The 72,089-nt window shown below is 37.4% G+C and overlaps 1 protein-coding gene across 1 annotated transcript; it reads left to right on the top strand.

Annotated features, from left to right (window-relative positions):
* The first annotated feature begins 12,864 nt into the window (after positions 1 to 12,864).
* LOC132116211 (heparan-sulfate 6-O-sulfotransferase 1-B) lies at positions 12,865 to 69,236 on the top strand. The gene is made up of 2 exons (XM_059524911.1): positions 12,865 to 13,653; positions 68,293 to 69,236. Exons 1-2 carry the CDS (start codon positions 13,133 to 13,135, stop codon positions 68,993 to 68,995), a joined length of 1,224 nt encoding a protein of 407 aa, XP_059380894.1. The 5' UTR covers positions 12,865 to 13,132; the 3' UTR covers positions 68,996 to 69,236.
* Positions 69,237 to 72,089: the final 2,853 nt, after the last annotated feature.

Genomic DNA, 72,089 nt, shown 5'->3' with positions numbered 1-72,089 from the left:
ACAGGCGGAGAGGAAAGAGGGTCATAGAGCCAATAAAGTGGTAGGGGATTATTAGGAGGCCATGACTGACAAGGCCAGGGGGGCAATTTGGTCAGGACAACGGGGTTATACCCCTACTCTTTTCAAGAAGTGCCAAGGGATTTTTATTGACCACAGAGAGTCAGGACCTCAGTTTAACATCTCATCCGAAAGACTGTGCTTTTTGACAGTATAGTGTCCCCGCCACTACACTGGAGCATTAGGACCCACACAGACCACAGGAAGACACTCCCTGCTGGCCTCACTAACACCACTTCCAGCAGAAACCTAGTTTTCCCAGGAAGTCTCCCATCCAGGTACTGATGACCAGGTACAGTCTTGGGCTGCAGGGTGATATGTGGTTATGCAAAAATACCACAAAAAGTTTAATATGAACTTCTATTAATTCCTATTGAAACGAAGCTTAGAAACTTTAGAATTGTTTATATTATTATTTTTAATAAATATTTATGGCAATGAGAATATCAGTGCCATCAGCATAACAAATCTTATTGTAACTGTACACAAACTAGACAGTGTTTTGTTGTCAATGTGTACTGTGTAAGCTATGGCTACATTTTAATGTCAGTGATTGGATACAATACTGTATGTGGGCTACGCATTACTGTATGTGGGATACTGAATGCAAGACATTGGACAGGATTTACATTTATGCATTTTACTTTTGGTCGTTGCGAAACAGAAACGTGTATACAAAATGGATCATAAAATCAACCACTTTTACCTTTATTAGTCCAGATTCATCTGAGAGCAATGTCAAGTCAGGACACATTTATAAAAATGTGAACCATTTTGCATTTTGCATTTAATGACTTATTATGCAATAAACTAATACTTAGATTTTTGGGGGAGTAAAGGTACATGCATGCGCAATACGCAATTTTCGTATACACTTTTTTTGTTGTTGTTGTTGCAAAAAAGTTCAGGAAATTGAACCTGATCTGAATTTTTCTGTGACGGACGAAAGTTTCGGAGGCAATGTGTAAACATGATTGACACAATGTGAGGTCATTTTTATTTTTTAACGTGTGAAAATTTCGGACGAGAAATTCAGACTACGTGTGCAAGGACCTTAAAGAGTTAGTTCACACGTAAATAAAAATTATCCTGTGTTTCACTCACCCTCGAGGCATCCTAGGTGTATATGGCTTTCAGACTGATCTAGTCTGAGTAATATTAAAAATTGTCCTGGCTATTCCAAGCGTTATCATTGCAGTGGATAGGAGTTTCTGTTTAACAGTCCAAAAGATGCAAAAAAGTTTTGTTTTGTTTTCTCTCTGTGTTTGTCACTAATCACACTATGCTAATGTCCTACGTCATCTGCCAGAATGGCTTTCGCTTATGACAGTTAGATGAAGTGAGAGAGAAGTGTAATACATTTGAAATATGGATATTTTTCTTACAAAAACGCATGGATACGCTGCAGGAGGCCTTTATTTACCCCTCTGAGCCATGTGAGGCATGCACATTTTTTAATGGATGCATGCTTTATTTGAAGTTTTTTGGACTGCTCAGCAGAAACACCCACCCACTACAATGATAACGCTTAGAATACCCTGGACAATTTTTAACATAACTCTGATTGTATTTATCTGAAAGAAGAAAGTCATATACACTTTGGAGGCCTCAAGGGTGAGTAAGGCTAATTTCCACTTTGGGGTGAACAAACCCTTTAAGACTTTTCAATTGAAAACCAGTATAATATGTTTTGATGAACATCACAAGCAACTGATAATACAGAACTTGTGCATAATTGGTTGCATTAATATACTAAGCACTGAACATTTGTTCAAAAGAATGAGAAATTGCTTTTATGCTGCATACAAGTGACTAGATAGTGTGTAGATTGAACAAATAAGTTCTTCAGATGTGATCTGGAAGATACCAAAACACTTGATAAAACTAAACTGGAATAAGAGAAAAATATTTTAACATCGAAATTAAACATTAAATTAAAAGAAAACATATATAGAGAGAGAGTAAAGAGATTTTGTAAGAGCAAAATTAAAATTAAAGCACTTAAGTGTTCTGGCATTCAACAAGGTGTCACACTACGCTAGTAAGGAGCACGAGGGAAACATTTGCAGTCTTTAATCCAGGAACCACAGGAGAGTAATCCACACAAGGAGCTTGGAAGACACATGTAGACAATGAGTCTACAAACATGAACTTTAGAATTGTTTATTATTATTAAATATAATCCCGAAATCCCTCCTGATAGGTGTGTCCTCGCACCATAGTAACAACCAGGGCTTGAGATTAACTTTTTTGCTCACTAGCCAATGTGGCTAGTGATTTTCCAAAGTTACTAGCCACACAGCATTTTTACTAGCCACATTTTTGTTGTTGTGAAATTACCTGATAAAAGTTGACTATGGCGTGCTAATATTTACTTGAACTAGATTTACAACCCTTTTAAATGTAAAACCGCTGTACACACCCAAATCAAGACTACATAAATGTATAACATTACAGGTCATTATCATTAGCTCTGATAAGTTTGTGTGTAAAGCTCCTTTTTTTAAATAAAACCATGTATTAAGATAAAGACTTAAAAAGTAGCTTCTTATTGCATAATAAAAGTGGTGCATGATTGTAAATGATAAAAAAACCTTTAGCATTAGAAACACTGTCTATTTAAATATCAGAATCAGACTCAGAATTACTTCATTGAACCACACTGGGAAATTCTGTGTTACAAGTTGCAATGGAAAGTAGGTCAGTCTCGGAACCTCACGAAAAATGCATGCCATGGTTCGGACAAAGTTGCTTTAATCTTCATTAAAGTCTGAGGGGAACGTTCCTCTCATCATAAAGAACACATTTCAGTTTGTGTCATTTTTTTTGCTCAGGCCCTAATAATGACTACTTGTTAGGTTGCAACCCTCTACAGACACTTTGGCAATTGAATTGCCATTGGCTACTAAATATTTTAGTTTACTCGCCAGACAGAATGATTACTAAAGGTTAATGAGCTGCTGGATTCATGAATATTAATCGGCTTTTGTGCGTTCGCCTGCACTGATTTGCTGAAATCAAAACAGGGGCGATAATAGGTGAGCGCCACCCAATGGGATTGCCCTTTGCGCATTAACTCCACCCACTACCGGAAACCCAGCTGTTCTTAAAAACTGAAGACTTCCATAGGAACGCCGTTATTTTGACAGGAAAATACAACAAAGAATATTTGTTTACATGTAGCGAGTCAATTTACCCACTCACTCTCTCGGTCTCTGCGTGTGTGAGAGAGAAAGCGACGGCGATTTGTGCGCCTTCACACTAGGGTTTACAGTACGCTGCGTATCCACTGAGATGAACTGAGAAATATCACAGATCGCTTGATGGAGAGTGAAACTCTGAAGAGCTCAGTCAGAGTCAGAGTGTTTGCGAGTGAAAATATATTTGTGCTAAACTTATATTTAGCCTCCAACTCACACAGTGGCGAGTAAAATCTGAGAATTTATTAGCCATTGGCTAATATTAGACATCATTTAGTCACCAGAATGAAGATTTAGTCGCATATGCGAGTGATTTACTCGCAATGTAGAGGGTTGGGTTGACAAGAAATGGATAGCTGTCTCTTTGTTTCTGTCACTAGCGTGCAAGCACAAGGCAACACTGTGTGCATGTAATACTCATGGGAGTTTTAAAAACAGTACAATTATTCAACCCGCCAAAGTGGCTAGTTGGAGTCACTGTTTTACCCGCCACATGAAAAATCTACCCGCATTTGGCGGGTTGGCGGGTGTTAATGTCAAGCCCTGGTAACAACAGAGGGAGGCGTGGGTGGGAACTTGGGAGGAGGTTCTGGAGGAGGACGGATATCCATGAGGCAGACAGAGACCAGGAGGGTGATGAAGGAGGGAGGAGCCAGGGAGGAGAGGATGGAGGGGCTTGGAGCAGGAGGAGTCCAGCTGGACCCAGGCCACAGCCATGATGTTGACCCACGCTGAAGCCGACGGAGGGAGGAGCCATGGAGGAGGGGGCCGACCAACGGTGGCGGAGCAAGTGCTGGAGGAGCCCGAGTCGGATATGGATAGCTAAAGAGCCAGGGCAATGGGGAGGATCTGGAGGTCCTAGGTGGAGCAGATGGTGCTGTCAACTGACGTGGAGATGTGGATCTGGGAGGCCGCAGTGGAGCCGGAGGGACAGAGGGGAGAGGTGAAGCCAGAGGAGTGGAGTCCTGAGGAACAGGACGGTCAACACTAGACCAATGGGGACTAGTGGACTGCGTGATTTCACATAGAGCAGCTGTTACTTCACGGAGCCATTGTTAACTGACTAGCTGCGCAAATCCACGTTCATTATCAGCGTTTATTTGCGCAGCCTTTCAGTTAACAACGACTCTGTGTAATAACAGCTGCTCTATGTGAAATCACGCACCTGATGGAATTTACCGCTGATTAGAGAACCGGCTTTACTGACGAGATGCGAATTAATTATCGCACGATATTTATCGCGCACCCCTAGTTGGAGCTGACAGGTCAACGGGCTGAGGTGGAGCCCAGGCCTCGGAGACTGGAGGCGGAGTGGAGACTCAAGCGGAGTGGAGACTCCAGCCTCAGCAATGCTGGAGGTGGGCAGTCCCAGGGGGCTCGCACCGCATAGATGGTGGGCTGAGGGCAAGCAGAGGGGCTGCAATACAAAAGTGGTGGAGGGCGGATTATTTTCGAGGAACAGGCACTGGAAGGCAAATTCTAGGAGCAAGCACTGGAGGTTCTCTCTGCACTCACACCGTCGGTGGCTTTCTCCCATGTGGCAAGTGGTGTTGCCGGCTCACACAACTAGACTGACGTCACGGCCTCTGGCTCTCTCTAGTAATGGCTCGCCGATGGCTGTGGGCACTGGCTCTCCATAAGCAGCGGGCTCGGGCATGCACTCTGTGCATCAGGGAGATGGTGGGCTGGGCTCTGGGTCAGGAGTGGCACTGGCGATTAGCTCTGGGAACCGACAGGGGGACAGAGATCCATTTCTCGTCAGTGTCCAATCCACAAAGACAGTGAAATTTGATCAGGGACCGTCCTCGGACGACGACACTCTGTACGCACTGTTCAAACTGGCCTCATAGAATGTCATCCGGGTAGCTGGTGAGGCTTGCCAGAACCATGAACAGTCTAGTGTGGGCCCCGAGCGATTTCTCCCCCTGCTCCAGCAGGAGGAGGAGGTATTCCGGGCGAAGGAGGGGATCCATGGGATACACTACGGAAACAAAAAACTGAGGAAAACGAGAAACAAAACAGAGGGTACACACACGGAGGTTACTGTTTCTGGTTGGGTCTTCTGTCACGCTACACTGTAGTAAGGAGCACAAAGGAAACATTTACAGTCTTTAATCAAGGAATCACAGGAGAATAATCCACACGAGGAGCTTGGAAGACACATGTAGACAATGAGTAGACCTGACAAACATAAACTCAATAGACTGGGGCTTTTAAAGTCAGGATAAGGAGGGAATTAAGGAAACACACCTGGGATCAAATCAGCAATCAATGGGAGACAGACACTGGGTCACAGGGGAAGAAACACACACAGACAAGTCTGTAGTCCTGACACAAGGTTACTAGAATTTTTCAGTCTCTTTTTGTGTCAGTTTTTGTAGGTGCATGTAATTTCATTATATCTGAATGTGTGTGCTGGTCGAGGTCATGATGGAAAGTATGAATTTAACAACACTTCGCTTTCACGGTGGCTCGACAAGCCACCTTGTCTCTGCGAGGCATGGGGCTTTGTCTAATCTAATTTTGCTTTGCAGCTGCCTCGCTTTCTGACGTCAGCCCTTTGTACTTCAAAGGCAAACCCACAGAAACTGTGTGACAGGGAAATATGGAAGGAGTTATTTTTCTACAAAGAATCAAAAAAGCAAATTCATAATTTCACACTGATACGCTGGAGCCATTGTCTTTGCACTTACTGCCTTTTATAGCTTTTTGAAATGTCCCAGCGCTAAGGCACGCTGAGTCAGAGGAGACATTCGTTCTCATTTGTCACATTAAATGACCAAACTAATCATGATGGGAAACATCATGGAACATTTGTAACCCTAAAGTGGCAATAAAAGGCCATTAAACAGAGAGAGTCTCATATTATTAAAGTGCTCTGGCCAGATCTGTTGTTGGATTGGTTACAAACAAGGTGAACTTAATGTCTCAACCTCAAAACATGGTTCAAATTCCACACATGCATTGCATACACATATATGAGTTACACTGAAATGGATCATTTAATGTCTGGTTTATGAGCAAACATGTTTAACCATTGATAAACCATGATGTGAGGTCATTTCTGTCATTCTTTGAAGATAAAAGCCCCTGCATACTCGTGGTGAATATATTTTCATTAGGGATAAAAAGAACTAATGGTAGTTTGAAGGTATTTATAAGCCAGAGTGAACTTTTCTATAAAGGTTTGGTTCTGAACTTATTTTGTTCAAAATGCATGTTTGTTCTATTAATAATGTTATCTGAAGAACATTTGCTCATAACTTTGAGAGAACCTTGCCAAAACATGTCCTGTTATCTTTCACTTTGGTAATAATTTAATCTACGGTATAGCAAAAAAAATAAAATAAAATAAAATAAAATTTTATATATATATATATATATATATATATATATAATAATAATTACATAAAATTGAGAATGAATGAACAAATGCATCATAACCTCTGTTTTAGAACAATGCAAATGGATAAACAGGTTTGAAAAGACCTTCAAAAGCATTTGTTTGTCATAGACAACACTTTCCATGGCTGTTATACATTTCTGAAGACATGCACAGCATCACACAGTCAGTACAAGTGTGCAGAATGCAACAGAACAGGAAGTGCTTCCTGTTCTGTGAATCAGTATATGTTCAGTGATTAACTGCATTCGAGAGATGTGCTTCTGTTTTTGAAAAAAGAGTTGTGTTGAGGAGTCCTGAATGTATTCTTGTACATCAGGAATTCATCTGCATGCCTGCAGACCTTTCACTTGTATGGGTGTCACTTTGTATTAAAAAGCAGAGACACATCATTACTCATTTAATTATATGAACTTCTGCTGTTTTAATAAATAATACTGACTAATGAACTTTAGAATTGGTTATTATTCTTCTGTACTGAATTGAGTTCAGTTTTCTCCCATTAAAAACTGATGGTAGGTATTTATTTGCATCTTGGCATTATTAAATGTAATCAAGAACAACATGGCTTTTATATTTAATTTTTTATGAGTGAAGAAAGGGTTTTATGACCAGAGTTAATAAAAGCAGTGACAAATTCTCATACGAGAAATAATTTTCTAAAAAGTGTCTTCCAAAAATTGTTCAAATGAACATTGAACAATGTAACAGTAATGAGATTAAATATGAATTGAAAGGGGGAGGGGGGGTATGTAAATTAATGACTTTTTTAATTAAATTCCCACACTGAACTTTGGAACCTTGGAAGAACATATTTGTAATCTTTAAGTTTTTAATGTTGATAACAATACTGACAAAATATCAGGGGGCAAGCTTTTCAGTTTTATTAATTACTAATCTGATTAGTAATTTGGACCTTACTTTAACATTAAAACAAAACATAAACAATTAAATAACTAAATGTTATTTAAGATTAAGGGGACAAGGGTTCTTTTAGACAATTGTCTATTAAATAAAAGTTTTTGCAAAACACTATTGTATTGTTTCATATTATTTAATGGACGGGCTTTTTCTAATAAATTTTATTTCTGTATTTTCTCTTTGATTATCAACTACCATTTTGAACTCATTTTAAATTAAATAAGGGGTTTTGGTAGAAAACCATGGCTGAATCTGCAATTTTAACTTCCATCAGGGAAAACGTATGCTAATGTGAACTAAAAACTACAAAATGGCATGCTGTGATAGGCTATGCGGTGGAAAATGTGTTTTTTGATGACAAAACATCTCGAAAACAGCAGTGAAACACGCAAGGCTCACATTACAGCCTTGCATATGCTCTAAAAATTTGAAATATTTCCTCATTTAATCCAATAAATGCAAACCATCTGCATTACAAAGAGGCATATTGATTACAAAACAGAACAGAAGTGACACCAAACATATCATATGGCAATCATTTTCCATTTAATATGCTGTTTGCCTGGATTTTCCATGATGATCATCACTGGTTTGGGTCGGACTCTAAAATCACTGGTCAATAAGGAGAAAAATTCCAATCAGTTTAAACATGAAGTTGGGTTACTGTGTCCTTGCTCATTATAGGAACTTGAACCACTTTCTTGCTTCAATGCTTTCACCCCCTAAAGGCAAATAACTAAGGTTAAAGCCAGGGACACTCAGACAATGTTCTAAGCAAGGCCAAGTCAGACGTGATGAATTACACCAACAACGGCAATTGTCAATCTCAGGTCCTTCTTAAAAACATTTAATTAAACAAGCTCCTAAGCTCTCATGCACAAATGCTCAATGGGTTTTGGTGAATTAAAGAGTTACCTGAAGAATAGACATCCCTGAACTACACCTACAGTAATATCTTTGTTGGGTGGTGTTATGAAAGATCTAAAGGGGAAGAATAGGAATATAATCTTCACTTTACAGCAGTCCAGATGAGCTCAAGTCACTGGACATCAGTCTCTTATAAAGGAAACTCAATTAACCACTATATTCTGTCTGGAGATTAAAGATGAATGTACAGTCATGGCCAAAAGTTTTGAGAATTACATAAATATTGGAAATTGGAAAAGTTGCTGCTTAAGTTTTTATAATAGCAATTTGCATATACTCCAGAATGTTATGAAGAGTGATCAGATGAATTGCATAGTCCTTCTTTCCCATGAAAATTAACTTAATCCCAAAAAAACCTTTCCACTGCATTTCATTGCTGTCATTAAAGGACCTGCTGAGATCATTTCAGTAATCGTCTTGTTAACTCAGGTGAGAATGTTGACGAGCACAAGGCTGGAGATCATTGAGTCAGGCTGATTGGGTTAGAATGGCAGACTTGACGTTAAAAGGAGGGTGATGCTTGAAATCATTGTTCTTCCATTTTTAACCATGGTGACCTGCAAAGAAACGTGTGCAGCCATCATTGCATTGCATAAAAATGGCTTCACAGGCAAGGATATTGTGGCTACTAAGATTGCACCTAAATCAACAATTTAAAGGATCATCAAGACCTTCAAGGAAAGAGGTTCAATTCTTGTAAAGAAGGCTTCAGGGCGTCCAAGAAAGTCCAGCAAGCGCCAGGATCGTCTCCTAAAGAGGATTCAGCTTCGGGATCGGAGTGCTACCAGTGCAGAGCTTGCTCAGGAATAGCAGCAGGCAGGTGTGAGCGCATCTGCACGCACAGTGAGGCCAAGACTTCTGGAAGATGGCCTGGTGTCAAGAAGGGCAGTAAAGAAGCCACTTCTCTCCAGAAAAAAACATCAGGGACAGATTGATCTTCTGCAGAAAGTATAGTGAATGGACTGCTGAGGACTGGGGCAAAGTCATATTCTCCGATGAAGCCCCTTTCCGATTGTTTGGGGCATCTGGAAAAAGGCTTGTCCGGAGAAGAAAAGGTGAGCGCTACTATCAGTCCTGTGTCATGCCAACAGTAAAGCATCCTGACACCATTCATGTGTGGGGTTGCTTCTCATCCAAGGGAGTGGGCTCACTCACAATTCTGCCCAAAAACACAGCCATGAATAAAGAATGGTACCAAAACACCCTCCAACAGCAACTATTTCCAACAATCCAACAACAGTTTGGTGAAGAACAATGCATTTCCCAGCATGATGGAGCACCGTGCCATAAGGCAAAAGTGATAACTAAGTGGCTCGGGGACCAGAATGTTGAAATTTTGGGTCCATGGCCTGGAAACTCCCCAGATCTTAATCCCATTGAGAACTTGTGGTCAATCCTCAAGAGGCTGGTGGACAAACAAAAACCCACTAATTCTGACAAACTCCAAGAAGTGATTATGAAAGAATGGGTTGCTATCAGTCAGGATTTGGCCCAGAAGTTGATTGAGAGCATGCCCAGTCGAACTGCAGAGGTCCTGAAAAAGAAGGGCCAACACTACAAATACTGACTCTTTGCATAAATGTCATGTAATTGTCGATAAAAGCCTTTGAAACGAAGTGCTTGTAATTATATTTCAGTACATCACAGAAACAACTAAAACAAAGATCTAAAAGCAGTTTAGCAGCAAACTCTTTGAAAACTAATATTTATGTAATTCTCAAAACTTTTGGCCACGACTGTAGTTTGCTCAATCAATATTACTCATTATCTTTCAGGATACAGGCCTTATTCACAAATCAGGTTACTGTGGACAATGACTTCCTATACGTCATGTGAATAGAGTAAGTACTTTTCATATGGCCATCTATTCACTCTCCAAACCGCTTTTCCTATGTATGTTGTAGCATTATGTAGTGCTTCATCGCTATCAAAAATGATTCAAGATACTCACACCACTTCATTGTCATGGATAATTTATACACTATGTGTATTATTTAATTTATTATTATTATTTCAGGTTTAAAGCTGAAATATGTCACTTTTTTTGGTTTAAGAAAAACAACAACCTTCTCCTATCCCAACTTAATATGCAGAGTCTGCTATACATAAGGCATTTATTGGTTAATTGTCTTAAAAACTATAAATGTTGCGTCTTTGTGACACTGATTCATGTACTGAGCAACCTGTCAGTTTGCATATAACAAAACCGAATTGACCAATGGTCAAGTCGGGGGCAAGGCTTTTTTTGTTGTTGCTGTTATTTTAGTCAACTAAACCCAAACCTATTAAAAAAAATGTCACTTGAAATAAAATAAACATTAAATGGAATAAGATATTGAAAAATGTAATCTTTTTTTATTTTAGCTAGTTGCCAAAGCGACACCCAAATTATACATAAATAACTAAAACCAGAAAAAAATTTAAATAAAAAAAGGTTTGAAATAAATGTTTGTGCATAAATGAATGATGAATGATGCATTTATATAGTGCTTTATTGTTGTACACACAAAGTATAAAAACATAAAAACGTATGTTTTTTATGGCTAGTTGCCAAAGTTACACACAACATTACAAATTTTCATTTAGATGACTTAATGTACTAAAATAACTTAAATAAAAATTAATAAAGACTATATAGAAATATAAAAAACTACTTAAAATTAGCAAAAAAAATAAATAATTAAAAAATAAAATGGAAAATACTAAAATACAAATAAATTCAAAATTATTATAAAAAAAAAAAATATATATATATATATATATATATATATATATATATATATATATATATATTAAAAATAGTATGATACTAAAATAATGCTTTCAATAAATAGCTGATAATAAATGGTATTTTCTTGTAATTGTTTATTAGATTGCTGTAACATATGTTAATTTTATTAATAATAAGTAGTAGTAGTAGCCTAGTATTTCTGTAGTTTGGTGGTGCTACCGGCGCAGAAATAATACAAACATTAATGCACTTGGAGTGTATGTCTGCGGAAAATTGTTCATTAAAAAAAATATATTCTTTTATACATGATTTAACAATATAAAACGCTTTGATGGTTCCGCTGCATGATATACTTTAATGTATTTGCTAATGGACTCTCTTGCATAGAAAAACATTTCTGATTGCTTCATTGAAGTGATGAGAGAGATAGTGCACCTATGTATTATCAACAAATACGCCCGGGATCAAGCGATCCATTTCAGTCGAGCTGACATAAATGTGGAATTTCCAATTGGTATGTAGTCAGGTGAACTGTACTGTGAGGCTGACACTAAATGTGTGTTTAAAGCTCATATTATCATTAATGTTTAAGCTAAAAGGGGTTGAGTTCAGGCTTCCTACTGAAATTTTAGACTGACAAATGAGGCTGGAACATGAGTAAATGACTAAGGGGAAAATTGAAGGCAGAGCAGATTTAAATGGAACATCACTCTAAAACTGTACTGGGTCTATGCTGGTTCATTCAGTATCGACAGCCACATGTAACATGAAATAAGCTTACATCTAAGCCTTATTGTCTTGATAGCAGGTTGTGAAATGGAACATTTAAGACCTAAATATATTGCTTTACTTGCACTTAGGCTTAAATTTCAAAGCCTCACTGTGTCACTAATCACTCATGTCCATCAATCACTACAGGCTCTTTTAGATGTACTTTGAAAATAAAGCTTAAATGCTGGAACTACAAGATATAAGAACACAAGATGTTAGATCTTTTTTATTGTGTGTGTGTGTGTGTGTGTGTGTTTATATATAGGCTATCTATACCATATACATATCTGTTTGACTGTATTCATATGGAGAAATTTTACAGCATACTATTGGTAGACCTCTTACTCTTGTATCGCCCCCTATCGTCCCTGTGTGCACTCACGGAACTAACTTAAATCTTTCCACTTACTACAGGTTTGATCTTTTGGTTATCGTACAATATTTTGTGTACACTGCACTGGCATGAAGCGAACTTCTTATTTTATTTAAGTTACTTTTGCAATTCCATAAACACACACACACACACACACATATATATATATATACAATTACAGTTAATTCTGTATACGAAGTGGGCTATATTTCTTTAAACTATATAAATAGGTCTTTATATATAAACTTTTTATATTTTTTTATCAATAGGGCACCTGTGTATTTAGGATATTTGTGGATATTCGGCATCAAAAAGCTAACTGAATATGTACTGTCACTATTAGTCTACGGCCAAACGCTTCTCCAAAAAACACGGCAAGCGAGAACTCCAAACAAAGCATTTTCTTCATAGTTACGAGTGTGAGCTTGATTTGTGTGTGGGGGGAAAGTGGGTGTCGCTGTGTAGAATAATTATGCGAGACGAGGGAGGTATTTTCTGACGGGTGGCTTCACTGAAGACTCGACAGCTCGAGGTTTGAGGACTGCTCTGCCTTCATCTCCTGTAAGGGTCCCGCGAACGGATTCGAGCTGGATTTTTGACAGGTAGGACCAACCAAAATGTGGATGTGATGTATTCAAACACACTGAACTCTTAAGTGGACCTATAATGATCTGCCTACGAAGAAACGAGAAGGGTGCAAGCCACCACAGACGCACCGCGGACTCTTGTTGTCTGAGGAATGATAACAAATGAACGACACGGAAAGGAACATGGTTGAAAGGACCAGTAAATTTATGTTGATCGTCGTCGGATCGGTCTTCTTCATGTTGATTTTGTACCAGTACGTTGCGCCAGGGGTGATAAACTTCGGATCCCCGCAGGGGTACCTTCTCGGCGAAGAGGACATGACCATTTTCCCCACTCCGGATCCGCACTATGTGAAAAAGTACTACTTCCCTATTAAAGAGCTCGAGCGCAACATAGATTTCGAAATCAAGGGGGAAGACGTGATTGTGTTTCTCCACATCCAAAAGACCGGCGGGACTACCTTCGGAAGGCATCTAGTCCAAAACGTTCGACTGGAGCTTCCGTGTGATTGTAGACCGGGCCAGAAGAAGTGTACTTGCTACCGTCCGAACCGAAAGGAGACCTGGCTGTTCTCTCGGTTCTCCACCGGCTGGAGTTGCGGCTTGCACGCGGACTGGACCGAGCTCACCAACTGCGTCCCGGGAGTTCTCAACAAGAAAGAAAGCAAGTCGAAAAAAACGAGGTGAGTTTGTGTGTTTGACCTTGCAAGTGCTGGAAGAAGCAAGGTTTTCAAAAAGGTCAGTGTCGCGAGGAGTTTAAATGTCCCTGAGAGGCTTCGGCGTAAGTTAGTGAAGGAAATTTATAACAGGCTCAGATATTGGGATTGGCGTTGCTTGTATTGATAATATTACGGTTTTAAACTATTTTTCTGTGTACAGTCGCCTCAGCGAATTTTAGTTGTGCGTAAACAACATTCTTCCTACATTAGTTCTCGTTTAAAAACCGTTTAAGTGTTTGCTTACTCAGTAAAGATTACATACAGTGTCAGTTTCACAAAATAACTGAATCCGTTACTGTTACTTTTTTTTTTATTTTTTATTTAACGTTACTTCTTCAGGGCGGGATAGGGTTTCCCTTAAGTAGAACTGAAGTTAGGCTGGAAAAGTCCAATTCCACGAATTTCCTGTATCGAAGAGCTTGATAGTTGACTGATTTATAACTAATTTTGCCAGTTTTTTAAAGACATTTCCATCGTTCAATAATCTGTTGTTTATTGCAAGAAATCATGGTAATAGGACTGACTTTATAATACTGTGTTACTCATCTGACATTTTCACTTCCTGGAGAGCGGATGATGTTATGACAGATTTGTTTTAAATTGTTATTTATGGAATAGTATCATTGTATGGATGCTTTTACTTTAATCCCTTGAATTTCACCTGACATAAATTGTCTTACTGAATGGCACAGTGGTAATAGTTCATCACTCCATCGCTTCAGGTTTGAATCCATCCTTAAAATATGACATGACACATGGGAACCATAATTTCTATGATGTCATAGTTGCTGCTGCAATTTAATATTTGGAACTTTCAGTCTTACTCTCATTTATTTATTTTTTATGACTGTGATACCACATTTGAGTGTAGTAACTTTCTGATGGACATTTTGATAGCACTTTATTTTACAGTCCTGTTCCTTATGTACATACTATTATAGTAATTACAATAACTATGTAATAATACTAGGTACTAGGTACTAACCCTGAACCTACCCTTAAACCTAACCCTACCCCATGTAGTTACCTTGTATTACCAGAAATTTCTTATAGTGTACTTACAGAGTATTAATCTAAGTACATGTAAGTACACGTACTGTAAAATAAAGTGCAACCGACCTTTTTTTTTATGCGAAGGATGAGTCACCCTGTGTGTGACTTGAACCTACAACCTTTCAGTTTATAGCTTGGAGCTTTAACCACCATGTTATCACCCCTATTTCTACCCTGCATGCCATTTTCTCAGAGTTGACCACAAATTAAGTTGCTCGTTCATGTTTATTGTCACAGTGACTAGAAAACCAAAGCAGTTTCAGTGTATACACAAGGAAGCTCTCCAGCTGTGTGACCAGATAACTAGTCAGACGCTCAACGGGGTGTGTTTTAGCAGGCCCGCAGGGAGAGCTGAAATAACATGCTGATATCTTGCTGTTCTGGACAACTTAAAAGACTTCTTTCAAGACTTCTCTGTGCGTTTGAAAACCACTGGTCCTAAATATGATAATGGACATAGTGACTCATGTCTCAGAGTTACTAAGTGCATGGAAAAGACATCCTAGAACTTGCCTTACCTTTCACTTTCCCAGGTGGTTTTCTAGGGATTTTTTTTTTTTTTGACTCTGCCGGGGAACTTTGTGAAATGCCTGCACATTCCATTGTACTTTTAGCAAATGGCCATTTAACCTCATAACTGAAAACCTGCTAATTCATGATGATGATGAAGTTCTCAGTAAAAACCTTCTAGATCCATACACAATGCAACTGTTACATGGCCACGTTTTGTCAGCTGTAGGCTTGGTTGATGATAATTGGGAATATCATGGATGGTTATGTCCAATCACTGAAAAAGAGAGTTTAAAAGCGCATCCAACTAGCCTAATAGGTACCCCGCTGGCTGAGTGCATCACACATGCCTTGACGCACAGGCCTAAGTGACTCGCGCTACCAGGAGAGCCATCAGTTGTCACTGGCTGATCTCAGCAGCCCTACACCATCAGCCACATTCACGCTTAAACAAGCAGAGCGCCGTTCACACTCCCCTGCTGTTGACGTGTTTACAAGATGCAGTCGCCATGTGTTTAGTCGTGTTTTACACTATACAATTCACTGAGATTTAATATGTAAATATAGTGGCCATTATGGCATTTACAATATATAAGTACCACATTGGGCCATATTTGTTGTTATTATTATTATTATTATTATTATTATCATTAATGGTTTAAATATATTGAATATTTAATTGTGCATGAATATTTCAGTTTTTTTTTGACTACCTTAGCCATCATCTGCTGATTTAAAGTTAATCTTAACATCATTTTTATGAAAAGATTGTCTAAAAAAAAGTACAAATTTTTCATACTGTACAATAATGTTACTATGCCTAGATTCACTTCAGTATTTAAAGAAAAATTAATTAGTTTTAACTTTTAAATGTTATTTTTGTTACTTATTTACATAAAATAGTGTAGAATTTGAATATGACTTAAATTAGTTGTTTCTCAGCCATAACATTAAATTAATTATCAGCTTATTGGTATCAGTCAGAAATGCAAAATCAGTTTAAAAGTATAAATACTGAATTATTTTTCTTGTTACCAAGGATTTAAATATATATATATATATATATATATATATATATATATATATATATATATATATATATATATATATATATATATATATATATATATTAGTAAATCTTAACAATTTAATTTGTTTTCATTGCCTGTACTTGAGTTCACTGAAATCATATTTTGATATTTTCAGTCTAGGGATGGGACGATAACCGGTTTTATTGATAACCGTGATAAAATGTGCTGAAGGTTAGTAATATCGTTTAAAAATGAATTATCATTAAAACCGTGTTTGATTATCGCGGTTTTAATAACTCACTATTAAATCATGTCCAGCCAGCAACAGTCTGACGCAAGTGCAGCGCACAATGTTTTTTTTGTTTTTTTTCGAGAAGGAATGGCGAAAGTCAGTGACTTTTCTATGCTTTTCTATGCTTCTACACTTTTCATTGTAAGGAAGGAAATGCCACAGAATTTAATCTTTCTTTAAATTAAGTGCATAGAGTTGCTTGTTTTATTAGTTGTTTGTTGATTATTAAATATAAAACTTGCTGAAATGTTTTCAGTGTGAGCATCAACTATTTTTGAACACTTTCATCTCGTTTCAACAAAACCGTGATAATATTGATAATCGTGATAATTTTAGTCACTATAATCGTGATATTAAATTTTCATACCGTCCCATCCCTATTTCAGTCTATATATTTGTTTGAGATCTATTTCCAGTCTAGTCGAATGACTATTGATTCTGCCAGAAGTAGTTGAACCTCGTGCTCTAATGGGTTTTATGTTGTGGGCAGTAGCTTGTTAAGATTATTATAAACTCCACAGTAAGGGCTCATTATCTGCTCTTCCCCTGGGTAACGTCTCAATGACACACATTGGTGTATGTGTGTATATATGCCGTCGAGAGAAGGAGAGCAATTTGACTCTCAACTAGAAATAGAATAAGGTTAGTTCCACTTGAGGAAAATTTTGTAACTAATAGTTAGGATGGGGTCTGTGCACTGATAAATTAATGTTGCAGCATGCAGTTGCATGGAGAGGAGTCATCTAAATGACAGGCCAAAGGGTTTAGCTTCACGGTGACTCATTTGAATTGCATTCGTGACTATTTCTTTGTGTATACAAGTTAGTAAGCAAAACAGATCCATACAGCCTTGAAAACATTTACGCAAACTCAGCAGATTTCCCAGCGTGTTTGTAAAGAAATCTGAAGTAGGGCTGCACGATATTGGGAAAAAATGACATTGCGATATTTAATTTTTCTGCGATATATATTGCGATATGGAATCTAATAAATTTTTTTTCTTACAAACCAAAATGGGGTTAGCACACTTACATTCTCATTTTAAATTATTTAAACATAGACACCATCGTGTCAATTGATTAATATGCGCGAGCGAGAGAGAGCAAGACAGCGCTCGTGTTGTTTGAAGATGGTGAGTGTGCGGCCGGGGCTCTCTCTATCTCTCTCCCTCCCTCTCCCTCCCTCTCCCTCCCTCTGTCTCTCTCTCTCTCTCTCTCTCTCTCTTTTTCTCTCTCGCGCTCTCTCTCTCTCTCGCTCGCACACTCTCTCTCTCTGCCCTGTTAAACTGACAGGACTTAAAATTTTTAAATTGCTCTGCAATTAATCCGCGAATCACATTCGTCAAGGGCCGGGGAGCAGCTGGCCCGTACAGTTAATGAATAACGGATCAACTACGACAGCCTACATCGCACATCCTGCGATGTGACTATCATGTATTCGTACATCGCGATATCGATGCTTAAACGACACATCATGCAGCCCTAATCTGAAGTAAATGTACAGTAACCGGGGTGGCTTGAGAAAACCTTCCACCACAATGCAAAGTTGTTTTGGATGGTTGTCCAAGTCAAGAGAACCCATCTGTCAGCCTCTATGACATTCTGTTCGTGCTTCGATTCATTTCATTTACATTCTTCACTCATTTTATTGTAGTTCCAAGGATGAATAATGATCAACAAGTCAAACTTAGTTGGGTAGCAATCATGTTAACAGCACAATCTGTGAACATTGCCATTTTAATATTGAGCGTTTTGAAGAAGACTCTTCTGCATAACCCATCACCCACACCGTGTAGTTTTCACCTGAGCAAATAACTATTGACAGCTTTAAGTCCAATCTGTCTGTAGCTCCTGGCGCCAGACTGTTTACTTCATCTGCATGTCATGAGAGTTGCTTATCTTAACGATTATGCAGGAAACTGCAGTTAAAATCTGCGATGGCAACCATAAACCTTACCGTTATCAGATAATTAGATTGTTGTGGTAATGTTATTTATTAGCCTGTGTGTTAGTTAAGTAGCACCACACCTCGTCTGATGTGCTGTTCAAAGTGGAGATGTGATGAAATGCTGAGTGTCATAGATCTGGATCAGGCGGGATAGTGACATAGATTTAGACAGAGCTGCTTTTGTGCTAAATTTGGGTCTCGGGATCCACTGGGAACAGTTCAGGGATATTATGTCTAGGTAAGTTCTCTTTGTAGCTCGAATGTTTATAAGAGGATTTGTTCTGGACATAAATGCTGATAATCAGTACAGCAGATCTACAGCATGATTTTCTACCACCGCTATAATGAAATAAATTCAGACGAATGGCTGTTTCTGGAAGACTTTCACTGACAAATTGCCATCAAAATTGCTTCAGTCAAGAAAGTATTGTATAAATAAAATCCTTTGTGTATTAAACTGTGATACGTGGAGAAAGCTGTATGTCTATTTGCATTCCCAGTTCTTAATGGCCAATGTAGGTATTATATGTAGGATGTAGGCCTAGTTCAGTGTGTTTTTAATAATGACAAGTGCATTATCAACAACATAACCACATCTAAAATGTAAGCATTTTACATAGGAACAACTGTAGGGGTGTAAAATGTTGGTTAATTTATGTTAATAGGATATTGAATTTGTTAGATTGATTTTACTGTATTTAAACAACAAGAATAAATCAATCTGTTCAATACAATCACATTTTATGTATTTTCCCATTATTGATGGTTTTATTCTGTTCTTTGTGGTTTCTGATGCCATAATTTTGAAGTAATCATTAAATCTAATATATAAAGATTTTTATTGTCTTTAAAGGCTGCATTTATTTGATCAAAAATGCAGTAAAAGTAGTGATATTGTGAAATATTATTACAATTTAACTGTATTCTGTGTTAATATATATTATAATCTAATTTGTTGTTGTGATGACAGTTTAATTTTCAACTACCAGTAGGTGCTAACTGCTAATCACAACCAGCCAACAATTAAAACAATGAGCAATTGCAACAAGGAGCCAGGAAACCATGGGATTAGAAGTTATAAGTAGACTCTCAATGGACAAATCCTCTTTGCCGCACTGGTGTAATCTTGAAGAAGGTGCACAGACCGGTAATAATACTGGTTCTGGCTGCAGGACGTGATTTACTGTGAGACAGGACAGCAGCCTGTGAGGGAACAGGCCAGCGGTAAGCCACTAACTACCTGTCCGGAGAGACAAATGAGGGCCAAATTCTCTCAGACTTTCCCCCGTTCTTATTTTCTTGTTGTGCTCTTTGCCTCCCTCATTGTATCTACTCCTTTTTCTTTCTGTAGCACTCAGTTTATAGCTTCTCTCTCACTGTCCTTCTTTGCGAGCGTGACTGAAGTGTCTCTTTTAATGTAAAACTGCTCAGTTCTAACATTCTTCTTTTGTATTGCTTGTTAAGTAAATGATGCCGGCACACTAGGGGAAACTATATAAATGGTGGCTCCCTGGCATGTGGGTTTAATGCAGAAGTCTGGACCTCTTGAAGGCATGTATTTCCCGTAGCAGGCATGAAACTGGATGAGCAGTGGTCTGCAGCAGTGGTGAGAAGCAGGAGGTTCGTCGCTAAATTGAATCAGATGTTGTCAGGCTGTGATGGGTCACGGTTCAGTGAGAGCCACTCAGACACACTTTAGAGGTAATTGGAGGACTTTTCTCTTCAACCTCACTCGTCCTTTTGGTGATTTATCTTAAGAAATTACCTTAGTGCTGATATTATTCACATTTTACACGGATATCACCCATTCAACTCACTTCTGGGAGTCCTGTTTTTGAGGTCTCATGTAGCCTTTTGAAGTCCACATTGAGGCTTATTCTTTTTAAGAACCAAATGTTGATTTATGTGATGTTCGAGGTAAATTGGATGTAATTTTATAGTTAACTAAGAGTAATAAATAAATAAATAACTTGAAATAAATATAATGATTAAAACGTATAAAATAACCAGAGCGTGTAAAAAAAACATTTTCCAAATTAAAGTAGTACTAAAATAACTAAAACTATTAAATAAGCATTACTAAAAAAACAATAAGAGACAAAAACACGTGAAGTTAAAAACACAAAATATATATTAAATATATTAAAAATATATTTTAAATGTCTATAATAATAAATAATAATAATAATAATAATATAATACTAAAATAACACTGGCTCATTTTTGGATCTGAACAGATTTAAAATAGGATTGAAATCTGATTTTGTTAATGGATCTCAGTCTGAACACTAATAAAAAAAAAGTTCATCATAAGCTTTAAAACAATTCAAATGCCTCTTTCTTATGATCTTGTCACATTTGGATTTGTTTACTGCCCTCATGAAAAACATAATAAAAGGCAGGCTTGCACATGTGTATGCTTGTGTGTTTCTTGGTTATTACACATTGATTTGGCTGTGGTGCTTGCAGAGTTCAAAGCCTTAGGTGTTTGTTGGTCTCTCGTATAAAGCTCAGTGGGTCAGGGGATGCACCTGAAACTCGGGACGTTAGCTGTGTCAGTGGCCGCACATGGCATGATAGCATAGCACACAGCCATGTCCCTATGAGCCGGGACAGCCTTAGTGTGTTAATCCAATCAGATCAGCGGGGGATTAGAGACCGTTGTCTCCAAAGAAGACCATGGAGTTATGCTAATCTCTTTAGCGATGAGTGCTTGGGCCAGAGCGCTTCTCTCTCATGAGATGCAGACAGACAGTTGCTTCCTATGTTGAGAGGGTTATTCCATACAGAAAAAAACATCCATTATGATGTATTGTGTTTAATCAAAGTTGACTAGTCACTGATGACGTCATTATGAACAAATAAGTCTGGAGCTGTGACAAACACCTTGTGTTTCAATAAATGAAATGTCAAAAGACCATGCAATAATAAACCTTAGTTTTTATCAAAAAGTAAATCATGACTCCACATAAAATATAAAAAGGTGTAACAATTTATCCAGTTTAATCAAATAAATGAACACTGATAAAATAAAACAAACTGACACCAATATTTTTTTTCCACATCTTGCTAAAGTTTTCAGACTATGAGACATTCACACTTCCCATAAAGGACTAATTATGGAAATTATATGGTTATTTTGTATTGCAAACATGATACATGACTCTGGACTGCTGCTAATCATTGATCTTTTGTCTGTAATATTCTGACCATTGGTGCTCGTCTCACACCTAAATTGCCTACACTTCATCATTTCATCGTTGTTGGTTTTAGGGCATGTTTACAATAATCTACACCCCGCCTCCAGCAGCGCGGGGGTTTATCCGGGCCTTTATTTGAGCCTATTAGAAGCATACATAGCAATCAGTGTATTCTGATTCTAGAATGAATAAATATTATGAGCTGGTTCATTAAAGTCAATCAAAAATATACAGCACAACCTGTACAGTCTGATTCCCAAACAACTGAGTCGGGTCTTCATACACGTACAGTATACAACCATGAGTCTTACATCAATGTAATAACTGACTGATGAAGTAAAGATGCATATAATGAGCACATTATGTTTATTTCTTACGCACCCTGAAAGATTTGTTAATGAAACCATTAAAGAACATAATTCAAATTGGAACCATTGGGTCAATTTCCTAAGGACCACAGTGTCACGAAAAGGGCAAACCTGAAAGTCATTTCTTAAATTTGAAACTCCTTGTCCATACCAAACCGTGCAACACTTTTATTTCTTGTTCAGCACGAAAGTTGAAATTGTTGCTTACAAATGCGTCATACTTTTAATGGCCGCCTCAGTGACTATATGACTGATCTTCACATCATTTGCCAGAACTCAGTGCTGTATGAAATTGAATTCAGGGAAAGCGAAGACTGCAAGATGGGGATTTAGAAGCTGATCATTGTATTCTACAAGGGAGAAAAATGTAATCAGTTACTCCCTTTGGGAAAAGCAGGCTTAAACCGAAGCAAACGCACACTGACTTCGCCACACAGGAAGTACACAAAAGCTTGACGGTCGCTCTGTCAAATAAAAGTGATTAGAAGAGTCTCTCACGATCGTTGTTCCTGTCGTCCTCATCTAGCATCAAGGACGTGAGGGGGATGAGGAATTCTTGTTTAGGCAGTCATTACAGTCGTGCTTTTTTGGTTTTAATTCAATCGTTTTGCCATGAACTTTGATTATTCCGAGGCCTCGTTTGTCTTAGTGTGTGAGATGTCTGCTGTGAATGACATCTCACTTAGCACGTCTTCTGATCTATACCGATGCGCACAGGAAATGGGCCGTCCTGCTGTCCTGCACTAAATTGATGCTCTACAAGGGCAAATTACAAGGTAATGAGTGGTTAGCAGGAGACACTCTTTAATTACGACTTGATGGTCTCGAGTGAGTCTGAAGGACAGCTATGGATTATTGTGTGCCTGTTTGTGCGTGTTTGGATGTTTCAAGTAGTGGCTGGTCGCAGTCTCGCAATTTCTCTTGTATTTTTATTCAATTCCAAATCTGGAGGCCCATCTCAAGGCGTACTAATAATAGCCCAGGGGCCTATTATGACAATGACGTGCAATCTGTCTCTTTCTACTGAACGGCCGGCAGGGCACAAGCAGACTGTGGAGATTCGGCTTATGCTATACCCTCATTAAAGCGTGGTCTTATTAAAACATTTGAAAAGGGGCAATGAAGGAGAGCAGTTTGTGCGGGAACGATGACAGAATCAAAGCTGTGACCAAATTGTGGTTCCCAGTGGGATTACATTATCGAATTGTCGAGCATGTCAACATATTTGCACATGCATACTTGTGGTGTGTGTAGGATTTTTTTGCTTGGCTTCTTTTTGGCTATATTTGGATGTCATTGGTGACTTTGGGCAGCACAGGCTGTGTTACACACAACTGTGCCCACACAGAATCTGTACTTCTTTTTTTTCCAGACTGGTTGTGGAGGAAATCTTCAGAATTTATTTAGTTTTGATCATTTTAAACTTATTTTTTTCTTCATTGTGAAGAACTGGATTGTGGAAAGGATGTCTACCACAATCTAACATGCATCGCTTATATGAGCACCATGATTCCGTTTCACATTGTATTCCTATATGATTCTGATTATTTTGGTAATATATGAGTTATAATGATCGTTTTGTTTACAGATGATAGAAATACTCTTATACCTATAGCTGTAATTTATTCGGAAAAAAAACAACGCAGCCGAAACTGTGCAATTAAACTGTTTATTTAACAGATAAAAAAATGTCAGGCTGATTAAATGACAGCATTATCTTGACTAAAATAAAAAATTAAAACTAAAAACATTTGCTAATTTTTAAGTTTAATTATTATTATTTTTTTATTATTATTATGCTGAAATGAAATATGTTACAGGGAAAAGTCTAAATGTAAAAAAAAAGCTATATAAGCATTAATTTGAAATTACTGAAAGAACAAAAATTATTAAAAAAATACATTTATTTTAAATATTAGGGGTGTAACCATTCACAAAATTCACGGTTTCATTCATGTAGTGTAGTGCTGCAATGCTTCACACTGTTTACATCTCGCGTAATGGCGACTTCTGCTCCTGGGAATGGAGAAAGTTGCATTCTATCAAAAAAACAATAGGAAAACATACTGGCGCTCTCCGGTGTTACGGTTTAACTGGTTACCGTGTTATCTGGTGACCAACTTTCTGGTTCAGGTCTCCGCTGCAGATGTGATGGAACGACCGCAGCAGATTCGGCGATTCTAAAAGCACAAACTGATGTGATATTGCTAAGTGTCTAATAAACGCAGACTTGCTCATTGCATGATTCTGATATTCTTGTAAGGATTACAAGTTATTAGTATGATCACCCGTAGTGGCTGAAGTAAGTAAGATAAACAAAAAATAAATAAATAAAGTAAGTCTGTGTTCGCGCGGGTTTCGAACAAGCGTTAAAAGACGGCGCGCCGCGAGACAACAGTCACGAACCACCGAGCTACTGATCTACACCGAATCAGCTCCAGATCTCTTGATTCAAGACAGGACTCTCGGCAGCACATCGTGCAGCTGCTGAATCAAGGAAATGTGATCGTGTTAACTTGTGACCTGTGTTTACCCATTATGAAAATAAACCATAGCAGAACCCTGACTACATTTTATGGTTTGTGATGCTAAAGAACATTTCATGACATCTCAGACAACTGTAAATTTGTGGCTACTGTGGTTTAATTATAAACGCTATCTTTAACTCATATCTATGTATTTATATATATAGTAAAATAATTTTCTTTGCTTCTTTATTTTTGTATACTGTAAAAAATTAATAAAGGTTGAAATATTAGATTAGAAGTTGTGCTTATATTTTTTTGTAAAGTTATCCAAAGGATTCATTAGCTAATCAAAAAAAGAACACTAGATTAATAATTAATTTTAATAAAAATAATTGGTAGAGTAGTCGACTAATCGAAAAAATAATCGTTAGATTAGTCGACAGAAAAAAAAAATAGTTAGTTGCAGCTCTAATGTAGTGGTTTCGTTGTCCATGATAACAAAATCAGCAGGAGAGGTGTTTGTCAGTGATGTCCAATTCCTCCTGGAATAAGCACAGAGGATAGAACTTTAACTTCAGAGACTAAATGGTAAATGCACTGCATTTATATAGCGCTTTCAACAGATCACATGGCCATCCAAAGCGCTTTACAATTTGCCTCACATTCACCCATTCACACACCGACTGCGGTGTCAGCCATTCAAGGCGCCATCCAGCTCGTCGGGAGCAGCGGGGGTTAGGTGTCTTGCTCAAGGACACTCGACACTTGGTCAGGTGGAGCCGGGGATTGAACCACCAACCTTCCGGTTTGTAGACAACCTACATGAACCACTGAGCCACTGCCGCCCTAAAAGTAGATGACTAAATGACTAAATGACTAAAAGTAGACATTTACATGTACTGCCAGTAGAGTGGGGGAACTACAACGTCCGAAGATTTAGATCTTCCTATGGGGTTTTTCAATTAAAATAAAGCCTGTGGTAAACATAACTTGACAATACTTTTATGTTTTGTTGTACAACGTAAATTACACACATCCATACCCAAAATACAAATTTTGAAGCAGTTATGTTTATTTTTGAAAATGTATGTTTTTAATAAGTATAGCTAGATGCGGTTTAGGCTGTGAGTGTGTGCAGTTTGCAATGTAGAGCAAATGTAGTCTCGTCAAGTTATGTTTACCACAGGCTTTATTTCATTCATAAATTGAAAAAGCCACATAAAAACAAAAACAGAAAACCCATAGGAAAATCTCAAAAGAACCCGCAGTGAATTACACTTCCTAGTTCTGACCTTGTAGTTCCCCCACTCTATTTCAGATCTATTAATGGAATTAATACTTACATTTCATGTCCGGAAGAATAGTTCTCCTCATACACTGGGAGAGCAAGAAGGGCTCCTTTTTTATGCTGACATCATGTAAACAAAAAATAAATAAATAAACATGTTAAACAAGCAGGCCAACATTATTTTATATACAATGAAAACAGTGATGGAGGTGGTTTGCACTCACCCGAAGATCTAACATTTAGAAAGTCATGCAACTTCTGTGAAATCTTGCTGGTGTGTGCCACAAACATGCACAAGTATGTGTATAACCAACAATGGATGTAGAAAAGAGAAAGCCATGTCTGTGTCCTGATATGTGAGGACACATCACACAACTTGCTCTTCAACTCAATAGAAGTTACCTTAAGTGTTGAGGCTCACTCTTTTGTATTCAGCATCCAGCTCAGCCTGCAATTAAAGAAAGTTTGTAAGGCAAGGCAAGTTTATTTATATAGCACATATAAATCACATTTAAGCACATTTTACAAGTAAAATAATAATGAAAAAAATAAAATAAAACAAGCAATTTTAAAACTTTTAAAATTATTTAAAAATGTACTTATTTAAAATGAATTTAAAACAGTTAGAAAATGATTTTACATAAAATAAAAAAACAGTGAAAATGTAGTGCAATCAGTTCGGACATTGCACAGTGCTCATTCAATAAATGCACAGCTAAACAGATGGGTTTTGAGTCTAGATTTAAATGTGACTAGTGTTTTAGCACATCTGATCTCTTCTGGAAGCTGATTCCAACTGCGGGCGGCATAGTAACTAAAGGCGGACTCCCCTTGTTTTGTGTGAACCCTTGGTTTTAAGATTTACTACAAGTTTGTAGACCGCTTTTGTAAATGTAATATATTCCAAAATTCATGTGTGTTAGCTTTAACCCAATTTAGGATGAATGCTCTTAGCTGCTAGTTGACCAATTAAAGTTCTAAAATTTCCAGGGCATTTCCCCCCAAAAAAGCATCGTATGGCTAAGATGATCATAGAAACGTTTGCCACCAAATGGTCTCTCCGCCATGTTGAATAGATTCTTTTCTGAACGTTGGTTAGAGCAACGATGTGCCGTCACTATACGTCACTCAAACTTAAAAATAATAATTTAAGTAGGAGAGTTTACTCAAAAATAAAACTAAATTCCTCGTTCATAAAATGTAATTGGTATAAGTTGCATTAATGATTTAACTGACTTTGATTGCAGTGTTCTTATTCTTTATAAGTTAGTAGTACTGTTCAGGTTTACAGTGTTTCTGACTTTACCGCAAGTCCTGGACAAAGATACCACAACACTGCACCGGATTGATTCCTTTTGCATGCCGGAAATCTTCCTGCACTTCTGCTAATGCCCTGGAACAGAGCTGGGATAGACAGCTCTTCATTACCCCAACAGCGGGACATCCAAACCAACCCATGACACAGTCGATTCTCAGCACAAACCGCATCTGTTATTCTAGTGTAAGATGTTAAATAAAGAAAAGGAAAGGCTGAGCATGTGGAAAACCGATCATTTGGCGCGATTCTAAAGGATTTGTTTTTTCCCCCTTGTTGCTGAGCAGATGTCTTCAGCAAGCGAGAATTGGTTTCCGTGAAATTTGGGCTGGCATTGTGTTATTAGACATCTGGATGCTGTTGCCTGATATTTGGCTGTGCAGCAGTTGAGGGATTTAAAACCAGCACATTTTTCGATTTTTGAGCCTCTTGCACCCGCAGTTGAAAGTGCAGAAACAGCTAAACGCTAGAAGGAACATCTGACAAAACGAGGGAGATGGAGCATATGCTGGGAAAACAAAAGCTTAAACTCATATTTTGAAGGTTCCCACCTCCCTGATCTTGAAACATAAACCTGGCGGGGTTGGGAGGGAAGGAAAACTGGCACACACATCACTAGAGATATTATTACCGATTTATGGTATTATTTATATCTCTGCTGGGCCTGCAGAGCACCGAGGGGAAGTGAGGTCATATCTGTTGAGATTGCTGGAGGCTGGTTTACATTCTGCTGAACATGTTTTATTTATTAATACAATGATGGAGGTCAGAAACAGGTGATTTTCTGCACATATCCAGCGTGGTGGATAAGGCGTTTAGAGCACTGGTTTGCCTGCAGCGAGTTAGGGGATGTGGGTGGGTTTCGGTTTATGCGCTTACCTGGACATGGATCAGAAAGGCAGCAGGCCGTAGAGGCTTTCAGTGGTTTGGACCCAGGTTTAGGTTTGAGCTGCGTGAGTGTGCCCAGGGGTTGTTATTGGTGTAGAAATTGCAGAGGAACAGGAGAGGTAGAGGGAAAGAGAGAGGAGTGATAAATAGATAAATCCAGCCACATCGATGAAAAGATTTACATTGACCTCCAAAACTGTCTGTGAAGAGTAATTGTGGGAAAAGATGAATGGTCTGTTGTCTCCTTTTCTGTCTATGGCAGAAACGTCAACGGGAAAATATCATATCTGCTATATGTAGTCATGCTATAGTGATTTTATATAAAATTCAAATATAAATTTTTTAGGGATTTAAAAAAAGGTTTTAGTTATTTATTCTGAGAGTCATTCTGTGGAGTTTTGCCTCCAGTATTGCAAACATAAATGTATTTAAAATAATGTTTTAAAGGCTAGTAAATTACAAACCCATGGACTGTACGTCTTACCCGAGGGATGATGGAATACCGTGTCTACTACTTCATCTTCTCCTCTGTTTTGCATTATTCAGCCATTTTCAATTAGGTAACAAATTCTTTCTTTTTTTATATAGCTAAACATAGCACAGGGCCATTGGTCTCCAAACAGATAAAGGATTCAGTTTTTCTTCATAATATGTTATTTTTTTTGGAATCTGCAACTGACCACTGAGATTATAAGTGAGATTTCCCTTAGAATGCAGTTGTCAAAGGGATGAGGACCAAGAAATAAAAGTATCTGTCATTATTTACTCACCTTCATGTCATCACAAACCCAGAACTGACTTTTCTTTATAATACAAATTTCAGAAAAATATTTTGGACAATATTTACTGTGTTGTGAGTGAATCTGAACTGTCAACAAAAAAGCTGGGCTAAGTAGTTCATATTTCTCATGCACTATATTCCAAAACAGCTTTGAAACAGACTGAAATTTAAATGATTGGTTTATAATCATTCCCTTCAGTAAGCTATTAATCCATGTGACTGGGTCATTGAACTTATAAACCGAATCAGTCCCATTTGGGAACTTGATCAGTCATTTATTGTTAAGAATTTCACAATGTAAAGGTTTTAGTAAATTGTGACTTATGTATCAGTGTTTTTCAAGCTGTATGGCTTCAAAAGACTTGTAGTATATTGCTCAAGTTGTATGGACCATGTTTATAAAACTTTTTATGGTGTGTTTTACTTGTCAGCCCTCTTACCTCTGATACTGAAACATGTGGCCAGTAAAAAGAAGTCATACAGGTTTGCAATGACATGAAGATGATTAAATGATAACATCAGGTTAAGCTTTGAGTGAACTATCCCTTTAAGGAGCTTGAGAGCGAGATGTTTGGTGTGTGTGTGTGTGTGTGTGTGTATGTGTGTGTGTTTGTTTAAACTTCTTGGTGTGGCCCTGACTGTGGGATTCTAATATGTCTGTATTTTTATTGCCATTGGGAAGGGATGGAGCTTTTGTGAACTACAGTCTAAATTGACAAGTAGATTGAATTTGTGGAATGGATGATGAAATGCTATTGAAATATAAATTTTTCCTTTGTGCTGCAGATGAGTAGGGGCGCCCACCCACATGTCCCGGTACTGCTTTATTTGAGGAAGAACTGTCACTGATTCGTCACCTCACAGCTGTTCCGCAGAGGAAGAGAGTTCCCATAAACTGACGCATTTCTCTTGATGATCAAACCGCTATTGAAGTTGTTTCTCGGAATGAAATGAAAAGAAACAGAGAGAACGAACGTTCCCAATACAATAACATCCAGTGGCTTCTGTTATTAAATGTTCTGAGGTGTTGTCCTGAGCTGCTATAATGAGTTTAAAGAGTGAAAGGCATTATGGGAACTTGATAGATGTAGGCAGTGCAGGAATCTTGCAGTCAGGAGGCATGTGCACTAAGCTGGCCTGTTCGACAAGCGTGATAATTGAATTGTTGGAAATGCAAATACATTTCAATGGCATCTGCAGACAATGACCACTGCAAGCAAATGAAGATCCACCTGTGGAAGCTGTGAGCATGCGCAGGGAATTGTGGGTAATCATTGCTTTGCAAGCAGACAAAGACCCTTTGAATCTCTGCAAGCTTTTTGTGTCTTTTCACTATATTCAGTCTTTTCTCTCTGAACTCAAAGAAGTTGAGACTTCTCAAGTCTGTCAGCCTTAGCTCTCGTTTCTTTCGTTCTTTCAACCACTCTTTCGTTTTCAGTAGATTTAGTCAGTGTAGCTGCCTTATTAAAGGTTTTTAGAATTAGTTTTTAGTTGGGATACATTGATATTGTAATTGAAAATTTGATGTAGTATTCTTTCTTATGTTGAGGGAGAGTTAATTATGAAAATGTATGTTTTTGAGTGAACTGTTCCTCTAAATGTCCACAATTAAAATACAATTTTGTCTAAATAAATTAGAAATAAATGGTTGTATGTGGTGCAAGTAAATTTAGCCAGCACAACATTATAATGTAGAGTATTAAACAGAGATATTCGTTTTGACATTTTCTAAAGATTACATTTAAAGGATAGTCCACCCAAAAATTAAAATTCTGTCGTTATTCACTAGCCCTCCACTTTTTCCAAACCTGCAGTTTTTTCTTCTACTGAAAACAAAAAGAAGATATTTTGAAGAATTTTGTTAACCAAACAGTTAATAGTAGCAATTGACTTTCATGGTATTTTTTTTATGGAAATCAATGGCTACCGTCAACTGTCTGATTACCAAAACTTTTACAAATATCTTCTTTTGTGATCAACAGAAGAACATCTTTGCTATAATCTACCTCTGTCCTTTTAGGTAAGTGCTTTAAATGATTCACTTATAAAACTTGTTTGTATTCGTTTGAGCGAGGTTCTAGTTGAACGAACACGAGTAAATCCAACCATCCATCATTTTCATCAGCTGAGCATGTCTCCAAGCCGCCCGTTTTCCCGAAACTCCTGAGTAGGAGCTTTGGAAAGTTTGTTCATTGAAAAAAGTGCTGAAGGTGGTTTTCTTTTTGAAGCGCATCGGCCGTGGCTGTGTACAGGCCTTTGTTGTGTGATGACGTGATTGAAAGCTAAGCATGCAAGCTCTCTACAAGATCAAATGATAGGAGTTCTTCAGCCCCCTAGTGCTCTGTGTTTTCCTTGGCTCAGCGCTGATGTACAGGGGTTTGAATATGCAAGTAGGTGCAGTGCATATTGCAGGCTTCACACTTCAAAGTCATCTGTTTATATCTCACATACTATTTCAGGCTGTTTTAATGACCACGGTTGGAGGAAACTGGATGTGATTTACAGGATGTGAGTGAAACCACTTGATTTACTTTGCTGCTTCTTACGTCATTTCGAAGGAACTCTGCTCCATCTTCTCTTTTGTTCCCCACTGTTGCATGTTTTTTTTTTTTTCTCGAGTTTTTCCAAAGAATTATAATTGATGATGCAGGTCAGCAGAAATAAAAAGTGCTGAGCTCTGCCAGTAAAACAGATTTGTAACAGGGAGAACTAACAGAATCATGTCTTTCTAGCATAGCTGGGTTGACTTCATTTTTTAATGATACTGTGATATGTAAAGCTCGAACCGGTGTTGTTTCTTCTTCAGCTTGACATAGTACTTTGCCTTTTATCTATATGGTTTCCTCAAGAAAAAATAAAATAAAAAATACAAATATATATATATATATATTTATTTGTATTTATTTATATATATATATATATTTATTTGTATTTATTCATATATATATATATACATATACATATATACATATACATATATATATATGTATATATACACATATATATATATATATACACACATATATATATATATTAGGGCTGCACGATATTGGGAAAAAATTACATTGCGATATTTTATTTTTCTGTGATATATATTGCGATATTTTTTCTTACAAACAAAAATGGGGTGAGCACACTTACATTCTCATTTTAAATGATTTAAACATCGACACCATCGCGTCAATTGATTAATATGCGGGAGGGAGAGAGAGCAAGACAGCGTTCGTGTTGTTTGAAGACGGCTCGCTCTCTCTCAGTCTCTCTCGCGCGCGCTCTCTCTCTCTCTCTGTCTCTCTCGCGCGCGCTCTCTCTCTCTCTCTCTGTCTCTCTCGCGCGCGCTCTCTCTCTCTCTCTCGCGCACGCTCTCTCTCTGTCTCTCTCGCGCACGCTCTCTCTCTCTCTGTCTCTCTCGCGCGCGCTCTCTCTCTCTCTGTCTCTTTCGCGCACGCTCTCTCTCTCTCTGTCTCTCTCGCGCGCGCTCTCTCTCTCTCTGTCTCTCTTGCGCATGCTCTCTCTCTGTCTCTCTCGCGCACGCTCTCTCTCTGTCTCTCTCGCGCTCTCTCTGTCTCTCTCTCATGCGCGCTCTCTCTCTCTCTCTCTGTCTCTCTCGCGCGCTCTCTCTCTCTCTGTGTCTCTCTCGCGCTCTCTCTCTCTCTGCCCTGTTAAACTTGCATGTGTTTTTCAGTCCTGTCAATGAAAAAACTTTCACTCTATGATGGTTAAGCTGTGCAATTAATCTGCGAATTACATTCGTCAAGGGCCGGGGAGCAGCTGGCCCGTACAGTTAATGAATAACAGATCAACTACTACAGCCTACATCGCACATCCTGCGATGTGACTATCGTGGATTCGTACATCGCGATATCGATGCTTAAACGATACAGCATAGAGCGCCCTCTTGCGGCTGTAGACGATAATGTTTTCCCTTGGTTAGTTTATCTTAGTTAATTTCTCTTGGTTCATGTCAAATTAATTTTGATAAATAAGTCGCACCTGACTATAAGTTGCAGGACCAGCCAAACTTTGAAAAAAAGTGTGACTTATAGTCCGGAAAATAAGGTGTGTATATATATATATATATATATATATATATATATATATATATATATATATATATATATATATATATATATATATCTATCTTAAGAAAAGGATTCTATACATCCACTAAAAATGATGTGTGTGCGTACTTGTGTCAGTCTGTGTTGCATGTGTGTGGAGTTGAGTACAGGATGAGAGTGGTCTGGGTCCCTCTGTTCTAGTGAAACACGAGGTGATCTGTGATTTATTGTGTCAGTTATCACCTTCTGTGTCTCGAGTAGCTGTTGCCCAGATGGTCTTGTCATTAAGAGTGTAAATTACACATTTAAATGAAGTCATTCCAGAACTCTGTACGCACATACATGCCTTCTTAAATGAGATGTTCATCTTTCTCTTGCACATATTATGAAAGAAATATAAAAAAGATTTACCTTTTGTCAAAGTAAGCCTCCTTGCTAATGTATGAACTGACAAATACTATTTGAAGATGGTTACAAAGCATTTATTTGACATTTTGTGGCATTTATGAGACATTTTTGAGGTATTTTGATAATATTGGTACGTCTACTGATTTTTCTTTTGTACATGTGTGCAAAAGAGTGTGTGTACACACACATATACATGTGTTTGTGCTGATCTGAATGCTGGCAGCTGCATCCTGTCATCATTTACTAGGGTCAGCAAACCTTGTGAGTCTTTGAATGATGGCTTTAGCCTCTTTTAGCAGGTGTTTAAGGGAAGAATGAGCCAAAGCCACCTTCAGTTTTATTAAACCCTCAGAACGGAGCTTTTAACAGCAGCTGAGGGTGGACTGAATAAAGACAGGATAATATTTAAGCATTAAGGTTTTGGGTCAAATAGGATTCACAGAGATTGGATATTTACCCCCTTATCAGGCCTGCTTTGAGCTTCCTTTAAGAACATAACACATTTTTATTTGTCTGTTATATATATATATATATATATATATATATATATATATATATATATATATATATATATATAGAATTAATTTAATGTTAATCCAGTAATGTTGTTGCATGAAAGTTGCTTGTCCTCTGTCCTATATCTGAACTCTGAATAGAGGTCAGGACATACCAATGTCACTATTTGCATGCTAACAATGCCATTCACTTTCACTCAGTATGCCATACTAATGGATAGAGTATCGATTATAGCTGTCATGTTAAGAAACGTTAAGGGACGGGCTTCTTTTTTAAGTGCAATTAAAATTCGGTGGTGGCTGAAGGGTCTTCCACTCGTAGCTGTCAATAATCAAACTCTATTTGGAAATAGGCCTCTGAAAGACAGAAAGTCAATTGAAATCACTTTACCATCATGTGGTCTATTAGTAGACACGCGTTGAGGGATTTTTCCATTGGTCAAGGAACTCTGATAACCTTTAAACCTTTGGTTTACACTTGTCATTGGAGATTTAATGGATTAAAGACCTGATTTAGATTTACCTTGTGCCTTTTCTATTTGAAACATTCACATAACTAATCTTTTCATCCAGAGTAACTTTGTAATGGGTTTTCTATTTTGGAAATCAAACCAAACCAAACTGTGATATTAAGATCCAATTTTTTTTTTGTCTGGAATTAAGTTGAAATCTTTCGATCATCAGGATTTAATTGACTCATTCCTAGGGCTGGGTATTGTTCAAAATCTTTCGATATCTTTTTGATACCTCAGTTTCGATACCGGTTCCTAACGATATTTTTTTCAATACCATATGTTTTAAAATCCATTTCAACATCAACACAAATACGTTAAACACAAAACGTTTATTTTTCACCTTAATTAAAACAAATTCTGGTAACACTTCACACTCAGGATAACATTATTAATACAACTGGTTGTGCTTTTTGGATAGGGGTGCGCCATTCAGGGGCGGACTGGGACCAAAAAGTTGCCCTGGACTTTCTGACCCACAGCAGCCCACCACATCATAATGCAAACGCCCCTGTTTTGATGTCATTTATTAATTTAATATTTAAGTAAACAGTTTGGGGATTTTAACCAATAGGGCAACTGATCCTCCGTTTAAAAAAAAAAAAAAAAAAAAAAAAAAAGAACAGCAGCTGTTCATTTAGCGACTCCTAGTTAGCCCCACATCCCGGGGCTATTGTGTTTTCCAGTCTGATGGGCTTGTTTCTAAATATTGCTGATTCAAGTGTTTTAAACAATTCGTGAGAGAATGAATTCATCTTTCGCTATCGTAACTTCTGAATGAACACATACACACACAATTATATCAAAATAATTGTCTCTGCAAGTATTCTCGTAAACACAGTCGGTTATGTTTTAAGTGAACGTATACAGTGGCCTGCTGCTTAGAGAAATTCGCTGTACCGGATAAATCTGTCTCTCTCTCTCTGTTTTTTACACAACGTGAAAGGGGGCGTTTCAAGATACGCAATGGAGTAGACTAAACTAAACAGGGAAGGAGGGCAAAACACTCATCCAAACAAATGCTTCATTAAATTGGTGGTATTGCCGGCTTTGGTTGCAATACTCTTATCACATATGTTGCACTTTGCTGACTAGGCATCCACTTTTATAAAGTGTAGCCACACTTTAGACCTCTTTGGCATTGTAAAACGGAAACGTTTTGAGAAAAAACAACTACACTTGTGTTGTGTGACTGCGAGTATCTTCAGAAATCCTCCCCGTCACGTCACGTGGTGGTGGACAGCCAATCACGGCGAATTTAGGTCCATACATGCACGTATGCTACAAGCTCACACAGACACAGCCGTTTGGCAAAAAAAAAAAAAAAAACAGCCGCTTGGCTTTTGGAACCAAAATTTGGCACCGAAAGATAAATAATTTTTCGATACTCATAGTATCGAAGTTTTTCGTTCGATACCATAAAGGCATCGAAGTTCGGTACCCAGCCCTACTCATTCCATTATAATATATTTGATTTATTTTATATTACCTTGCTCATACATCTGTGATTGTGTTACAGGCATTTAGTCATGTTATTGGTGGAGAAAATTACATTTAGATAAAAACAAACTTACTGTTATTATTATTTCTTAGAATATTATGCATTGATGAATCATGCACTTTATGACCAGCAGGACTTAGAAAGTCAATGTCAATTAGTTTCTGCAATAAGTTGTCCTGAAAAGCATTGCTGTTTCCTCTTTTTTTTTATTGCAGAGTTTGGTTTGGTTTAGTTGCGTCTTATTCTTGGTTTCTCTTAATTACATGCTCGTCATGTGCCCCTAACTGTAAGGATGTAATTAACTAGCAAGTGTTTCGGCGAGCAGCTGTTTGTGGTCTGTGGTGTGGGTTTGGTACGAAGCATGACAGCCGAGACTCTGGATTAACAAATCACTGTGTCATGACCTGTAGCTGAACATTATGATAACGGCGGCCATCATGACAAGATGTACAGACATGATGTTTTTTAACAGCGGCCAGAACTGATAGTGGCAGGTGGCACTGTGGCCCAGAGAGACTCTTTTGTCCATTTTTACATTATTCCACTGGTTCTCTCTGTGAGTTCTACGTTAGTTGTTTTAGAGCCATCTGAAGCCACTCACTCTTGTCTTTTACCTCTTTTTCTTTGGTTTAAAGGTCAGTGTTCAGCTGGAATCTGAGCCTGCATGTGGTCTAGAGTGGTTACCACCGTTAACATTAGGCGTAGAGGTCAAAGGTCAGACATGGGGTTAGTCCCTGTAGGGGGATAAAAGAAAATTCTGGTTTTATGGCATGCTGCCTCCTTGTCAGATTGATCCTATTGGTTTTCCAGAAAGACACAAAAGTCTGAATGGCCAGAAGCAGAAGTATCATGATTTCATATCAATCATAACGCAATTAAAAAGTGAAAAGTCAAAATGAAGTTTTTTGAGCAGCATTGTAGGTAAATCATTGTCAAATGAAGACAAACTCTTAATTGAAAAACATAATTGTAATACTATTATTCATGTAATATAATAAAGAATATATAAAAAAAATTACATTATACTATCTTATATTGTTATTATATAAGTGTTATAATACATGACAGTAAAATATTTTTATTTAGAAATAAAAATGATAAAAACAAAATTATAATTTTGTGTTATTATATAACTACTATTTATATATTATAATATATAACAATAATAAAAATATTAATAATAAAAAATATAAGTAATAAAGAATTATAATATTTTATATTATCAATACATTTAGAATTATTATAATATATAATACAAATGATAGTAATCATTTAAAAATGTAAAATTAAAAACAAATTAATTATTTTAGATTATTACATAAGCAATCTGTAAATTATAATAGGTAACCTACTTGAAAAAAGTTATAATAATTTAGAAATAAAATAAATAACGCTTTATACATTTCAGTAAACACAATTAGCTCAAAATGATCTTGAATATTTCCAAATCAAAACAGATTTCTTGATCGAATTATGATGCTTTTGTAAACTGTGGGAATCAGCGGTGGGTTCAAAAAAAGGTTGATTCCTAAAGCTGAGATCATTTACCCAATGCCCTTATGTGTGACTGTTGGGATTACAGCTTTTAGTTTCTACAAAGCAAAAATGTTTAGTTTGCTGCAGTTTTTTGTGGAGACGCCAACTAACACTCCCTTTTTTTTGTATTCAGCTTTTCTGAGATGAGCTTTGCCATTTAAAGCCCATTAGGTTGAATGATTGTGTCTGTGTCATGGTAAATGGCAGTGTTGGGTTGGTGCCCCTTTTCATAAACTCTGTTTTTAATCTAGCAGAAAGGTTCACGCATCTGTTCATTTTTCATCCTGTCGGCTAGCTGAGGTTCATCGTGGCTGTGGGCACCATATGGTTGAATTACCCAAAAGCCACTGGTTCGTCACCGTTTTTTTTTATGGTTGAGAGCACTGGAGTGGGCAGATGCTGAGAATGCCTCTTCTGTCTGACTGAATGTCAAGCGTTTTATGAGGAATTTTGACTAACCCCAAAGTCTGTCACTTTTCCTGCTAATAACAGTGAGCCCTAATTATATACAGCACTTCTCTCTAAGGATGTTAACTTGATATACATTGCATAGCATGCAAGTCTCATTTTAAGTTCTAACATCCATCCTAACTGTTTTTATACTGTTTTATAAAATGTTATATTTTATATTCATATTGCATTGATATTAAGGATGCACTGATAAGAAAATCATGCCAATCAACCAACAAATAGCAGATCTTATTTTTTTTTCAAGAGATAAAATAATGTTTCAAAGCAGCTTTACAGAAAATACATGTTAATAATAATAATTTAATGAATTTATTGTTATATTATTAACAACAAGTACTCATATGTATTATGATTTAATAATAATAGTAATATATTATTAAATTAAATTTACATTAAAAATTAAAATAAATGTAATTTAATATATTATTAATTATAAATCTTAATCAATATTATTATTATTATTATTATATTATTATTATTATAATAACAAACTTTATTTGTTTATTTTAGCCTCTTGAAATGTAACTTCTGTAAAAAGTGCCTTTAAAAATATTACTACTACTAATCAGGTCTTCCTGTCTAAATGGTTGGATCTGGAACAGAATAACCTGCAGTGTAAACCAGGTAAATGAAGTCTCCTGATGTGAGACTAATAATGGGACTTTTATAAACTGGTGATGATGACGGTTAACTCCCTACTCCTGGTAATCCGGAGTTCATAGGTCTGTGTGTTTGATGTCTCTCATTTCTCAGATTATCCCTGTAGATCCTGTTAGTGTGATGTTCACACTGCTAATCTGAGCCAGAAACATGCAGCACATCTCGTTCAAATACACGGCCACCTGCTCATGAGATCACAGCTGCGATACAAGACCAGGAAAAAAGATTTCATTTGACCTCATCAGATGTTACTATTTTTCTGCAGCGAGCGTTTACCCTCTTATGTTTTCTCCTTTTATCTGCATCTCACTGTTTGTATCTCCCAGATCGGGAGAAAAGATTTGAAATTAACCTGTCACCATATCAAAACGTCTGTTTGAACGGCACAGAATAGCTAACTTCACAAATCAGATACTGTACGGGCTCTACTTTGGTGTCTTTATAGCTTTGTTGAAAATCTTCTGTATTCCTGGTCAGTTTTACAATAATTTACCTTAAGTATGAGAAATAGTAAAAGTGATGCTTGCCTATTTAAAACTAACTCTCTCTCTCTCTCTTTCTCTCATGTCTCATGCTGACCATCTCTCCATCTCGACTCAAGGTAAAGACTTTTTATTTTTCTCAGCCTCATTCCTTTTCACAGTGTGTCATCTTAGTGTGAGATATTTCAGGTATCTCTGATCATGTTGCCAATAAAGGTGTCTGTCTCATGGGATGCCAGGGTCCTTCTGTGTCAGTAGTCCTGCCTTGAAACCATCTGGGTCTCTAGTTTACTGCCTGTGCATTTGTCAGTCATCAAAGGATAAGATTACCCAGATCTCTTTGATATGGACAACTGCAGACAAACATGCACAGGATTATGCAAGTTTTTTCAATTTTAAATGGTTCCTTTTCCTTTTTTTATCTTTTGATTTTTCCCCAAATAATTATATACACCATAGTCCAAAAATTTAGTTCATTAACATTTTTATCTATTTATTAAAATAAGAATTCTCTAATGTTCACCAAGGTGGCATTTATTTGATCAAAAATACAGTAAAAATTGCTATACTGTGAAATATTAATACAGTTTAAAATAACTTATCTATTTTAATATCTTTTTAAAAGTAATTCTTGTGATGGCAAAGCTGATTTTTCCACAGTCATTAAACCAGTGTCACAAGATCCTTCAGTGATATTCAGAATCATTTGATGAATAGAAAGCTCAAGAACAACAGCTGGATATGATCTCCACCCAATGCATTAAACTTCTGCTGTGTTCCAGTTTGCCCTTCCCTTTCCTGTTGGCAAATGGTGAAAGATTGTGAAAGGGTTTGACTTACAGTAAAGGTTTTTGTTGCTATGCAGATGCATATTTGGTTAATGCAAAGCAAGCCGTTAATAAGCCAAAGAAACATTGGTCTGAAGGTTTGATTTGCATTCAGTGAAGTGTGTGTGTGTGTAGGCTCCTGTACAGTACAGTAGTCCATCATATTGGGCAGCCAATCGGTGAAATGAAGTCTATTTGGCAGCTCCTTTCTGATTACTTTAAAATTTTGAAACTGTTTATGTAAGTTCTACAAGCAAACTGGTGCTAAAAACGGGGTTTATTCTTTCACACTTCCTATTTTCTGTTCCTGAAATCAGTAAAGTTACACCTGCATTACAACACCATATCTCTACCAAGAGACAGTCTTTTCACTGAGGGATCAAGGTGTCAGTGCTTTTGTCTCAGGATCACAAAGGCTAAGTTGTGACTGTTCGAAAGAAAGTGAACATCTGAGGAAAGAATTCAGGAGTTTCTCTTGGCTCTTGCTCTGTTTCCATCTATACATACTTTCATCATACTCACTATCCGTGTGTCTCTCATATTCTCACTGTTTCTGTTTTTGTTGTCTTTCATTTATCCATGAAATTACAAAGAACTATTTGCTCATTCTCATTTTGTTCCAAACCAAACACATTTTGGTTAATCTTGAATAAAAAAAATTAAGATATTTTAATAAAACCTAGAATGTAAAGTACAATTGAAAGTACAGATAATCAAAACTTTGAAGATAAAAAAATTGTAAAAGCGTAAATTAAATTTGCACATTATTATAAAGCAATCATATCTTTATGCAAAATGTATTATTAACAGCTTGCTTAATATGGATTTTATGACAAAATTAATAATGCTCTTCGATCTTCAAAGTTTTGGTTACCCGGACCTTCAGTTGGGGGACAGAAACCTCTTAATTTGTGTTTCAATGTTTCATCAAAGTATTGTGGTTTTGAAATCACAAAACGGTAAATGTATGACAAAATTTTTATATTTCAGTGAACTATCCCTTTAATGCTTCCAAATAAAAATTAAAACAAATAATTCTGACTGGTTTTGTGAGCCAGAGATATTGATTTTTTTACTTGAACAACACAAGTAAAAATCAGTTTGGGGGATTTTTTTTTTGGTGAACTGTTCATTTAAGCTTTATGAGAATCAAACAAGGAATCCTACAGATCTAAAATTTTTACACTTACATCCACACTTACATAGAGAAGCATCGATCTGCAGTAAATACATTCATGAAACTGAGGCTCATCCATGTATAGTGACAGGGTTGCAGTGTCGATCATATCTAAACATTTGAGGATGAACTTGTTTCTTACATTTCAGTCAGTTGAGACCATCCCACAAGACGTTTGCTCTACGTGTTCTCTACTGATGAAATAGCCTTTCTTTGAACGGATCATTGGCTCTCATAAGTACCATGTCCTTCTCAAAGGACTCGCTGTGTTTGTGTAGATATTTGAGAGGTTTCCCCCTTGATAAGTTTTACCTTGAGTTTTTTTGAGTAGCCTGAAGAGAGCTGTCAATCAAGTTGATTGACATTGAGACTGCATTCGCACCTTGCCTTTGTGTAGGGAGTTTTCCTTCTGTCCATTCATGTGTGCCACTGTGTCCCTGCAGCCCATGGCAGTAATAAGTCTGTCACGGCTGTCTGTGAAAAGTCACGTTCTGCTGTGTTATGTGTGTGTGACCCGAGGCAATGTGGCACCTCATTCCTCAAACGTGACAACAGAAGCACCAAACTTTGAAGCCTGCGGTTCTGCCCGAATTGAACCCTGTGCGACTCTGTGACCCCAGTGTTGGAGAAAACTCATACATTTTCTACACTCCCACACAACTCGCACAGAGCAACTGCCGTCTCCCTCATGTGCTAACTGCTCATAAATGTTTTACATGCAGCATATGCCAAACACACACAATGCTGTCGGCCTGCCAAGTAGTAGTGAATGTATGGGAATGTTTTAAGTTATGCTGTATGTGTGTCGCTAATAGTGTATAGTTTAAATACTTGTAGGCATGATTTTGAAGACCTTTGCATTTAAAGCTTACATTTAAAGGTGAACAAATAAAATTCCCTACACCACTATTAATGTTTACAATTTTGGATGCATTCAACATTTTTAATGTTACACAAGCTTTTTACAGGTTCATCTCAGTAAATTAGAATGTTGTGGAAAAGTTCATTTATTTCAGTAATTCAACTCTAATTGTGAAACTTCTGTATTAAATAAATTCAATGCACACAGACTGAATTAGTTTAAGTCTTTGGTTCTTTTAATTGTGATGATTTTAGCTCACATTTAATTAAAACCCATCTCAACGAATTAGAATATGGTGACATGCCAATCAGCTAATCAACCCAAAACACCTGCAAAGGTTTCCTGAGCCTTCAAAATGGTCTCTCAGTTTGGTTCACTAAGCTACACAAACATGGGGAAGACTGCTGATCTGATAGTTGTCAAAAGACAATCATGAACACCCTTCACAAGGAGGGTAAGCCACAAACATTCATTGCCAAAGAAGCTGGCTATTCACAGAGTGCTGTATCCAAGCATGTTAACAGAAAGTTGAGTGGAAGGAAAAAGTGTGAAAGAAAAAGATGCACAACCAACCGAGAGAACTGCAGACATATGAGGACTGTCAAGCAAACTGGATTCAAGAATTTGAGTGAACTTCACAAGGAATGGACTGAGGCTGGGGTCAAGGCATCAAGAGCCACCACACACAGACGTGTCAAAGAATTTGGCTACAGTTGTCGTATTCCTCTTGTTAAGCCACTCCTGTACCACAGACAACGTCAGGGGTGTCTCATCTGAGCTAAGGAGAACAACAACTGGCCTGTTGCCCAGTGGTCCAAAGTCCTCTTTTCAGATGGGAGCAAGTTTTGTGTTTAATTTGGAAACCAAGGTCCTAGAGTCTGGAGGAAGGGTGGAGAAGCTCATAGCCCAAGTTGCTTGAAGTCCAGTGTTAAGTTTCCACAGTCTGTGATGATTTGGGGTGCAATGTCATCTGCTGGTGTTGGTCCATTGTGTTTTTTGAAAACCAAAATCACTGCACCTGTTTACCAAGAATTTTTGAAGCACTTCATGCTTCCTTCTGCTGACCAGCATTTTGAAGATGACGATTTCATTTTCCAGCAGGATTAGGCACTAGGGCTGTCCCTTTTGAGAAAAATCAAATTAGAACGGATATCGAATATCATGCAATGTATTCGAATATATTCGAATATCTACGTGCCCGCCCCCCGCGCATATAAAAAAAGAAAAGAAAAAAACACCGTAGCCTAATGGAGATTCAATCACAAATGTATTAACAGTGAGTCATAAACAGGACTATCTGGATTATTATTTTTTTTTACTTAATGTTTGAAACAGCAGGTTATCAGCTTAGAATATAAATTTATATGAAGTGCCACTAAGCATATCCCACAACATTAGGCTAAATGAAAAAAAAAAAAAAAAACGATTCAGAACAGGCACAAACAATAACGTGACAACTTAAACAGCAACAGGAGTAAGGCATATAGCCTAGACTAATTCACAAACTGATCACCTCCATGCCACGCAGAATTGAGGCAGTAATTAAAGCAAAAGGAGCCCCTACCAAGTATTGAGTACATGTACAGTAGATTAACATACTTTCCAGAAGGCCAACAATTCACTAAAAATGTTTTTTATTGGTCTTATGAAGTATTCTAATTTGTAGAGAATTGATGGGTTGTGAATTGGTGGGTTTTTGTTAAATAGGAGCAAAAATCATCACAATTAAAAGAACCAAAGACTTGAACTACTTCAGTCTGTGTGCACTGAATGTATTTAAATTCACAAGTTTCACAATTTAAGTTGAATTACTGAAATAAATGAACTTTTCCATAACATTCTAATTTATTGAGATGCACCTGTTTTTCAAATAAATGTTGTTGAACTTTCTATACATTAAATAATCCGGAAAAATGTATCATGATTTTCAACATTAAGTAATTTTTCTTGAGCCCCAAATCAACTTTTTAGAATGATTTCTGAAGGATCATGTGATACTAAAGACAGGATTAATGAACATTATTCTAAATCCACCTTTTGTATTCAATGGAAGACATACAAATTTGCAACAACACAAGGGTGAGTGCATAATGACAGTTAAATTTTTTTGTGTAAACCATCTTTAATTAGTTTTGACAAAAATAAGCTCTTCTGTTTGGTAACCATCACTTTTGTTGCATGCAAGCAGTGCAGTGTCTGTTAGCTCGGTCTCTGTCATTGTTTCTGTGCTTTTGTCTCTCTGACTGTCAAATGTACTCTTTCTCATCCTCTCTAGCCTTCTTCACACCAATAAACAGCACAAAATATCACAAAATAAAGCAATTTTCCTCACCCAAACTAGTCCTGTGCAAATGGTCTTTCTTCTCTGAAATTATTTGCATACAGTTTTAATTTTTCTTTTGCTCTGATCATTTTAGCTTCTTAAATGCCCAAAAACTGTATTGTAATTCACAGAGGTGTGGTTTCATTTTGAAATCCTGTGCTGAAATGTTATGCTTGGTGCGAACAGATCTAAGCTCTTTATCTCGCTCACAAAAAATTGTAAGTTTGAGGGGGAGGGTGTTCTCGCCAGCACAATCATTTGTTGACGTGCCTCGTGGGACCTGAAGAAAGTGGAGTTATGCATGTGTGCAAGCGTGATTGAAGGTGTTAATGCTCCAGGGCCTTGTATATCAGCTCCAGGCCTGATTGGTGAGCTCTGTAAGTAGAGGTGACGGGCTGACATGAGGTGAGGGTTCTGACTGTGGCAGGATCTCCACCCCAAAGCTGCTCTGTGGCCCAGGCAAATGTTTCTCATTCTCAGCTGTCATCTGCTCCTCACAGGCAGACGGGCACGCAGGGATCTCACCCGCCCTGAGCCCCGGAGCGCGACATGCTGTAGTGCTCCGCCCCCTGTGCCGCCTGCTTGTCCGGGCTTTAGATACAAAAACGGAGCACAATCTCCTGAGAAATTCCCAGAGTATGCATGTGAGCCGCCACATAGACGCTGTGCTCTTTTTAAACTGGATAAAGGGGCAAGACCTCCCCTTCCTTTCTTTCTCCCGCTCTAATGGAGTTGCCGTGGTGGTTCATTCCCAGACTGCAGCTCAAGAGGATTTGGGAGAAGTATAGATTTAGGGATGAGAGCTGCATAATGACCTGTTCATTCATTAATTATCTGATGAAGGAGAATGACTCTCCAGTGTAAACAGTAAACCTCCATTGGAACGCGTGTGCTTATTTGCGTAAGTATCTAAGGAAGATTCAGTTGTTTTTAAGTTCAGCTAATTATAATTACTACAGACCAAGGTTCATCTACTTTAGCTAACTTAAAAAAAAAATAAACATTGAAAATAGTAATTTTTGGGTGAGACCTTTATTTTAGGATTATAGGCCTAATTTTATTTGATTAATTTCATTGCTCAAATAAATGCAGCCTTAATGAGCATTTTTATTTTATCTATTTTTTTTAAATGAGTTAAATTGGGACTTATCACAGGTCAGATTGGTTAGTTCAGGTGCACATTTTCCTTTCAGATTAAGTCACTATTAGTTTTCGCACTAGTTTTCTTCTAAGAGAATTTCATTTAGTGTTTGAAAACAAGACTTTTCCAGATGTGCACAGGGATTTTTTTGGTCTACTGTTGTGATTATTTTTTTCTCTCCCATTTCTTCTTGTTCCTAACCTCTTTGCCCATGCACCCATACATCAAAAAACAGTCAGTCTGAGAATAATTGGGTTGTTAAAGGCCAGGGCTATATTTTAGAGTATTGACTATCTGAAAGTAGTCCAACAAATGAACTCGGGCCACTGTCAGATCAATAGAAACCATGAGGTCAATCAGACCATCTCTCACACACATGCCAGAGGGAGAATTGTCCCTTTCCTACAAACGTCTTTACTGGTTTACTTAAACTGGCTGCACTCTAGAATATTTGATGGCCAGTTTTAAGCCGATTTGCACCCACGAATGATCAGGGGGCATGGCCTGATTTGAGGCTCGTCGCAAAGGTTTATTATTTTTTTGGTCCACAAAATCCTCTATTGTATGGTGTTATTACGATTATTTAACTGCTCCCAATGGAGACGGAGCCTCCCTGAACTCAGATCGTAAATATTAAACCAATGTTGTGTGCTTCTATAGCTGAAATTTGGAAGCCACAAAAACAGAGTATTGAGAAACAACATCACCCATATTCTTTTTTTGTACTTAGTTTTTTCACTGCGAAAAAGATTGCATGGCAGGAGAGCCAGCTAACAAAGTTGATTGTTCTTAGTTTGTTTTACTTCTCTAGTCACGTTTGATCTTGCGAGTCTCCATGAGATCTCGTGTCTCTGTGAAATCATTCCTACATACATCAAGTGTGAGGTCTCGCTGTCTGTTCACATTGTTTTTTTTTTACAATTTATCCATATACATTTGTATATTTTCAAAATACTATGGTGCTCACATGGGGTATGTGGGTTCAAATCTGGCCCGTGATGTAACCTGAAATGCTAAAATCATGCTTCTTTAATAGTAAAGTGAGGAACAGTTTCATTGAAACTCAGAAACTGCAATTTTTATTAATGTCTTTCTCTCACGCTCTGTCTCTCACGCAAGCAGTCGAATCTAACATTAGCGAGGGGAGGTAATTGTGTCAGAGCCTTAGAGGGAGGTAAAATGGAATAATGAGACTCATTATCATACTAAAAAAGAGAGCGAGACCGAAGATGGGAAGAAGATGAGAAAATAAAAGAAAGGGAGGAAAGGATGAGGAAGTGCTCCCATCAGTTTGCGAGCGAGAGCTTCTATGCTCTTGTTAATAGAGTTTAGCTGAAGAACGATGTCAGTCTGGCTTTGCTGAATATTCTCTGCAGAAATGAAACCACTTTTCCCTTCGCTCTGTCGCTTTGATCAGCCTGCGCCAGTCTTCTTCCACATTAGATGAATAGCTGGAAAATAAGACTAGTGGAGCATGTTACCGCCACGTAAATGACAGGTGAAGGGCAGTTTCCTCTCGCTAGCTGGCAGGGCTGATCCGGTGACAGACTTTGAAGTTTAGAGGAATCTCCTCTTCATGTTGAATCGAGGCGGATAGAAGCACTTCAGACCGAGAGATGTTTTTGTCTCTGCACTGAAGTGGGCAAGATTACAGCATTTTGAGTTTTTTTTTAATCCTCACCGAGCGTGAGATTAGAAACACCTGCACAATGGAGCAGGAAGTAGAGGAGGAGAGTTGTTCAAGGACAGGGGAAGTTTGTGTCTTTGAGGCAAGTGCGCCAGGCTTGGTGGGATTTGACAGAGACCATGTTTTGTTCTCACATTGCTGCATGATGCTTCAATATCAGAAGCCTAGCTGTAATATTTCTTACATTACGAAAGGGTGAAGGAGAGAGACTGAGATAAAAGAAAGTGAGTTGTGTTGTTTTATATGATGCACGATGGTGCAATAGTTTGTGAAGGAGAGACAATGTCAGTGCTTGAACTCCTCTCACTTTAGTCTTAAAGAGCATAGTGTATCAATGAATTGATAAGTGTTGTAATGTATTAACTATGGTTTCAATTATTCGTGAGATTGTACATTGCATTAAAAGGTGCATTGCAAAGCAAAATTAATGCATTAAAATGTATTTTATAATGCATTATAGATATAGGTTTTAAAGAAATCACTGGTAGATTCAGTGTTTTTATCAAATGTCTCTTATGCTCACAAAGGCTGTGTTTAATCAAGAATACAGTAAAAATATTGAATTCTAATCATTTAAAACAACTTTTGTTTTAATATATTTTAAAATGTAATTATTTGTCTGATGACAACTACATTTTCAGCTTAATTTAGTAAAGGATACATTGAAATGTGTTCATTGTTTGTCCATGTTAGTTTACATTGCAGTAAAGTTAACAGATAAATACAACTTTATGTATTAGTACATGTTGAAATGAATGTAAACTACAAATAGTATAATGAAATGCTGTAGAATTATTGTTCATTGTTATTTAATATTAAATCATATAAACAAATGAAACCTTACTGTTCAAGCATTCCATATCTTCTGCTATTAAACACTCTTTTTTTATTCTAGAAACTAGCATTTTGAATTGGTAGATTGTAAAAAACAACAACAACACAAAAAAAGGTGATGATAAACATTAAGACATTTCTGTTTATTATTAGTTAAAGAGATGCTATTTGAGATGCTCTTGGCTACCACAAAGGCAATGAGAATATAATTTGATTACCTTTTATTGTGTGATGCCAAGTGCTCTTGCTGAAATTATGACTCAGTTTTAATAGTATCATTACTCTTTAAGCACATGGAAATGAGTCATTAGTGGTGCGATTTATCTACTGGCTTCATTATGTTTTGTTTTTTGTGATTTATCTGTAATCTTGCATATGAAAACAGCAGAGCCTATTTACTCTTTATTGTGTGTACCAGTGATTTAGATTTAGTATTTTCAACCAAACATTTGATTACAAGGTGGGCGGCATAACCTAAATCTTATATCACAATATAATATTTTATATATTACATAACCATGAAGCTGTCTATGTGAGAAATAACTGAATTTAAACAATGCCATGAATGTTCAAATGCTACCACCATATTGTTTTGCACTAGTATAATTAATTTAAAAGAGAAAATGGTACAAAATGTTAAAAAAGCTTCCACTGTACCCTTTCAAAAAGTACTGATATGTTCATTTTAAGGTTAAAATAGGTACATTTTTAAAGTGTAAGTATTTCCTGAGAGGGGATATGATTTCAGCTCTAAAAAGATACTGGTTTATTGAATTAATGTGGCAAAGAGAGTTGCCTTCTCCTGTCTGATATGTTTGTTGTATCGACACTTTAACCGACAAAGAGCTGTGTTGTGATTTCAGTTTCACTTTAAAGCCCACTGGCGGTTTTGATGGATCACAAGGAGGACCAAACACACTTCACATGTCACTTACTTCTCCAAGGTGTTGTGATTTGAAGAAAATGCTGAGCAAGCCGCATGTCAGCTGTCACTTCGCCAAAAAAGCCCAACCAGCTATCAGACCCACTGAGGCATAGACTGCGTGCATGGTGCCTTCCCATACTGTGTGCCTGTGTATCGGTGCATGTCCGTGACGTTTCTTGATTGCTTTGACGATATGTTTTATCTTCGGTCAGTGGTGTGGTCTCGCTGTAGTCTGCTTAGAGTGCAGAATCGCTGTTCTCCACCTCTGAGACGTGTGCTTGACCGCTGTCCTTGGTACTGAACAACTATCTGGCTGAATGCTGGATTGATTGAATGGTGCACTCATACTCACACAGGTGGAAGTGAGGGACCCAACTGATACTGTAAAGTGACTCAGATGAAACATGATCACATTGTTCATTGAATCCACTTCCTTTCTGGCCTCTATTCTATGTTCAGTTCAATCAGGATGTATCCTTTTCCTGTATAGCAGTGGTTCTCAAACTTTGTACAGTTGCATACCCCCTGGGACATTTAACATTCTTCTACATTCCCTCTCTCTTCCACTTAGACCGCAGTCAAACTTTTCCTATTAAAGGACATTATTTGCCCGCTTAAATGGATTTAGGGGTGCATTTTTTACCTTTTATAGAGGCAAAATTTTTCTATCCTTATTAATTGTATGTTATGTTTTATGTCATATTCTTAACATTCAGTTATGGAAAATTGAAGTGATAGCCTACTTGAAGATTTAAAAATTAAACTGCCAACAGGTCACAACAAGTCACTGTCTTAATGAGGCATTCATTCATTTAGTAACAAAACAAAATGTTGTAACAAAGAACTACTACAGGCTTCTATTCTCTTTGGCTGTAATTAAGAATGGGTTATTAATCACTCTCCAAATAGTTCAAAGCCACAGATTCGTTCACTAACGAAACACTGCTATATGTTGCTTGGAAACGCACACCAGATGATACGGATTTCGTTGGAACTATTATTATTTTATTGCAAAATAAAACTAACATGACAATTTTCTTTTTAAAATATAGGCTACATTTAACTTGGGGTGTGCACGGATAGTCGAACATTCGAATATTCGTTCTGCTCTAATTATTCAATAAATAAAAATGATATTCGAATTTAGAAAAAAAAAATTCACAATAAAACCTAATTTGGTCACTTTCTGTGATTCTCCACGGCATATTTGAAGATGTATGCAAGCAAAAACTAATTAATGAATGAATAAGGGGCCGTTCACATATCGCGCCAAAAAACGCTAGGCGCGCCACTTTCTCCTTTCCAAAGCGCTCGGGCAGAAGCGCTCCTGGGGCGTCTGCCGTTGCGAAGCAACAATGGTGCGCTCTCTCCATGAAGACACGGAAATTTCAGCAAAGGATAAATGGATTTGCAGCACAAAAAAATCGCTTTCAGTAGCTCTGCTCCTAAATTTATTTCAAAATGGCAATCCATATACAGCTATGATCAGCTGGTCCTTCATCTTGGCTGAGCTTTCAACATTGTTACGGGAAAGGATGAAGCTGAATGGTTAGTTCTTGTCACATGACCTGCGGTGCGCTTGGGGCTCTCTGAAAAGTTGAGATGTTTTTAACTCAATGCGGTGCGGACGCGCCTGGAAAAAACGGGCGCGTCGCACATATCACCATTCACATAACCATTCACATATCGCGTCTTTTGCGCGCTCAAGTTCGTTATTTCAATGTAGGCGCGGGGTATCGCGATGCGCACGCGGTGCGACGCGGTCGCGATACCCCGCGCCTACATTGAAATAACGAACTTGAGCGCACAAAAGACGCGATATGTGAATGGCCCCTAAGAACTGCGGTCTTCTACAGTACTTCAAATATGCCGTGGAGAATCACAGAAAGTGACCGATTTCAAGAACATTGTGTTGCAGCATCTCTCAAGCGACGAATAAACACAGCTCACTTGGAGAATCCAGTGAAAACTCTTCTTCTCGCGTCTGCCTTAGACCCTCGGCACAAACATCTCAGGTTTCTCGATGAAAACATGAGAGAAGTAAGAAAAAAAAACTTTTTTGAACATTATCAGAACATTTTCCTTGATGCGAGTGGCTCGGATGCAGCTGCCGTCACCAACGATGAAGAGGATGCAATGCCCACTCGTCGGAAAAGGCTGAGCCAGTTCTTCAGCGATGATTACAGAGAGTCCAGCCGAGACGAGTGGGAACAATTCTTGCTGAAGCCATGTATTCCTCCAGATGAGGATCCCATTCACTGGTGAAACGAAAACACGAAGCGCTTCACAAAACTTATTCGCTTAGCACACCGTTATTTGTAAGTCCCGCCAACGCCTGTGCCGTCAGAGCGTGTTTCCTCCGCGGCCGGCCTTATTGTTAACAGACTAACGAGCCAACTTTCCCCCGATCATGTTTACATCCCCGTGTTTAACAAGAACATGTGATATTTGCGGAAAACGCCCATCCCTACATTTAACATGTAAAATGTGACCCTGGAGCACAAAACCAGTCATAAGGTTAAATTTTCTGAATTTTTCTGAATAAATAAGCTTTTCATTGATGTACGGTTTGTTGGGATCGGACATATTTGGCTGTGATACAACTATTTGAAAATCTGGAATCTGGGGGTGCAAAAAAATTTAAATATTAAGGAAATCGAAGTTTCTATATATTTTCGAGAAAAAAAAAATCTTCCATTTACTTCACTCCCATTTTCCATTTTTTATATTAGAAGCAGCATTTTACTGTTTGGTTTTAATGTTACTTTAAGTTCGGGTAGAATTAATAAATGCCAAAACTCAGTATTTTTTTATTCGCGTACCACCTCCGTCACCTCACGTACCCCAGTTCAAGAACCAGTGCTGTATAGGTTACGCGTTACAGTATATACTGTATATGTACGAAGAATTAACTACACAGAGTTGTTGTTCACTGACAAACTGCGCAAAATATGTGCATATGGTCGTGGTTTTGTGCAGCTTGTCAATTAACAACGGCTCTGTGTAGGTAATTCTTCTCCATGTGAAAGCGTGCAGGTGAGGGAGATTTACCACTGATTACAGAACCGGCATTACTGACAAGATGCACATTAAATATCACATGCACATATATTAGGGCTGTCCTCGACTAAAGATTATTCTGGTTGACTAGTAGTCATTAATTTTAAGCATTAGTCGCACTTTTATTAAAAAACCATATAAATCATAAAATCTAGCCTTAAATTGCCTACACAGCCTAAGAAGCACCTCAAGCGCGCACAAAAAAAGGCTTGCCACAGTGCACTGGTAAATATAATAATTATGAATGTGTTAGGGTAAAACAGCAAGTGCACTGCATTAACGTTTTAATAATTTATTGCTTTCTGTTTTTGGTTTAAGCGATTAAGTCAGTGACACTGACTCTTTATCACTGCATTATGCACCTGTATGCATGTTTCATACAGATTACATAATCTAAGGATATGTATTTCCAATTTGAATGTGTTCATTTAAAAGTTTTATTCTCTGTAGATATATTTTTCATGCATGTAATAAGACAAGCATACACAGAGTTTCAAAGTGATGCGCTGAGTCAGAGATGGCAAAAAGCACATCCTGTTTGCTTAAATTATTTTACAAAAGCTCAACGTAGTGTCTTTACAGATACAAAAGATGCATTACTCTTATCTGTATGACCAAAATTGACATGCAGTAGCCCAATGCGCTACTGTTTATCTTCTACACTCCACAAAAAACATGTGAACAGCACACTTTTCTTCTAGACTAACATTAGATTGAGCTGCCATGTAAAGTTGCTACTACTTAATATTTCAGATGATAAGCCATATTTGAGGTAGTTGAATGTTAGGTGAGCATATGGATGTCCTGCCTAATGTATGTACTACCACATAGACCAGCCGTTAACGATTTGTCCAACACGGATTGTTTGATTTTGCCACTTTGTGTGGAATTTTTTTTTTCTGGGACTAATGAAATTTCTTATTAAGTTTACAGAGGTGATTTAGTGAAGAGCAGAGAGAGATTTTCTCTTTTGTTGTTTGCTTAACATGAGTGATAGACAGGAATATTAGACTGCTGTCACTTTAAGAGCTGCCCAGTATATACTATTAAATTTACTACTAAATATACTATTTTTTTTTTCTCAGCTGTTTGATCTAAATTACTGTTGTTATGAGGATACTTGCAAAGACGGGCAGAATACTTGCAAAGCGGCAAAAATAACTCAATACAATTCAATACTTTATGAGCACTTTCGACACGTGTGTGTCATCATTTGGCTGTCAAATCAAATGTGATAATGTGGTCGGCTCTTAAATATTCAGATATCTCCCAGCAGAACTAGCACCATTTTGGCAGAAAAGGGGTGGCTGATGGAGGGATTTTTGGGAGGTGAAGACTCAAGAATCAAGATTCACTGGAACACAAATTGGACTGAGGTGAAGATGCGGTCTGGACGCCGATGACTCAATAATTGCTTTTATTCTTATCCATTCCTTTCCAACACACACACACACACACACACACGTTTGTTTTTGTGAAAAGTGGGGACATCCGATAGGCGTAATCGTTTTTATACTGTAGAAACCTTATATTCTATCGCCCTACACCTAACCCTAGCCCTCACAGGAAACTTTGTGCATTTTTACTTTCTCAGAAAAACTCATTCTGTATGGTTTATAAGCGTTTTGAAAAATGGGGACATAGGTTATGTCCTCATAAGTCACCCTCTCATTGTATTACCTGTGTCACACCCATGTCATTATACAAAGATGTGTCCTGATATGTCACAAAACTCACTCACTCACTCACTCATTCCAGGATCTGATATCTCAGGTGTTAGATTACACTCATATTACACAGACTGATTTATTAAAAAGGTTTGAAATAATTAACTTGGATGAGAAGCAAAACCAAGAGCCCTCTCAGACATATTCATTAATGTGGAAGTCAACTTCTTTTTCAGAAGAAAATGTGCATTAGAATCTGTAAATTACATTGTAGCCATACTTGAGTATAAAACCTATTTGAACAGTGGGAGGTGGAGAACTAGAGACTGTTAGGATATGACTCACTGAAGTATTCATTTGCAGAAGTATTGCTTTTTTACTTCTGATGTACATTTAGGCTATGTACCAAACCCATTTATTTATGGAGAGCAATGTGACCTCAACGTTGGAGTAAATATGTTTTCTGGATTAGCTCAATATCTTTGACAAACAATACGATGATTAAAACATAGAGACTATATGGCTTGTATGTTTCACTCCCCTTAGTTTTAAATTAAATTAAATTAAAAATTAAATTTATGCTTTTAGCAGATGCTTTTATCCAAAGCTATTTTTTACAACAGTAAAAAGAAAATTATAATGAATAAGTTATATGGTGCATATATTTAGCAAAATGCCCCTCTCTACAGTTTATTTTGTTTCATCTGACTAATGAGTTTATGATCACCAATATATGTTTTTCTTAGATAGATGTGACGTAACGGTAGATTGTTTACGAGATGTTATATTGTAGTCTTTGTGTGGAGGAAACACTGATTGAGGATGTGGATTGTAAAATTGTACTCTTTCTTTTTAACTTACCTTAAAATGTTTAGTCATGTTTATTTTGTGCTAAAACTGGTATTAATGTGGAGGAGATAAGTTCACTTGCATGTCTGTTGAACTGAGGTACTACAGTGATCTGTCACTCCACATTAAACAGAACCAAAACTGCATTTATTGTTTGAATACTGCAATACAATGGACAGAATTCAAAATCTGAGACTTACATTTGCATTTATTCATTTAGCAGACGCTTTTATCCAAAGCGACTTACAGATGAGGACAGTGGAAACAAAAAGAGCAATGATATCTAAGTGCTATAACAAGTCTCAATTAGGTTAACACAGTACACCTAGCATGGGATTTTAAATAATATAATAAAGAAAACAGATAGAATAAAAAAAGAATAGAGCAAGCTAGTGTTAGAGGTCTTTACACATACACACACACACACACACATACAATTGCATAATTAATGAAAAGAAAATAGAATATAAAAAGATTAGAAAGGTAGCTAGATTTTTTTAAAGAATAGAATTAGAATAGTGAGTGTTAAAGTTAGAGGGTCAAATAAAGATGGAAGAGATGTGTTTTAAGCCGATTCTTAAAGATAGCTAAGGACTCAGCTGTCCGGATTGAGTTGGGGAGGTCATTCCACCAGGAGGGAACATTTAATTTAAAAGTCCGTAAAAGTGACTTTGTGCTTCTTTGGGATGGCACAATCAAGCGACGTTCAATTGCAGAACGCAAGCTTCTAGAGGGCACATTCTGAAGTAACAAATTTAGGTAAATGGGTGCAGAGCAAGTGGTAGTTTTGTAGGCAAACATCAATGCCTTGAATTTTATACGAGCAGCTATTGGAAGCCAGTGCAAATTGATAAACAGAAGTGTGACATGTATTCTTTTTGGCTCATTAAAAATTGATGTTACTGCCGCGTTCTGAATTAATTGTAAAGGTTTGATAGAATTGGCTGGAAGACCTGCCAAGAGGGCATTGCAATAGTCCAGCTTGGATAGAACAAGAGCTTGAACAAGGAGTTGTGCAGCATGTTCCGAAAGAAAGGACTTGATCTTCTTGATGTTGAATAAAGCAAATCTGCAGGATCGGACAGTTTTAGCAATGTGGTCTGAGAAAGTCAGCTGATCATCAATCATAACTACAAGGCTTCTAGCTGTTTTTGAAGGAGTTATGGTTGATGTGCCTAACTTGATGGTGAAATTGTGATGAAACGATGAGTTTGCTGGAATCACAGGCAGTTCTGTCTTGGCAAGGTTGAGTTGAAGGTGATGGTCCATCATCCAGGAAGAAATGTCTGTTAGACAAGCTGAGATACGAATAGCTACCGTCGGATCATCAGGATGGAATGAGAGGTAGAGTTGAGTGTCATCAGCATAGCAGTGGTATGAAAAGCCTGAAAGGTTTCTGAATGACAGAACCTAATGATGCCATGTAGACCGAGAAGAGAAGTGGTCCAAGAGCTGAGCCCTGAGGCACCCCAGTAGTTAGATGTTGTGACTTGGACACCTCACCTCTCCAAGATACTTTGAAGGACCTATCTAATAGGTAAGACTCAAACCATTGAAGTATGGTTCCTGAGACTTTGTTTCATATTTAAAGGGCCCATATGATGTTGCCAGAAATAACATTATTTTGTGTATATGTTTATGCAGTTTAAGGTAAAAAAAACACACATTATTTTCCACAATGTGCATTATTATTTCTCCTCTATGCCCCGCCTTTCTGAAACCCGTCATTTTTTACAAAGCTCATCGGTCTGAAATGTGAGGTGTGCTCTGATAGGCCAGCTTTCCAGTGCATTGTGATTGGCCAAATGCCTCAAGCATGTGACGGAAATGTTACGCCCCTTGATATACTGTGATGCGTATCCCGGTCAGAACACCTTTGTGACAGGACAAAAACAATAAAACCCATTACAAATGAGGCATTTGTTGCATCTCTAAACTGCTCAAAACTTGTATTTGAATCATCAATGGCAAATTCTTTAAATATGTAAACGTATTTACAGACTGAGTCAGAAAAGTCGGCATTGTAGTCTACTCCCGGGATCATGAAACAGTCCTCCATAAAATGCATTGCACACATCTGAATACTTGGGTTGAACTGTTTTGGAACAGTGTAGTAAATACAACCTAACCACTAATTTTTTGGTTGTGTCCTCTTTTGGAAGGCCAAACAAAGTCTTTTTCGCTTTCACAATGAAACATACAGCATCTTTCTCCACAACATGGCGCAGCAAAAATACTACAGCTAGAATAAAAGTTCCACCTTCTTTCTTTGCATGAACATTTGGGCAGTGTTATGCAAATCTTCCCATATTTTGACATAGACATTTGGGGGCGTGTTTAAACAAGGTGTTTTAGGAGGGCCTGGACGAGTCTTAACTTTTATAAAGACTATCTCTTTGGGTTTGAGACTTTAGTCTTTACAACTTTAGGGATCGTATGTATTCACAAACAACTTGTAACATCCAAAAGAGAAAGGAAAAGTTGAAATCACATCATATGACCCCTTTAAAGTACCAAAGCGCAATGCTTATTGTGACATATTGGATGGGAAGTGCCCTTCAATGTTCCATCCATTAACTGAAAACAGGCTAGACTAATCAATTATTGGAATTTAAGAATCGATATCGTTCCGTAAAAATGAGAATCAATTAATATCGAGATATCTAAAAAAAATTTACCCAGCCCTACTGTGTATCACTCTCTCACACTCCCTGCAGACAGATCCGTATTGATCAGTGTGGACTGTATCTGTCTAGATCTGGATCGACTGTGCCATTGTGACATCAGTGCATCGGTCAGCACAGCGGAAACCATTAATGCAGAACTGATTAAACTGCACTAATAGGCATTTGTTCTGCTTGAAAAGCAGGATTTTAGATGTAGTGAAACACACTTTTCTTATTCTCTTAGCATTGTTTTCTTTTAATTCATTAATACATTCTTTGATATTCTAGTCTTTCATTCTTTGTGATTCAAAGCAGTGAAAGAATAGACCATACTGAATTTTGAACTAATTTGACTGATTCAATGAAAAGAACTGAATCATGGAAAGATTCATTTGTAAATCCGACACAATTACATTCCTTTGTTGTCTTCTTTCTTTCTTTGTTTGTTTCTTTATTTGTTTCTTTGTTTGTTTGTTTGTTTGTTTCTTTCTTTCTTTCTTTCTTTCTTTTAGGGATGGAATGAATGTTCAGCAACCAAAATTATTTGGACGAAAATAGCAAAAAAATCTCTTTCTGTGTTTGGCTGAATAAGGCCGAATAATATGTACTGAACAATGACTAATGCGAATTACATTTTATATCCTATTATTCCATTCATTCTTTTATTTTTCCTTTCCCTCATACTTTATTTTTCCTTTCTTTTTCCTTTCTTTCTTTGTCTCATTTTTCATTCTTTTCCTTTGCTGCTTTCTCACTTTTTCTTTATTTTTTATTCATATTATCCTATCATCCCTTTATTCTCTTTTATTCTTTTAATTCTCTTTTTTCCTTATACTTCCCAATTATTTTTTTGTGCTTTTTTTGTTCTTTCTTTCTCACTTTGACAGCATTATGCATTGAGAATTAATATAATCTTTTTTAGTTATTATATACACCCAACTTTTAATATTCTCAAGAGTTCTGCTCCTTTTAGATTTGGCAGTGTATCAGCTTGCATTGTGTGTGTTTGTTTGAGAGAGAGAGAATATCAGTGTCTTGTGTTAGTTCAAATGTGGGAGACCGACAACTGGCCCTGAAGGCTCTCCAAGGGCCATCTGCTTTTATCAAGCTACAGTCATATGAAGGTCTCTGTCTCACCTCTTACCAAGGACCCTCAATGCATTATAACAAGGCCAGTGTTTCATTTGAGCCTTAATTTTTTCTTTGTTATCTTTCTGTTGGTTTCTCTCAGCCATCCCCCTGATAAAGAGGCTCTCTGTGCTTTAAATGACAGAAGTGTTCAAAGAATTCAGAAATGTCTCCATTAGCATGATCATCATTGCACTGAGAGGAAATAGACTCTGCAATTATCCAGGAGTATCTCATGTGTGACAGGCATCCGGAGGAGGTCAAAACACTTATTAACTTCAAACTGTGTGAGTGTGCGTCATGTCTGTCTTCTGTGTTTGTTGTCTTTGTTCAGTGGCAGCTAGAAATGCTAAATAAGGCATTCTTTATTTATTTATGCAGAAAAATGTTTACTCATGTTAATTTCTTGCATTTCATATTTGTTAACTATTAGTAGTTTAAATATATAAAGCACATAACAAGCCTCTCAGGACATCCATCTGAATATTAGGCAGCTGTATTCACCAGCATGATGAGCATTAACCAACCCAAACTAACAGCACAATGCATTCTGGTCTCATTTCTCGGCATGGCAGTAAAATGAATGCTTATATTTAAGTATAAACAAATAGTATAAAATAAAGCACAAGAAATAGACAGTTTTGCCTGGATGGATGAAAGTGCAACACCAGCAGTGATGTGCATTAGCCAGGAAAATGGGGGAAAAGCCTCTGGCCTCCTTCCAAACGGCCCGAAAAAGAGAAGCCAGAGAGAGGGAGGATGAGGGGGAGCAGAGAGAGGAACAGCATCTGCTTCATGCCTCAGTAGTTTAAAAAAAAAACAAGCGGAGGGAAAAAAACACTTGATGCCAGTGACTGAGAGTACACCTGTCTGGTTGTTGTCATGGCAACCTAATTAGAAAGCCAATAGGATGAGAGCAGGGTCTGGTTAGAGATGCCAAAGACAGGAGCTCAAAAACAGTTCAGCGGTGAAGATTAGAATGAGAAAGATTGCTTCAGTTGGGGTGATTTGAGAAGAGAGAGAGAGATGATCCATCTTCACCTGTCAGCATCACAATACAGCCCTGCCTTGTCTTTTTAAGAAATTGTATTATTTAAAATTTTACTTTAATTAATTTCTAACATTTTTTTTCAGTTTATAATGTATGACTAGTTAAGCCATATTTACATTTTTTGTAGTATTTTTATTTATACTATTTTTGTTTAATCCATATTTATATTCTTTCTCATTTTTAATTATATATATATATATATATATATATATATATATATATATATATATATATATATACGTATTTGTCTTTAACCCATATTTGCTATTGCTTTTTTATAACATTTAAAAAAAAAACTTTTAAAAAATAGATCAGTTATTGTTTTATTAATGTATTTTTGTCTGATCCATGTTTTGTTACTTTCTTGTTTATTTTATTGTTAACATTGTTTATTCTTAATTTTTTGTAAAATATTAATATTTAAAATGTAATTGTTCTATGTTTTTATATTTCTGCTTCATATTTTGTACTTTGTGCATTTACCATGCATTCAAAGCAGGCTCAAACTGAAAATAAGAGATATCTCTCTCCGAGAGATGGACCAGAACAAAGGTCTCTGTCTTTCACTTCCAAGCCCCCTCTGCCCCGTTCTCTTTCTCTCTAAGGCACTCTCTGTCTGTCTGATAAGACAAGTGGTCTAAACAAGCCTGGGGTTAAACACATTCTTTCCTCTTCTTCCAGAGACACTAACTGTTTAAACCGTAAACTTGTTAACCCAGGAATCCCGCTCTAAAACAGACACCTTTGTTCTAAACACACACACACACACACACATATATATACATAGATATATATATATATTATGAGCACGACAGACAGGAAAGGCAAAGCTGAAAGTAATTTGGTTTTAGTCCTGGCTGTATGCATTATATCCAGGATGGAAAAGATTGTGTTTCCATGTCATCTAAAAAAATAATAATAATAAAATAATATTAGTAATAACTAGCTTTCTAATCTTTTTCTATTCTATTTATTTTATTTTCATTTATTATACAATTATAAAAAAAAAGCAAAAAAAAATTCTCTAACACAAGCCTGCTCTATTCTTTTTCTATTCTATTCTCTCTGTTTTCTTTTAATTTATTATATATATATATATATATATATATATATATTTATAAGCCCTTGCTAACTGTACTGCATTAAGCTAACTGAGACTTGTTGTAACACTTGTATATCATAGCTCTTTTGTTGATTTTGATTGGTTCCATTGTCCTCATTTGTAAGTCGCTTTGGATAAAAGTGTCTGCTAAATGTAAATGTAATGTAAATCTCAAGCAGTTTTATAGCAATGGTGGAGTTCTGTTACATTTCTAGTGTGTTTCAGTGAGAAGTCAGTGAAGGTGAAACGGAGGGATCTCCTCAGGCTGTTAGGGGGTCTCTTTGCTATAAACATTCCTCACATTCCTGCTGCTAATTGGATCAGAACCATGGAGTTCCTGGTGGAGAGCTCCTTTATTGTGCTTTTAGAGTCTTACATGGATGGTGGTCTGTTTCTTCTCTCTCTCTCTCTCGCTCTCTTTCTCTCTCTCTCTCTCATGCACTACTATTTGGTCTCGATTTGTTTTTCCTGGGCACATGGTAGTTTCATCAGATTTTGGTTGCATGTGGGTGATACATTGAATATTTATGGCAATAATAATAATAATATGAAATAATTTATAGTTCTGTTGGTTTAAGTCAAACCTAATAAAATAATTTTCATAAAAAATATTACAATTTATTCTGTATCATTGTTAGCAGTAGTCATTGACATAGTTATATGCTGGAAATATAAAATTAATCCTATATTGTTTTATTTATTTTTGTTTTTTATTTTTATTTTTTGATCTCTCAAAAAAATGTAATGTACCTGAAATCATGAAAAAAGCACTTCTTTTCCACCCCCACAGCACATCAGCATAAAGTAAATAGTTTGAAGGTTAAAGGCCAGGTCATCCTAGACTCTCTCAGGAGGGCATCACATTATGAGAAGGATTTATGAAATCCTGCATTATTCCCTCTCTAGTCTCCTGTCCTGCCTTAGTCCCTATTGGCTCTTCAGTCATACATAAACATAAAGAACTGCATGCAACAATAAGCTCTAGCTTTATTAAAGCCTGCTATATCTGAACTTATGTATCACTGCTGTCTGTCTCTCCAACCAGAACACTCTCTTTCCTGTGGAGTTCATCTACATTTTACAATCTTTTTCTTAAAGGGATAGTTACCCAAAAATGAAAATCACCCCATGATTTACGCACCCTCAAGCCATCCTAGGTGTATATTACATTCTTCATTGAGACACAATGAATACAATCAGAGTTATATTAAATAATGTCCAGGCTAATCCATCATTTATAATGGCAGTGGATGGTAGCCCAAAATTTGAAGTCCAAAAAATTGCACCCATCCATTATAAAAGTCCACATGGCTCCAGGGGGTTAATAAAGGTCTTCTGAAGTGACACAATGCATTTGGGTAAGAAAAATATCCATATTTACAACTTTAGAAACCTTAATCTCTAGCTTCCGCTAACTGTCGTACGCACTTTCTCATGAGTGGCGTCCAGAGGATGACGTAGGACATGCAAACGCGGTGACGAACGCGGAAGAAACAAACGTGGAAGCGCAGAGAGAGAGCAAAAAAAATGAATTAGTCACGAATTAGTAGTACAAAATGAGGATTTGCAAAGAAAAATGTTGGAGGATTTCGATGTAAGCCAAGAGGACATTGGCTTTTCCTTTGCTGTAAACAAAACTTGTTTCTCGCGTGACTAGCATATTCTCAGCTTATTCTACACCTACGTCATCCGCTGGATACCACTCTCATGAACGTGTGTACGACAGTTAGTGGAAGATTGAGATTAAGGTTTATAAGTTTTTAAACATGGATATTTTTCTTACACAAACGCATCACGTTGCTTCAGAAGGCCTTTATTAACCCCCTGGAGCTATGTGGACTTCTTTTATAATGGATGGGTGCAATTTTTAATAAAGCATGGATCAGCCTGGATGTTATTTAATATAACTCTGATTGTATTCGTCTGAAAGAAGAATGTCAAATACACCTAGGATGGCTTGAGAGTGAGTACATTTTCATTTTTGTGTGAACTATCCCTTTAATGCACTGCTTTTTAAATTGCACAGCAACTCTGGTCATTCCAGGTTTGTCGTTTGTCGTTCTTTGTCAAATTAAGGATTGGTTATTATCTTTCCGCTAATATTTCACAGATTCGATCTTTCATTCTGACACTTGATTGTTTAACCTTCTGAATTTTTGCATTATAAGGTGGTAGCACATGATGCTTGTTTTGGCATGTGAGAAAACACAGATGTTAAAATCTTCAGACTACTGATTTCCCCATGATACCTGTCACAATTCAGATCCTGACTGCTTTTTTTAATGACATCCATGAGGTCACGCAAGGTTCCTTCAGTGTGTTGGTTTAGTGCTTGCTCTGTCCTTGCACATTTGGCAGATCTTAAACCTGCCAGGAGTCTTTCCGCCTACTAGGATTTCAACATGTTATTTATCACCCACTCTGAAGCGAAACACCTGTGTGGGTTTAAGATGGCTGGTCTACGAGACCCCCAGGTAGATCCCAGGACCTGCAGGGGGTCGACCCGTTCTTCCTGACTTATTTACCACATTTTCCAGATTTTGTTTTTCATTTCTTCTTGCGGTTCCTCATCTTCTTGAGGCACTACTCACATTTTCTTCATAAAAATTTCTCTTTATACCTCTCTCCTCATCTGTCTCTCCTTTCCTCCTCTCTCTCTCTCACATACACTGGCGTCTTTATCTGAGTCTCTTCCTCCCACACCCCAAGACGAAAGAATCGCCGCTCTCTTGTTAGTCACGCTCCTTCAGCTGTTACAGCTAGCGTGTGGCAGCGAGCGCCAGGAATAAGGTGGAATTTACATTCATCCTAGTGAAAGCAGTTGTGCCGCCTTTGATAGTCAGAGAAATCTAGTTGAAATCCTCCACCTCACTCATACTTTAACAGGTTTGATGCAGTCACGGGTGAAATTTCCACCTACTGCCCGTCTCTGCACCCAAGGCAGACCGGTGCCTCTGCTCACTTTCAGAAAGACGCAGAGAGACCCTCTTACTTCTCGGTCCCTATATGCACTCCATCATGTTTGTGTATAGCACAGATCAGAGTAAAAATAGCTTGTTTTCTTGTTAGGAAGAATTCTGTAAAGCATCATTTATCATATGCCGTTGGCTTTTCATGGAATTTCATTATATTTTTAATGTGGAAACCTTAGTTTTTAGTATATTGAATGAATGTTACTGTCAGATCTAATTTCTGCCAACGTCAGCAAATCAGCATATTAGCATATTAGAATGATTTCTGTGAATGAAGATGTAATTCAGCTTTGCATCACAAGAATGAATGACATTTAAAAAAATATTAAAATGGAAAATTTTGTTTTTTTGTTTTCAATTGTAATATTTTTCAATATTACTGTTTTTAATGTTTTTGACCAAATAAATACAGTCTTGGTAAGCATTTTATTTTTTATTATGGTGAACAAACTAAACTAATGTGATTCATAAAGAATTCTCATAATACTATATTATCATTCCAGCTACTTACAAGGCAATAATCTTGTAAATCAAGATTAAAAAAGGTCATTGACCACCAAAGTTCAGATTTTCTGTTATGAGAAGGGGTTTTGCCAGATTGCTAAATTTAGATCTTGTTGTCGTTTCTTCACCTAAGGCCTTTTTAACACCACACATGAAAGGCCATATTAACGATTCACCCTGGTTTGTTGCAACAAGGCATTCCAGATGAGTTAAGCATATAGCTACATTTTGAGGTTTTATTTTGTATAGATTCATTACCATAAGGCTGTAAATGTGGACCTCTCTTTGTATAAATTAGATTTAATGACAAAGTTTCAAATCAAATTAATATCAAATTAAGATATGTTTTATGTAATCTGAGAGCTTTCTGACCCTGCATAAACACTCCTGATGTCACACGGACCATTTAAACGATATCCTTACTACCTTTCTGGGCCTTGAACGTGGTAGTTGTGTTGCTGTCTGTCCATGGTCAGAAATCTCTCGGATTTCATCAAAAATACCTTAATTTGAGTTCAAAAGATGAACAAAGGTCTTGAGGGTAATTGATGAGTTACAGAATTTTCATTTTTGGGTGAACTGTCCCTTTATATGCTTGTCATTACCTGTGTCTTAACAGTTGTGATGGTGTCAGCAGATCATGTGGCAGTTGGCCACAGTGAAACAGATTGGATGGTGCTGGAAAGCAACTTGTTAAAGAAACAACTGAGCCTACAAACCTTTCAATAGCATGTCAGCAGAATTACATCTTTTGGTCCAAGGTGCAATCATGACACAACATATACAGTGGACCAGTTCAAAATGATTTTAGTGTTGTGGATCAGATGCTTGTAATCATAACCATTCTGGTGCCATCGATATGTCAGTGTGTCATCTTTGTGTGGTCAGAAATGGTAATGTTTTCCTTTATGTGTGTGAAAGAAAGTTTTGTGTGTGTACATAAATGTCCACACTGAATTGTCAAAAACGCTTTTGTTTGTCCCAAGTTTTTTGTACTCGCTCTTACAGAGAAATTGATTTTCAAGTGGACCGTCTCCAGGATGACAGACTAGAGTCATTTTGCACAGTCTGGTGCTTTTTGCTGGCAAAAAAAATGAGGAGACTTCAATTTCCCAACCCACACTCAGAAGCAGCAAGCATCCCCAATGAAATTAAACCAGTCTGGAACATATTCACCTGACCTGTCCTAGTCATGTCACCTTTAGATATTTGTCAAGGGTACTTGTGAGCTAAACCGGTGGAGGTTGGATGCTCTGGTGAGGTAAGGGAACCCTGTGGCAAGGGTCAGCAATGGTTCTGCATCAACAATGCAGCAATGGTTCACTTCCCTAGTGTTTAAAGGCACCATTTAGAGGTTGGCACTGGAAGTGAAATGTCTTAGGTAGCCAACATGTTGATTGAAATGGCTTTCTCTATGTGCATGTGTAAGATTGGAATCGAAAAACACTGGGGTTAACACACTAATCCTAATCCATTTTTCTGCCACTTCCTCTCTGTGAGTGTGTCTGAAAGAGCTGTTTTGTGTCTGGTCTGTCAGAATGGGTGACTGGTCTTTGTGCAGTCTGATTTGCATGTAGAGTTGTGTCAGATGGAGAGTTGTGACGGCTCCACAGTGAGCTGTCAGCCCGAGGAGGAGTCTTCCAGCATGCTTTGTCTTCAGCTCTGACCTTGAACTCCAGACTCTCCATCTCTCTCAAGAGATTTCCTTCCCTATGTCTCAGTGAGAGAGAGCAGGGTTTTAACCTCATAATTAGATTTTTAATGAAGTTGTGGATTGTTTTAATGTATTTGTTAAGTGGGCTTGATTCTACAATGGATTTAGAAGAATGATTTTGAAATGAACCTCCACATTCAGGGTAGCACCCCCCACCCCCAATATTCACATTAGTATTATTGTTTTTCAGTCACTGGTTCTTAGACTATTACATTTGTAGTTATATTCTTGGTACAGCTGCAAAAAAAATAAAAAAATAAAAATTGGATTTTATTATTTGTAAGAATGTATCCATTCAAAGTCAGCTCTGTATTTTTTACAGGGCCTTAGGATTAGTCAGTCAATTAGGCAAACCACCAGTTAGTTGATTTTACAAATGTATACTCTTGCTGACATTGAAGTTTTGCAGTACAAGAGAATTAAACAAATACTTAGAAACAACAGGCGCCAGATTCCTACGCTTCCCGTTGACTTTGCCAAAGCAGACTTACACAAACAAACACACACACACACACACACACACACACTAACTGAAATGCTTCTACCCGAGTTGGCCTCAGCTGGGTCTTAATTCAATTATGAAAGACTTTTATAAAAGAGACTTGTGTTCAGTAGCTTTATTTATGAGTCTGCACAGTGTAGCAGTCCAAGCTTGTGTTATGACCCTCAGTTACTTTGTGAGGTGCCCCAAGTCTCAGTACTGGGTCCATTCTCATTAATAATGTGGTTATTTCAGTGTGTGTTATTAGTATTGACCGGGCTTGCAGAGAGCAGGCAAACAGTTATTGGCTGGGATTTGGATCTGCTGTGTGTGTTGATGGGGCCCCGAGTTTAATCACTGTGGAAACATGAGACTTATTAAAACGGGAAGCCTTGGCACTGCAGAGGGATCTCAAACGTCTCTCAGGCTCACTAATGATTATAAGCCTGCAGCTTTGTCACCAAATAGTGGGAAGGGAAGAGATAATAAAGATTTAAAGATACAGAGAAGACATAAAAAGTCAAATGATTCTATTAATTTAGATGGTGAATTAAGAAAAAGATGAAACAAAAATGAATCAGAAGTAAGAATCGTTTAAGCAATGAGCTCAAAATCTCAAATTCTGTCTGAGAGTTTTCTTGTTGTGGCACTGAAGGTGTTGAAATGCTCATTAAGTGTCCTGTGTTTTCTGTAAGGGCCTTGTTAATACATACACACTGCCACCATGTGGTTAGTAAGGGCACCGCATGTACAGGGAAAGGGCATTTAAGTGTTGACTGGATTGCCGCCTCTTGGCCAGAGGCAAGAAGATTGCACAGTGTATCTCAGCACCCAGTGTTACCTTGGGAAGCGCCATGTGGGTCACCAGCAATGAATTTCAGCATCGCCCACTGTTTTTGTCTAATCACTTATTTCATACTGTTTTCGGATGTGTATCTAGCTCTCGGGCACTTTGGAGGGAATCCGTTTCCTTGGCACATTTGTTCACTGGGTGTGAAGAGGTAATGTAGGGTGAAGCACAGCTGGAGCGAGTGGTGACGGGGGGGCATTGAATTTGTAACTGAGAGCTATAGTCTCTGTTGTCAGTTTGGTTGAGATTAATCTGTTCAAAACCACCTGCTAGTTTGTTGGCAGTGCTTGGTCTTCCTCCCACTCCACAAATCCTTTGCGTGGTTCCGACGAAACTTTTCCCTGTGGCTTGTGTCTCTGTAGCTTTCTCAGAGTGGCAGAACAGATATTTTTGTGTATTTTCAGAAAAGGTCCCTATAGTGTGCATGTAAGCAGCGTGAGAACTGAAGATAGGTGATTTCATCACCATCATTATCTGACTGCTCACTTCAATGATTTCTTTCACTAAAAGATTCTAAACCATGCCTGTTATTTCACTTAGTTCAGCTTCGTATAATGGTTGTTAAAGATGTTTGCAGATGTATGGGTATTTTTCTATCTCTTGTTAAATAGGGAAGTGTGCATGGCCATACAGGATTTAGTATTGTCTGTGAAAAAAAAAAGAAAAAGAAAAAGAAAAAAAGCCCACTTTTATAAAATAATAATAATTTGAGTGAAGACAAAAGAATCATGTAATCTGAGTTTTAAATAGATTCATTGAAACTGAAGTGAATCAAAACTTACCATTGATCAATATTTTGCTACTTATATTTCTTACATTTATGCATTTTATGTCTATACATAAAAATATGTTTTGAATCATTAATTAAAATAATGATTCATCTTATTGCAGATTAGCAGATGCTTTTGTCCAAAATAAGACAAAATAATAACTATTATATTACATTTTTAATACATATTACAACCAAGTATATTTTATACATAATATACCAATTATGCCCATCTAGACCAGGACTGTTCCTAGTCCGTATATTCCTGTCCCCCTTTTTTTGTCATCTACAATGATGATTCAAGGTCATCAATCAAATTAATATCTAAACAGACAGGATGTGAAGTGGTGGGAAAGGATTAAGACAGTGGTGCATGCTGGGAAGAGTCTGAGCAAAGGCATTTATTGAGTCACGGTTTACACCTGTTACATCCTGTCTTTGGAAACAAAGTATTAATTGTAGGATAAAGTTGTAGACATGTAGACTGTATGCCACAAAACAGGATGCATTGTGATGATGGATTTTCCATTGTTCTACTGTGAATGTTTTGTTGATGATATGAGCAGGTTAGCTCCGACAGCAAAGGTCATGGGTTCAATTCCCATGCACTGAAAGTCACTCTGGATGAAAGAGTCAGCCAAATGCATAAATGTAAATATTATCATAATATTGTATATCATTGGTTTGTATTGTGACTAATGGATTTCTTCTATCTTGTTTTCTGCAGAAAGTTCTATTACATCACTCTACTGAGAGACCCCGTTTCCCGTTACCTTAGCGAATGGAGGCACGTCCAGCGTGGGGCAACATGGAAGACGTCCTTGCACATGTGCGACGGACGGACGCCAACGCCCGAAGAGTTGCCGGCCTGTTACGAGGGCTCAGACTGGTCGGGGTGCACTTTGCAGCAGTTCATGGACTGCCCCTACAATCTCGCCAATAACCGCCAAGTACGCATGCTGGCCGACCTCAGCCTCGTTGGATGCTACAACCTCTCCACAGTTCCTGAGAAGAGGCGCTCACAGCTGCTGCTCGAATCAGCCAAGAAAAACCTACGAGACATGGCTTTCTTCGGCCTGACAGAGTTCCAGCGGAAGACACAGTACTTGTTCGAGCGCACCTTCCACCTCAAGTTCATCCGGCCCTTCATGCAGTACAACAGCACGCGGGCGGCCGGCGTAGACCTGGAAAACGACACGATACAGCGCATCGAGGAGCTCAACGACCTGGACATGAAGCTGTATGACTATGCCAAAGACCTGTTTCAGCAACGCTACCAGTACAAGCACATGCTGGACCGCCGGGAGCAGAGACTACTGAGAGGACAGGCATCTTTCCACAGCCCGTTCCGAGAGGACGGAGCGAGAGGAGAGGGTACGGCACGCCTGCCAACTGAGGACTACATGAATCACATCATCAACGGATGGTAACCGCCCACCCCTCTCCAGAGAGACCAAAAAAAGAGACACAGTTACAAGGAGAGGGGGATTAAACAGACCCAAGTGGAAGATCCATTCCCAGATGGGAGAGTTCGACATCCCATACTTTGGGCGGGGAATATGGGACCAGGAACATTCAAGAAATGAGCGTTTCGCTTAGTGCCCCATCTCATAGGCCTTTTTTAAACAAAAGTTATGGCATAACATTAATATTAAATTATTATCGATTTTGTTTTTGTGCCACAAAGTTTTTCCTCAACCTCCGTGCTGCAGTGTTTCTCAAAAAGAGTGACTGAAACGAACAAACAGGTTTTAATATCTGATTCACATGAATATCTGAGAATCTATGAACTCTTTAGGAAATATAAAGATTCTTTATATATATAAATATATATATATATATATATATATATATATATATATATATATATATATATATATATATATATATATACATACACATCTTAGATTGCCTTTTTTTCAACTTGGTTTGAAGTGGATGGAACCTGTCACAAGTGGTTGAAAATTACTAACAGGTGTTGTGAGTATGATTTTATAGATATATCTTAATATATATAACGCAAGAGAGTCCTGATTTCCATGAGTGTTTTTAGCGCTTTTTCCCTTTGAGCGTCGATTCCCAAGCAGATTCCCATAAGCCCTGGAGATTGTATTTGGAAAGCCATTCCTGACAGATGTAACCAGCTGTAGTATACTAATACCCAAAAAAACGATTACGCCAACATATTTTGTTTGCTTTTTAAGCATGTGCTAATTTATACAGTATGCACTGTATGTGTTTGTTTTTGCACATTTACTGTGATCCTTTTACCCATAATGCAGTGCAGTATGCCCACATTTTGCACTGTAAATCACGTACCTTGAATGAACAAGACCCTTCTCTCCATTTACTGATCAGGATTCACATCAACATTTGCCCTCGTAAATTATGTTTGTGCGCATGTAAAACATGTCAGTTGAACTTGCACTGAGCATGTTGGGGCTTGACATCCCTCACAGATAGATCTCGTTTGGCTCTGTGTCTACGGAGACTCCTTAACTCGCATCTTCACACTTCCCTCCAGCTTAAACTCAGAATAAACAGACTGCTATTGAAGCCATGTTTAGAGCCATTTTAAAAATGCTTATGGGAAAAGAGTGAAGAATGGATCATATGTTCCGTCTGTCTCATTCAGAATATGAAGATCAATGCTGATTAAAATCAATAGATTGGTAAGGAAAGTGTGACCATTACTGTATGTGTGTGTGTGTGTGTGCGCGCGAATAATGTCAATGTGTACAAGTGAATATTGAATATATTTGAGGTTTCTTGAGTTTGCTTCCCAACAATGTTCATTACTGTGAGTATTTCTGTTATTCATGACACTTGGATCTTCAAAGTTACCAATAAAAAGTTATTTCCCATTTTTAAGACAGTTAATTTGAGTCATTTTTATTTGAATGTGTTGTTAAATGTTTTTCCTCTTTCCTCTAAAGTACTCCAGACTTCAGTGTCACATGTTTCTTCAGAAATAATTATAATATGCTGATTTGCTGCTAAATAAACATCTCTGAATAAATAATTCTAACAATAACAATGTTGAAATTTTTGTGAAAACAATTAATCATTTTTTCTTTGATGAATAGAAAGTTCAAAGTTTTTTTTGTTTCGTTTTTATCGAAATCTAAATCTTTTGTCATTTTTATTCAAGTTCATGCATCATAGCGGAGTAAAATCAATTTCTTACTGACACCAAGCTTTTGAACGCTAGTGTAACATACTGGTAGTATATAAGTAATGTATATACGTATAAGTAATGTAAGGTTTTATTGCATAGTAGCATACCTTGAAGATTTTTGGGATTGTGTGGCTAACACTGTGCTTTGATATTTACAGTGAAAAACATTTGAATTCTGAATGGTGTGTGTGTGTGTATATATCTCTGTGTGAAAGTGTTGGAACAATCACAGGTTTCCTCCCCGTGTCTTACAAAACTCTTGTTTCTGTTGTTTGAGTTAATCAGCAGCTCTCTCCCGAGTGTTAATTATTTCTTAGATGATGTGTGTGTGTGTGTGTGTGCGTGTTCAGTGTCCCAGGAACAGGCTCGATGTTACGACACATTTCCTGTGGAGGACAATTTTGTCATTACTTTTTGCCTTTTCAGTGACAAACAGTTAGAGAAACTCAAATGAGTCATTTAAAATATATTCATCAAGTGTCATATTTCAGTATAGCAGTCTTACCAGGTCAATAAGATTTGTTGTGATTCTGATTCTGTATGATTTATATATAACAATTGTATCTTAAAAAAAAAACCTTATGTCACAGTTTGTGTTCCCCTGAGAGTGGAGCTGAAATCATCTGCTGTTCCTCTGAGACGCTGATGACGCTGCTCTGCTGTAACCACAGAGATCCAGCCCAGCAGAAGCACAGGGACGGCCAGTCGCCTCACTTGGTGTTATTATTGTTCTTTGTTGGACCGGTGGGATTGGCTTCTGTGTTGTGTTCTAAACTAAAGACCAACATGGACTTCAGAGGTTTACAAGGGACAATGTTGCATCACAGCCTAAAGTTTCAGCTAGCTCTTGTGTATGTTCAATAAAACGGCAGTCCATTTTTGAAGGCAAAATATGAAGACAATATAGCTACTCATAAAATAATCAAGCGTTTAGTATAGTCATATAATTGGTCACGTTGAAGAAGCTAGTCAACAGGAAGATGTTAACATGAATGTGACATCTGTCTTTAAAAATCATGAACAAATTTTTGCTTAAATTAAATCATGAACTTAATTTTTTTTCATATTAACAACAACAAAAAACTACAAACCATTTAAACACAAACAGTCTGAAGCTACAGAACCAATTAAAAGTCATTAAAATTTTTATAATAATAATAATATACTTTTTAGCAAGGATGCATTAAATCAATCAAAGTGACTGTAGAGACATTATTTTTCAAATAAATGCTGTTTTTATTTTATATATATATATATATATATATATATATATATATATATATATATATATATATAATATATAATAATAGTTATTGTACATTGTAATAATACTTAAAAAAAAATTA

Source organism: Carassius carassius, chromosome 35 (assembly GCF_963082965.1).
Source record: "Carassius carassius chromosome 35, fCarCar2.1, whole genome shotgun sequence".
Lineage (NCBI taxonomy): Eukaryota > Metazoa > Chordata > Actinopteri > Cypriniformes > Cyprinidae > Carassius > Carassius carassius.
The sequence above is the reverse complement of the archived record's forward strand: the minus strand, read 5'-3'. Positions and strand labels throughout refer to the sequence as shown.

What these genes read in the sequence shown, in the direction of transcription:
- LOC132116211 (XM_059524911.1), top strand. Translation starts at nt 13,133, where the DNA reads ATGAACGACACGGAAAGGAACATGGTTGAAAGGACCAGTAAATTTATG. An exon ending in AGCAAGTCGAAAAAAACGAG is followed by an intron (nt 13,654 to 68,292) that starts GTGAGTTTGTGT and finishes TGTTTTCTGCAG; the next exon opens with AAAGTTCTATTACATCACTC.